Raw genomic sequence first — 70,249 nt, forward strand, 5'->3', positions numbered from 1 at the left:
TTTTTTTTTTCCTCCTCTTTTTATTTTCTCGCCTACCAGCCGCAAACGGAAAGTTTCTGTCCCGCCATCCCAAAGACGCGGCGGTTCTAGCACAGTCCTGCGGTGGAGAAAAAACCCCAACAAATACAACCAAAATCCCCGCCGGGCACGGACCGTGGGGAGCAACGGGGGGGGGGAGCTCTCGGACACTGGTCGTGCGTGGGAGTGGGGCGTGGGGGGACCCCCTGGAAAAAAAAAAAAAAAGGAAAATTAGGTCAAGTGGGTGGTGGACAAAGGATGGAGAGGGGTGTAGGACACCCCCCCCCCGCCGCCGTTTTTTCAGTCCAGCAGGTTAATTGTGAGTGTGGGAAAGGGGGGGTGGGAGGGGAGAGGGTAAAGCAAGGGGTTTAGGTTAGAAACTGGGCGACAAACAGCGGCACCTGAATTCACCCCCGCAGCCCCGGGTGAGGGGCGGGGGGGGAAGCTCCTCTCCCGCTGTTTAGCCCAGTTTTGTATTGAAAATGTGAATTAAGGACGGAGGGGTGAGGGCTCGCCCCTCCGGGGGCGAACGCGGGGTGAGGCCGGGGTTTGGCGAGGCTCCCCCCGACACCCCGCCCGGCCCGGCCGCCTCCACCCCCTCGTGTCCTTTGTCCTTCGTGGTGTCCAGGATTACCTGTAAATAGCAGAGAAAAGGAATAAAAAAAAAAAAAGCGCAATTGGAAATAAATTTTTTCATTGTGAATCTGACCCCGTGTGGTTTTTTTTTTTGGGGGGTGTTGTCTTTTTGTTCTGGTGAGAAAAAAATATCTCTTTTAAAGAAATTAATTAAACAGCACGTTTCTTTTTTACAGGGATTTCTGTTGTCAATGGCACAGCCTCAAGTCCCTAATGAAAACAAAAGATGTTTGACTATAGGGTATATCAGCCTTAAGTACTGCTAAGCCTTACATATTATGATTTATTTGTTCTAAGCATATATTAATATGCTCTTCCCAAACTGGTCTCAGACAAAACAGAGGTAGTCATTAGCGCTTTGCTTTGCTGTAAGGAATGGGTGTAGCGTTGTATTTCTCTAGAGAGACTTCTCGATTAAAAAAAAAAAAAAATCTCCTTCTCCAAGGTAGTTAATGCATTAATGAGTCTAATTTTTGCACAGATGTTTCTCGGTGTTTGCAGGTTTTCTGTGTATTTTTATATTACAAAGGAGCTGGCTCCTGCGATAGCTCATAGCCTGACAAGCAAATAGATAATCAAGAAGACAAATGGCTTCTTTTGTGAGCCGCAGCTCTTGTATTAATTTTCATTTTCTTTCTCATAGAAAGTATCGAAAATACTGTTCAGGACGAAATAACATTCCAGTTCTAGGTTACAAATATATATATATATATATAAAAAAAAAAGACTATTGTGCGCAGGGGGGTCCGCAGGGGGACGAAGCCTCCGCACCAGCTGAAGAAAATAATAATTTTCTTATACTTGCCTCCAAAAAAAATGGCTTTTGCTTATTTGTTCAATGTTCACGGAATTCTCCGAGACCCCCCATCAGGACCGAAATATTCCCCCGCATTATTCAGAAACAAAGGCAGGGCTTGAAATATTTAAAGCCAGATTGTGTTTATGTGTTATTCCTTTAGTTGTAGTAAGTCACCGCACGACCAACTTGCAAATAAAGTGTCCCCAAAAGTCTCCCTGCCCCCAGCTCAAACAAAGGGCCGTTAGATTTTTCTTTCTATTGACATTTTAATACTTTAAAATAATATTAATGTAGTCACATGGTACAAATCTGTTACACGCTCTGATGTAGAAGAAATGGATTTATGGATGTATTTTGGGTTAACTATCGCATTTTTATCGTAAACCTTTAAAGTTTCTTTTTTTTTTTTTTTTTTCCCCCTCCCAGGGAGGGTGGCAAGGGCTGTATTTTATTGTAATGCCTGAGGTTGGGGTGTTTTGTTGTTGTTGTTGCATTTTATTTTACTGTTTCTCTCTTTGATCTGCTGGGGTTGTAAAGGGGGTGTTATTTTCAAGATAGTGCTTCTAAGAACGGCAAAAAATCGTTCTTTGAAAAAAAAAAGCATATGCTTCCAGGAATGCGGGGTCTATAGAAGCAAATCAAAGCTGGAAAGTATGAATAGAATAGAAGGGGGAGAAAAGAAGATTTCTATAGGACCTAAAAGTTCACAGCCATTATAAGCAGACAGAAGCCAAGAAAAATGCGAGAATTATACAGAAAATCATTAATCACTTCTTTTCTTTAAATACTTATCCTTTTCCCATTGTTATTCAACAGCAAATCTCCGCAGACCGTCTGTTGGGAAAAAAGCACCCGGAGTCCTACAAGAATCTTCAGGGGAAATAATAATATTAATAATAAAATCTGGATCCTAAAGGTGAAAGCTTTATTTTTGGGGGAGAAAAACAAAACCAACCCCCCCCCAAGCCACCCCCTCCCCCAGATCTCTCACTTTGGAAGAAACCACCCAAACCATGAGGGCCGTCTCTGGGGCGTTGGAAAAAGGATGTGGGAGCGAACCAGGTAACAGAGCTGCTCTCTTGGCATGCATTTCTGATCGGTTTATTGCCTCCTTTCACGAGAAAGCTGGGGGAAAGCAAAAGAAAAAAGGAGCTAAAAAAAAAGAGGCAGAAAGAAAAACAACACGTGAATTCTTGTGCGGGGTTTTCCTTCTGTTTTCTCGTTTTATTTTGACCGATGTGAGCGAGGGGAGCGGGCAGAGAAAGTTTGCAGGCGGGTTACTTGTGGCGAGAGGGGTTTTTTTCCCCCTCGATTTGGGGCTGTGCGTGTTTGGGGCTCGGCCCTGCGGAGCTTTGCTGCGGGACCCCGGGCAGGGCGGCGGGGCGGCGGTTGGGCCCCTCGAGTGGGAGGTTCGGGGGGGGGGGGGGGGTTACCCCTCTTGGTTCCTTTTTTATTATTATTTTTTCTCCTTTTTTTTTTTTTCCTTTCTAAAAATTATTTTCCAGGGAGCAAGATCTCCCTGCCCGTGTCACGGGAGGGATTGGCAGTGTCCCAAGGGGGACAGAGCGCCGGGGGTGCGGGTGTCCCGGGGGTGCGGGTGTCCCGAGGTGCGGGTGTCCCGGGGGTTGCGGGTGTCTCGGGGATGAGTGTCTCGGGGACACTCACCACGAGTGTCTGTGTCGGCGGTTCGGGGGGTTGCTGCCCCGTCCCGGGAGCGGTGCGGGAATACGGTGGCGAAGGAAAGGGGTGAAAATGAGGGAGATAAAACCCAGCGCTGGCAAGCCCCGATCGGGGGATAGAGTTCACGCAGAGGACACGTTTTCTAGGCGATTAGCTGTGTATTACAGCCGGGGACTGACCTCGCAAACCCCTTGACCTCTCCGAGGCTGGACATTGTGCTGGGCAACAGCTCAGCCCGCAGTTCAGCAAAACTTTACGTGTGCGGGGTCCCGCCGGCCCCGGCCCTCACCGCGGTCTTGGGCCGTGGAAGCGGGGAACCAGCTCCGGGAGGAAAAAGTGGGGGAAGAAGGGAGTGGAGAAGGGACTTAGGAGTGGGTTTATTTCTGCTTTCTCACGGTTTAAGCGTTCTGTTTCCGAGTCCGGGCCCGACAGACGCTTTCCCCTCTGATTTCACTTCAAAAGCCCTCGGTGTTCCCTTGTTTGTTTGCTTCTTTGTAAGAAAGAAAGAGAGAAGGAGAGAGGGAGAGAGGCGCGGGGGACTCTGCGGTGGTTCGCCTTTGCAGAGCAGACCGGCTGCTCTTTGCTTTACAAAAATAATTTGGGGAAAAAACACCCCCAATGGAAGGACCCCCAACCCGCCGCCCCTTCCCTCGTCTCATCTCGCCTCTTATTTTCAGAAATTCCTTTGTTTCCGAGAGTCCCTCTCCATCCTCCTCCCCCCCGCACCTCCTCCCACTTCGCCCCTGCCCACGCCGCTCTCAAAAGCCTCTCTGTGCCCAGCTGCCTGCTGCCGGCGCGGAGCTGCGCGGAGCTGCGCGGAGCGGTGCGGAGCGGCGCGGGGGATCCCACCGGGCCGAGGGATGCTCGGGCGGCCTCTTCCCGGGACCCTCGAGCCAGGACCCCCACCCCAGCCCCCCCAGGCACCGGTCCCGCCCGGGCTGCTGAACCCCTTTGTTTCCACTTGGTTCCAAAATCGGACAAAAAAAAGATTGTGTGAGAGCGAAGTCGCGTAACTCAACCCCTTGATGGAGATACTAGAGAGAAGGGCTACAGAGGAAGTAAAAATAAATATATATGTGTATATCTATCTATACATGCATGGGTATGAGGCGGGGGGGGGATCTGCCTGGTATAAGGAGTCTGGGGGAGTCGTGCTGCCCCGGTATAGCGCTGGGTCCCTTTAAAGGCGGCTCGGCTCGGCGTTGGGAGTTTCTCAGCCCCAGTGACAGATTTATGATCCGCAATAAGAACGGCGTGTTTAAATCCGTAAATCAATCTCGCTTTCTCACTATATAAACGTTCATTTTATCTTTAGAAAGAAAACGGCTTTGATCACGGCACCTCGGAGGCCGAAGCCGCTGTTTATGGCCGCGTTTCCGACCCTTTGAACTGGGGGCTTAAAAAAAAAAAAAAAAAAGACGAAATGGGTCCTTCTTTTGCATGAAACAAACCCGCAAATGCCAGCGGAGGTGCAGAGGGGGTATCTGCCCCGTTTGCTGCCTGGGATGGCTCTGTTCCTTTTTTTTTTCTTTTTTTTTTTTTTAATTTATTTACCCGGGTCCATTTACAGGGACATTTCGTTTTATGACTAGGGAAAAAAAAAAGTGGTTGTGTGAAACGAAAGTTGCGGCTTCTGAATTGACCTGAAGTTCCTCATAAAAGCCCCCCCGAAGCTTCCTCCCACGTGGAACCCCCCCCAGCGACGGGAGCCCCTTTTAATCGGATTTTCCCCCTGCTTCCTCCCACACCTTGACCAAACATCTCTCTTCCGACAACCACTTTCATTCGATAAAATCGATTCAGAAATAATCGAGGGGTTTTGAAAACGAAGCGCTTCCCCGCTCGTTCCTTCCTGGCCTGGGGGAGTCCCGACCGCCCCCCCCCCCCTCCCAGCCCCCTAGGCTCGGCTTAAGGGAGGGAAAAAACCGTTTTTAGGCTTTTAAAATTAATTTTTACGTTTAATACGAGCTCCCTCCAGGCTTTACCCGTGGAGGGGAAGGGTGCATTTCCGTTCCTGGTGTAGCCCCCCGGTGAGGGTGTGGGGATGCTGGGGTGCTTGGGAGGGGTTGGGGAGAGGCTCTGCCCTGGGGTCCCCCCTCCGGGTTCTGAGAGACCCGGGGGGCGCTGGGACACAGTCCTGAGGCTTTCAAGCTTGGTGCCTTTTCTCGGGTGACAGTCTTCCCCCGTGGACGTCGGGGGGCCGTGCGGGGGCTGCCCGCTCGGCGCAGGCAGCGGTGTGCCAGGGCAGCGCACGCCCGGCTGCCTGCTCGGCGGCGGCTCCGCGGCCTTTCCCAGCGGCGGCCTTTGTTGCGAAGTCTTTTTTTTTTTTTTTTTTTTTTTTTTTTCCAGGATCCTTGTACTTGGCAGCTCCCTTCAGAGACAAAATTTGATTTTTTTTTTTTTTTTAATGCAATAAAGGCTGGCCAAACAATAACAGCAGCGGGGAGAAAAGGCCTGGAAGTCAGGCGAAGGGAGGGCTGAGTTCTTTAAAACCAGGAGTTTAAATATTCTTAGCCGGTTTAGACGCTAAAACAGTTGTGCTATTCAGTACAAGACTGCAATAAAAATCTCAGTGTGGAGAGAAAAAAAAAAACAAAACCACGATGTGGCTTAAGTGAACCAAGGTCCAGCAAAGCCAACCTCCAGGAACCGTTTAGAGAAGGGTTTAAATGCTCTCAGCTCCAGGCAGGAAAGAGAATGGGGAAATAAACCTAAAATCATGCCCTTTAATGGAGAAGTGGATTAGAGGTGAGTGCCCTCTGCACATCCTCGTCCCACGCTGGCACGGCCGTGCCAGGCAGCCCTGGGGAGGGGGATCTCTGTCCGTCTAAGAAAAGCTTCGTTCAGTTTGAAACTTCTTTAAAAAAATACTGTTCCGGTGGAAGGTCACAGTGGTCCTTTGAGTATGAAACGGAGAGACCCCCTTCCCCCTTCCCCATCACGTGATTCATTAAATAATTAATGCAGAGGTTGCAGAATAGATATGTATTCGTCAGGAAAATCGCAGACATGGTCTCCTTGTGTCTGACGTGAAATTCAACTGTCCTTTAAAAAACAAGCCTATAGCTGAGGGAAAAAAAGAGAGAAAGAGCGAGAGGGAGAGAGAGAAAGAGGGGGAGAGGAGGAGAGAGGGAGAGGGAGAGGGAGAGGAGTCTGCAATAAAACAATTCTCAGGAACCACGAAGCCACGCCGAGGGCTGGATTATTGTAAGTAGCAGGGGCTTCCCAATTCCTAGCGTGTCTATATGTCCATGTAAATTTATTGTTTGTTATTAATGTTATTGTCGTAAAATGTGACAAATAGCCGTCTTCATTTCCTCCCATTTCTCTTCACATGGTGGTATGTGTGTTTATACCCATCGAGGCATTTCATTGATATTTTTAGGAATATTCCTCTCTCTCCCTCTCCCTCTCTCTCCTCGCAACCTTTTTTTTTTTTTTTCCTTCCCCCCTTTCTTGATTTATTACAATAAACATGTCAGCAGCAGTGCGGCTGCCATTGTGTGTGTGTTTGTGAGAGAGTTGTGTTGTTTATAGTGGTGTCCAAGATAAATCATTTCTCGAGTGAAAATGATGTGCAAGCGATGATATTTTAGAGCGAGGATCTCTCTCTACCCCACTCCCTGGAGTTGATTATTTCAGACGATTTACAGTAATAGATCAGCAGCTAATATGAAAGCTCTGTAGCTGGGGGTCTTAAATTACAGCATCTGTGATTACCAATTAAGGAGAGATTTGTATAAATTTGGTAATCCGGGAACGCCTCATTGGCATATAAACCTAGTAAAAGAGCACGACCTTAATATAAAAATTACAGCTCGGAGTCCTGCGTTGCAGCACCCCTTTATCAACGATAATTCATTTTCTCCCCTGTTTCCATCCCCCGGCAGGACTCCTCGCTGGAGAACAGGCACAGGTCGCTTTAGGAAAGTGAGGCAATTTCTGGAGATGCCCCATTTTAAACCAGACACAGAAATCGGACTTAAAATGCAAGGAAAAAAAAAAAGAAAGAAAAAAATAGAGGTTGCAGCAGGAGGGTTGTAAGGTAGCTGCTTCTCAGAGAGGCACTGGGTCCCAGGCAGGAAGGGGATTTTGCCCATCAAAACCAGAACAATGGGGATCTGTGGGAACTGGGGCGCTGCCGACGGACCCCAGCAGGTCCCTATAACCACTGAGAACAACAGAAAGGGGAATAAACTCATTGCGGGTAATTCGTTGTGCTTTTCGAGCAGGAGGATAACTTTGCGTGGTTTTCTAGCGCCCGGATCTCAGGCTGCGATGGTGATGGATGGGGAGGGAGAGGATAATCTTCTTATGATGAAAGTTGGAGAAGGTGCTCTAAGGAATGTCTTGCTATTTAGGAGCCCGGGCCTGTTATTTACCTCGGGAAAAGCAGAGCTCTGAGGAGAAATGGCACTGAAAATAGGCTTAAATAGTAGCAGAACCTGGCCGGCAGCTGTTACCTTTTTCGTGATTCCTATGTAAAATATAGCGGGGCTGTAATAGGGAAATTCCTTTCAAGCCACTGAGGTAGGGCAGCGAGGCTGAAGCTTTGGGGACGAGATGTGTGTCCCAAAAGGGGAGCACCGCTACCTGCTTTAATGTCAGCGCGGGGAGCGCATCCTCCGCGGAAAATGGGAGGTCAGGAGTCAGGCTCTGCCCTCCCCTCCCGTCTCCAAACTGGACCAAATTGGTCCTAAGCGGGAGTGTTGAAAGGGAAGGAGGAAGTGGGAGATCGCGTTTTTAAATATTTTACAACCTCCAACATGCGAGGAGTCAATAAAACTGACAACAGGAGCAAAGATTAAATGTTCGCACCGGATTCTCGGATGAGAATTCACCGCTTTTCCCCCCTTCCCTTCCCTTTCCTCCCCTCTGCTCGCCAGCCAAGTCTCACACCGCCCGAGCGGGGATATTTAACTCTGTCTGCTAGTGTAAACCTTTATGTAGCAAAATTAGAGCAACTCAGCGACTTTCATTAAATATTAAGGGAGATCCAGGGACGGTGACTGAGGCAGAAATAGAGCATCATTCTCTGTCAAGCCCCGTATTAATTTAAGTTGTCGGCTTCAAATGGATGCAGACCCCCTCTCCGTTTTTCACCCCCCTCCCCTTTATTTTATTCGGTGTATTTTGTTTTATATTGTTGCATTATTATTATTTTTTTCTGTCGGCTTAGGATGTCGAGCGTGAGAAATTGGCCCTTGGCGGGGGGCGGTTGCGGGCTCGGTGCGGGGGAGCCACCCTGCAGCCCCCGCCCTGGGCAGCAGCCCCCTTTAAATCAATACCGGAGCTTTATTTATCCCCGGTCCAGACGCCTTTGTCCGAGTGTCTCCCTGTAATAATGTGATGTCAGGGGGAGATGGGGTGGCCGAGGGCTGCCGGGTCGCTCTGGCCGAGCCTTCGTGCTGGGGATGCAGCCCCGACCCCGGGGCACTGCCTGCCCGGCCCGGGAGAGAAGCCCGGACCCGGGGTGGGGCTCTGGACCCGAACTATGACCCTGGATAAGAGCCCCAGACCCCGATTAAGAGACTCAGAGGCGGGATAGGATCTCAGATCCAGGATAAGAGCCCCACACCCCCATTAGGAGACACAGACCACAATTAGGATCCCTAGACCCAGGAGAGCATCCCATAACAGTGATAGGATCCCAAAACTCGGGAGAAGAGCCTCCAACCTTGGAGGGGACCCCAGACCCAGGATAGGACCCAGACCCGGGAGGGGACCCCAGACCCAGGCTGGGAGCCGGGCCGGGCGGTGGAAGGCAGAGCGCTCCCCGTCCCTGGCCGGGGGCTGCGGGAGGGGGCCGGGGCAGAGAGGCGCTTGGATGATGCAAGGATCCGGGAGAGAAGGGCAGCGTTATTCCCCGAGCACCGCCTTGGTCCTTGTTCCTACCTCAGAACCTCAGGGCTCTGCTCCCCCCACCCATGTCAGCTCCATCCTACCCGAAAACCAAGTTTTTTCCCCTCTGCGGTTAGCGGTGACCCGAGGGAAAGGGCTTGCTTTCGGTCAGAGCTGGGAAGGGAAGTCCGGAGCAGAAGCCCCTGCCCCGCGCATCCTCCGCGCATCCTCCGCGCATCCTCAGCGCAGCCCCGCCGCCGCTTCTCCCAGCTCAGCCGCCCAACAGATTCGCTGCTCTCCCAGATCCGCTAAAAATAACGAGCAAATAGTTCCTTACCATTTTTTTAAGCTGTGTTTATTAACTCGATGAAACCGAGTTTTTCGAGAAACCAGCTATTGTAGCTTAGAGTTACAAATGGCAGAAATAATGTTCAAGAGGCGGGAGGAGATAATAAGCTATTTCAAGTAGCTGGAGCAACTGCTATTTCATTAATTTCTGTGCAATAAGCCTTTCTCCTTGCCTGTCATCTCGTCAGAAGTTCCTGGTCTATCAGCGCTTCGAATCCGTGTTTATCACATCTCATCCCCAAAGAAATCTCCCTCCCTTCCCCTCTCGGCCAGACATACCCTATCTTTTCCCAAAGAGGAAGCTATTAACGTTGTAAATGTGAGTCAACAGCACCTTAATTCATAATTTATTGCAGGCGGTAGGAGAGAGTTACTTAAGATCAAAGCATCGCGGAGGGCGAGAGCTGCAAGGCGTGGAGACCAGGGAGCAGAGCAGAGCAAGAAAGGAGGATAACGCGGAAACCTGCAGCTTAGGCACGGAGAGGCGCGGAGCGGACGCGGCGGCAGGGCGGGCAGGACGCGGCAGCAGCTTCCCCCCCCCCGCCCTCCTTTTTTTTTTTTTTTTTTTGTTTTCCCCTGGAAGGGGGTTTCAGGCAGTGTTTGCCCTACCCGGCCCCCAGCATCACCCCCGGGCAGCTCCTGCTGCTCCGGCCAGAGCAAATCCGGCATCGCCCCAAATCCGCCCCGCTGCAGGCCCGAGGAGCTGCAGGGGAGGGCCCGGAGCCGATGCCAATTATGCTGCTTCATTTTCATATTTAAAAAGGGAGGCGAACACGAGTCACGGGCAGACAAGACAAAAGGGAAGAGCTCGGTCGCTTTTCACTTAAACAGGCAAAAGTTTGGAAACGGTGACGGTTTTCTTTGAAGTTTTCTCCTTTTTTTTTTTTTTTTTTGGTCAGGAGGAGGGAGAGGAGAAGAGGGGGGAGACGAAAGAAATAAAAGGCAATAACCACATTTCAACACTTCCCTGCGCGTAACCATCCCAGTTGAAAAGGAAGGCTATAAATCAGAGGCGATGGTGGAGATTTGACTCCTTATTTTTTTTTGTTTTTTTAGCGTAGATATGAGGGGAGGGGTTAAGGAGAAATCCCCACTCGTTGCTGTTTCGTCTCCTTTTGATGTCCGACTCAATGCGAAATATATCAGTGCTTTATTGGCAGCGGTATCTAGAGGTCAGGAGAGAAGCCTGAAAAACTTCGGGTCAAATTCTCTCCGAGCATGTCTCGGTGAAATCAATAGAGAATGGCAATCCGCAGCCTCTGGGGCTGGGGGGGGACGGGGAGAGGGACCGGCCACGACCCCCGAGCCCCTCTCCCACCGCCCTGGTACCACCGCTGCGCCCCGGAGCCCTGCGAGCCCATCACCTGCCCCCGGGCCCGCCGCTCCAGCCGCTCGCCTCTGCCCAGCTCGGGGTGAGTGGGTGGGGGGGATTTTTTCGGTGGGGAGGGTTTGCCCCCCCCTTTCCCTCCCGGTTTTTGGGAGCCGAAGCCGCGCCATGGCACGCTTCTCCCTTTCACCAGCATCCAGATCCACATTTTTTCTCCCCTCGCTGAGGTCAGTTCCAGCAAAACCGAGTTTAAAAATAACCTCCAGGATCTGGTTTGTTGCTACCGGTACCTCTCCCTCTCTGTGTTTCAAACGCGAGAGTCCAAAATATTCCCTGAAAAGGGCAAGATTTAATGACAGGATATTTACCCGGGGCTACTGGGAAGGGGGGGGGGGGGTAAAAGAAAGAAAGAAACCCGGTGGGCTTCGCATAACTTTTATTCCCCCCCTTTCTTTCTCTCTCCTTCCTTCTTTCTTTCTTTCCTTCGTTTTTTCCCCTTTCCCCGGACGAGACATATGGAATCAATTTTGAATCCTGACATTGAAGGCTGGCCAATTCCTACTGGCTCTAAAAACCAGAATCCATTTGGTTCCCTTCTCTCCAGCACCCCTTGTCACTCAGTATTATAACCGTCTTGCAACATTTTAAGTCTTTATAAAGAGAAACAGCTTTCCAGATAGATACCAAGGATTCGGGAGTGGGGGAGGTTTTTTGGGGCTTTTTTTTTTTTTAAAGGGGAATGTGCGCGCAGCCCCCCCCTCCCGACACCCCCATCTCATCCCCCTCCGCTCGGTATCTCTCTGCAAAGGGGGCCTCATCCTTGCAATACTTTAAGCTGTTTTGGAAGAGTTTCTATTTTTCTCCACGTCAAGTCAGTTCCGTTTGAATCGAGCGAGTCCAAAACAATCAAAGCATCTTTGGGGGGAAAAAAAAATCCAATCCGTCCGAGAAAGCTGTCAGCAAGATCCACCGGGGTGCAATAAAGTAGTTTCTTCTCCTTAATTTGCCTGCTCCAGTTGCGAACTCACACCACCCCGGTCCGGCTTCGCTCCTTCTTCTCGAAGTCCTGGGTCGGACAGTATCACAGGTAAGAAGTTAAAAAAAAAAAAAAAAAAGATGATGCAGCTCTGCCTTTCCTACCTTCTCAGCTCCGACGCTGTGAGATATAATTAATTGCTCCGAAAGCTTTGACAGGCTTCTCCACCGGTCACCGTGAGCTATAGCTGACTTTCTGCTGGTAACAAATTAAGACTGATGCCTCGGGAGCAGGATCGGGGGAGCTGAAGATGAGCAAAAATTATCTGGCAGGGTCCATAACCGAGACGGGCAGTAAACCGCTTCTTTCCAAGTGCGTGTTTCTCCGCGAAGTTTGTCTGGGACACATTTGTTAAAGGTTTAGCACCTCTCTCTTGTTTGAAAAAGAAACTACAAAAGCCCATTGGAAAAGCGGGGTGTTAAACTGAAGAATGTATGTGATGGTGATTTATGGCCCTACAAAGTTTTTTGTTTACTTGAAGCAGACCCTAATTACAAGGGCTTAAAAAAAAAAAAAAAAAAAAATTTCCCAAGCTCTGTGTATGTCCAGAGCGGGTTTTCCCTTCCCAGGTCTGGGTGTAGTGGCCAGATGTGACTAACAAACATCTGGTTAGTTGGGCTGCTTTTCCTTTTAGTGGGCCAGTGCATTTGACCGAAATGGGTAAGACAGACTCTTAAACCTTTGGCGTAAAAGCAGTGGCTATCGGGGGAGTCCGAAACTGAAAATATCAGGCTTTTAAAAAGGTTCAAGGTTTGTTTGGGTTGGGGGGGGGGGGGGGGGATGTCCTCGAAAATGGGTCATTTCGCTCAAATGCAGTTTCTCGGATTGATAGGGAAACGGCCGGGAGGGCGAGATATCGCGTGGGAATATCGGATGCGTTATTTTCTATGGACTCGTGCTATTAATTTCTGGCTCAAAAAAAATCACCCCCCGCATCCTCCCCCGTGAACGCCCGGCATGTATTTTAAGAGCGAGACAGGAAAATCGTTTGTATGGAGGAAAAAAACCTCCGAGAAATCGAATTAAACCTGGAAAGTTTTTCTAAATATATATATATTTGTGCTCTCTGTTCTCCTTTGGTTCCTTTCCTTTTAGAGCGAGATAATAACTCAGTCCCCGGGACAAGTTGCCAGTTCTAAAAATGTCCTCATACATTGTGAAACTGGAAAAGTTTTGACTCAGTGTCTAATATTTCCCGAGGCGAACTGGTATATTGGCAGAGAGCAGGAGCTCGGATACACAAGCGTCTGTTTTTTGCTGAAAATTGCTTTGCATTAAATTTCCTCAGCTTCAGAATTATCTTTACTCGCCTCCAGCTAAACTTGAAATTTTTTACCAAGCGCTTGATCTGTTGGCGAATGAAATCTGAGAAGAAACCGCAGGCCCTAAGTGGCCGTAATTTAATTGATTTTATCATAAATCATCAACTTCATGAAGAACCAAAGTTTTCATTGAAGTAAATTGATATTAATGGACACTTTCTGAAATTTAACCTTATAGATCTATATGGTGATGGTGCTCCCACTTCTGTTCTTTCGGGACAGGAGATTTTAGGGGGGAGGTATTTTTCCACCCTCCTAGTTTTCGTTCCTCCACCTTCCCTAAAAACCGACTTTTTTTCTTCCAGTGTGGGGAATCTGATCCCGGGTGTGGAGGGGGGGATCTGAAAGCTCGGCTTCTCTTTGAGCAGCAGCGGGTAAATCCAGGAGCACCGAAATGAGACTTTTTGGGGTGGATGAGCACCGAAGAATTGGGTTTCTTCGGGTTATTGCCCTAGGTAGGTTATCCCCTCTGCCCAGGGGTTTCGTGGGCGAAGGGATGGGACATCCCTGGCAAAAACACGCGTGTTGCAGAGAGGTGCGTCCCGGCTCGGCCAGCGCCAGCACCACCTTGCTCGCATCCGCGTTAAAAATAGAAATAGGATTTAAAACCTCTGCTTCCATCTACGTGTCCTCTGCTGTTCCCGTTCCCAAAGCTTTCCCGCCTAATTAAAAATTAACTAAGAGCCCGGGATGGATGGGAGCCCTTTGATATGGTGATGAGGATGACAGACCGAATACCCTTACAGTAGTAGAGGATTTTAGCAAAGGGCAGTGGCTCGGGTGTGTGCCTGTGTTTGTGGGGTGTTTGCAGAGATGCACTGTGCAGGGAGGATGCAGGACTCAGTGGTATTCGCACGGTTCCCTACAGACAACAAATATTCAGTACAAACATCCCAAAACAGAGAAATAGAATTCCTTGACACCCCTTCTTTCTCCCTCTCCTGAGACTTCCTCCTCAGAAATTGTTAGTCTTTATGAATTATCAAATGGAAGCAGGTAAAATGGAACTCATTTCTTCTCCCAGGTCCCTTCTCCCCCATGCCCAGCTCGTTCTCCAGCGCCAGCCGGGTCCCGGATTCAGGCGAGTATCACTGCAAAAAATAACAGAATTCCTTCCTTTTCTCACAGAAACGGCTATGGCGGTAGCGTGGGTGCCTGATCTTCCCGGGAGGCGAAGGAAGGGCAGTGGGAGAAAAGCTTTGAATCCTCATTTTCTCCCCCCCCCCTTTTTCTTTTCTATTCTTTTATCTTTTTTTTCCTTTCTTTTTTTTTTTTTTTTTTTGAGGAGGAGGAGGGTGGGGGTTAAAACGGGAAGAAACGGGGAGCCTGGACGTGAGCGTAGGAAGCAGAGGAGCCGCGTCCTCGGTGCCGGGGCAGCCCGGGCGGGGCTCCGGGGGGCGAGGAACCCGTCCCCAGGGCCTCCGAGCGCTGCCCCGCCGCCGGGGAGGCAGAGAAACCCCTTTTCGCTTTTCCTGTCCCCCAAACCCGTTTTTTATCCCTCCGTTTCCGTCGTCTTTGCTGTTTGGCTGGACGCGGAGGCTTTGGGAGCGGTGGCTGCTGCGGTCGCTTTCCTCGTTAGTGTTTGTTCGCCTCCTTCGCCTTTAGGTTAAAAGATAAAAAGGAAAAGGAAAACTAAAAGAAAAAAAGAGAAAGGAAAAAAAAAAGCAGCCCAGAACGCCCCAAATGCCAGAGCAGCCCCAGCTGCGGCAGGAGGGAGCGAGGGACATCGCAAGCCCGGCTGCCCGGGAAGTTTGGGGAATTTGCTGATGGGGGAATTAGTGGAACTGGAGGGGGGAGCCGGTCATTTACCAATTCTGTATAAAATGGGTAAAAGGTTGACGTGTCTCAGTCACGTGAGCGCATAATTCAAGCTATTATTTTGGCATTTGGAGGGGGGGGGGGGGAGAAGAAAAGTGGGGATGGTGATTCCCAGCCCGCCTCTGGTGAGCTGCTCCCAAAATAGCTATTTGTAGCACGCTGATACCGCAAACTGCCGTCTCCTCTCACCCCCACGCCCCCCCATCCGTACCCCCACCCACACACCCCCACCCAGTCGCACCTCATCCCCCACTGGGGCGAGAAGAGGGTTTTGGCGACGGGCGGACCCACGGGAGAGGGATGCTGCGGGGGTCGGGAGGACCCAGTCCCGGCGGGAGCCTGGGAGTTGTGTGTCCGCCCGGTTGTTGTTTTTGTTTTGGTTTTTTGGAGACAATTCCAAAGCACTTCCGCTGATTGATCATTAACCTGGTGAGTTATTGCTCTTCTAAGCAAAGGTCAGGGGGAGAAAAAGGTCTAATCTGTCAAGGCAAAACCACTGCTCACTCAGTTTCATTTTGATTTCTTATCCGGGCTGGCTTCTGTTTGGGATTTCAGGAGGTCCTGGACCCTCCATAACTCTGCCTTCCTCCTCGGAGCGCTCCCCTCCCTCGGGCTCTCTGTTTGTGGAGTGGGAAAACCCAAACTCCTTCCATTTAGACAAAAAAAATGGTCCAAGGGAGGGTCAGCAGCCCCCCGGGGGGAGGTGGTGGGTGCTGCGCGGCTCCCCGCCCTGCCCCGGAGGGCATGAGCCCATCGGTGGGTGCGGGACGAGCAGGGGCCGGGCTGGACCCGCACCGCCTCTAAAAGAAAAATTAATGCAAACCGAATAGAAAAAAAATCCCCAAATCAAAACAAAGAACACCGGGGGGGGGGGGGGGGGGAACTCGCTCCATCCCTCTTCTGCCTGTACTGCGAGGGAATAAATTAAAAACAAAGAAAAACAAACACCCCCCACGCCCTCCTTGCTGGAGTCGTTATTTATGCCAGCTTCTTTTTGGTTGTTTGTTTGTTTCTCTTTTCCCCTCCTCCCTCCCGCATCCACTCCAAATAAACGCGATTTCCCCTCTTTTCTCCACCTCCTCTCGGGCTGCCCAATTCTCCCCTTCCTCCCCGGGCCCGGCGTGGGAGGAACTTGCCGAGACTCAGCCTGCGTTTGCTCAGCTCACAGCGCAGAAAGGGTGTTTTCTTTACTTCTTTTTTTTTTTTTTCCTCCTCTTTACAAATCTCTGTGTGTACTCTACAGAGGGAACTGAAAAGCCCCAGTTAACCGGGGAAGGCTGTGATGTAAGTGGAATATTGCCAAAGCTGTGTATTAAAGTGTGCGCGCATGTAATAATAATACTAATAAAAAATACAGCTATAGGCCGCCGACTAGAGAAGGTCACGAAGCATCCGCGGGTGATTTATGGACTCGGGGATGTTGTCACAAGCAGAGTAGGGGTGTGAGGGGAACATTTTTATTTGAGATTAATAACATCAACATACAGAACGGAAACAGGATTATTAAAGCGACTGAATGTTTCCCAAAACGAAAATATTTTTAAATGAGATTGCTTTTTCTTTCTCCCCTTCTTTCTCCCTTTCCGAGTCCTTCGTGCCAAAGTTGCGGTGATAAATCTCGGCGTGGCTTTAAAAATGTTTACGGCTCGATACCGTTAATTCTGATACCAAATCACTGCTGTGTGAATGGTGTCCTCGTACACTATAAAGCATCTCCGTCCTCCCCCCCTTCATGGCGATCCTCCGACCACATTGGAGAAACACAAAAAAAATATATTCTGAATCCTTAAGGCTTTTCTGCCTTTCAGGAAAACGGCCTCCTATTTTCCCTATTGTTATCCTGTTGTTGAACCCAGAGCTAATTAACTGCATGTATTTAATCTCTTAAAGGTATTTAACTCTGAAATTACCACCAGAATTTAACCAAACCTCTTCCCGATATATATATATATATATATATATTAAATTTCATTCAGAGTTGATGACCAGCCGTGGACAAACCGCCCACGGTTCACGCCAAACCGTTTCCATCAGTAACGCGAACCCCAGAACGGGCGAAGCGTTTCCCTCGCCGGGAGGGTTCCACAGGGGAAGGTGGAAGGAAACGCCGGGGAGGCAGGGGATCGCATCAGATTTACAGAAATACACCCGGTGTCCACTGCCTCTGATGAGAATATTGGGTTATCAATGGATGGAGACGGGTGCAGTCCCTGGAAATGTTGTGGTTACTTGGATGGGAGATAATCTCAGAGGAAATGCTGGAGCTTTTGTTCATTAGAGCCTATTTCCACCCAAAGCTTTCTCTCGATGATGAATCCCCTTGACCACGCTTTTCTGACCGAAGTTTCATACTTTTTTTTTCCCTTTTCCCCCCTCCCCAGTTCTTCTCCTTTCTCAAAGTCCACCGCTGCCTCGTATTTGCTGGACCAGACAACCGAGAATTGGTGAGTTTTGCTGAACATCCTACCTGGTCCCCTGTCTGTGTGTGTCTCCGTATCTCCGTCTGCATCAGGCTTGAAAGCCATTCCTGCTCTAAAGTCACCCAACGTGCCTTTTTTTTTTTTCCTCCCCTCCACCAACCCCAGAAAAAGCACGGCTGCCCTGGATTTCAGCTGAGTATTTTCATTTTGCTACTGGCTTGTCTTTAAACTTTGTGATTTATGGCCGTAACTTTGAGGGAGTGTTTTAAATGGAAGATATTTCCTGTACTCCCTTTGAAGGGAAACCCAGTCAGATTGCAACATTTGCTGCTGATTTCGTGACGAGTGCGAGGGAGTTACATTTTGAAGAAAAATAAGCTGCAACCCAAGCAAAGATGGTAATACACAGGGAGCCTAAAAAAACTACTTACAGGAGCTCAACATATAAACGTGCAACGACCTTCTTAACAGGGTCTTTTTTCGGCTGCCAGTTAAGGTTAAAACAAAATTTTGCACTTCAGAGGAGTTAGCTGCAGAATCCGAGATACTTCTGATCGCCTAGGTACTCCAAATAAGTCAGTGGAGAGCCGTATTCAGAAACCTACGGAGTACTTCACCTACAGAGAAGTCTTTAAATAGTCCACGACTGTTTTTCCTCTTTCCTTCCCTGGAATTTCAACGCCGGGGATCCAAAATAGGAACTATCTTGTAGCAGAAGATTTATGTTGGAGCAGTTCATAAAAAGTCAGATGGGGGGGTGGAAAAAATCGCTATAATGGTGTTCCCTGGTCGAAACCCTCACGTCTGGGATGTGAACGCTGCAGCCAGAACAATAGCTGGAAACACCGTAATCCTTGGGGTATGACTTTATCCATCACCTAGAAAACCTTGGCTGTCCAACCCAAAGTAAGTCCTCTCAAAAGTCAGATGTTGACTTGGACACCCTTCTTTTTCTTGCCAGAGTTACCAGCCTAAAGGTACACACATACACAAAAAAAAGGGCGATGCGAAACCCCCGACGGGTCATACCTTCCCAGCGAAGTCCAAAGAGCCTTTGTGGTCCCTCTTTTTCTTGCTTTGCTAAACGTAAATCCCCCCCCCGTCAGCACTTAACCCAAAGGAGTGAGCGCCAGAATTAAAGGAGGGAAGATAATTGCGATGTGAAACAAAAGTAGCACTTAAAAAAAAAAAAAAAGTGCAGACACCTAAATTCCTTGCCCTGCCTTCCTCCCACTCGCCAGCCCCTCCTCGTCACGGACTTTCCCCAAAACGCATCTTGGCGAGTTTCTGCTTTCGGCAGCCGTGTGGGAGCGGGGAAAGGCATAAATCTCCCGTGGCGACAGCAGCAGCGCCTTGCATAGCAATAACGGCATTATTAATAATAGCAATAATAATCATCTTTATTGTTCAACACCTCGCTGCCTCGGCATCCCCCGGGGGTGGTTTGCGCCCTGAACCCCCCCTCCAGACCCCACACCTACTCCCCGGCGGGGGCCGAGGGGCGAGAGGAGCCCCCCGACATCGGGACGCACAAACTTAACGCCGAAGTTACCCGGGCTGCGGAGTTGCATCAACACAAGAGATTCCTCCCCCCTCCCCGGCTCCCCTCCGCCCTTATCCCCTTGCAAACGCGGGGCCCGGCGGCTCCCGCTCCCTCCCCCCCCGGGCCCCAGAAAAGTGGGTTTCGTACGGGGGGGGCTCTGCGAGGAGCCAAACGCAGCCGAAGGGCCGGGGGAGGAAAAGCATCAGCTATTGAAAGAGCCGCGATTGCTGCCGCGAAAGGGGAGGGGGGAGACTATGACTATGTTGAAACGGTTTATTAGCATAAATTGACACCTAATTGTTAAACACGTGAATCAAAGGCAAGCTTTGCTATCTTTCTGCCTAGGCCTCTGTCCACCACGTCTGCAATTAGCATAATTTTTCACTAGTGACGCTGTTTGGGAGGCTCGTTGGCTTTGCCCGGCAATCCAAACCAAATCTTTATTTTTAAATATCCCCCCCGCTTTATTCCCCCCCCCCGCCCACCCCACCCCCGTAGCCTGGATTCTTTTCGTTATTATTTTAATCCCAGCCAAGCATTGCATAGTTAAAAGGGGGGGGGGGGGGTGTTGTGTTCAGCTTTTCTTTCTTTCTTTTTTTTTTTTCCCTTCTCCTTTCCCTTCTTCCCCTTTGCTGTGGTAAAGCAGAGGCCATTGTTATCAGTGAGCAGCGCGTACCAGTCTATAGGGCAACTAGAATCTCAGGGTTTGTCCATTCAAAGCCCTCAGCTTTTCTGCACATCTTGGGAGCTGGAAAGCATCTTGATTTTTTTTTTTTTTTCTCTTCCCCAAACGGAGACAGAGAGACAATTTGAGCTGCCGTAACCGAAAGCTCCACTGGCTGAGCCCCCTCCCCCTCTGTTTTGGCTTTTTTTTTATACATATATACATGCATATGCTGGATTTTTTTCCTCTCTCGTATATTCCTTTAACGTTTTTAAAGGAAGGGGGTCATTCCTTGCTTATTGATTGCGTGGATGCTGGATGTGAAAATATATTATGTCTGCCTGTGCTTTGCTCGTCAGAGACTAAGGTAAGCCGGACTCAAATAGGCTATCACTTTGTGAATGGCGGAGTATATGTCCCAATGATTTATGACCATATGACTCCAATCTCGGTTCAAGAAGAGTTCACAAGCTTTAAGCTTCCTTCCACGCAGAGACTCTTTTGCAGCCCTCATCCAGGGCCCTTTTTTCCCCCCCTGCTTTACAACTGGGGAGTTCTGGTTGGGGTGAAGCTCGGTTGTGGGGGGAGGGAAGAGGGAAATTTTAGGAATGTGTCTCTGTTTTCCAGGCATATCCACCGCAAGGCAGTCGCTGGGATGTAAGCTCTTTCTGAGCAGCCGACCTATTGTTAAGGGCATGTTTAGAATATTTATTATTAATAATAATTTAAATTAAAAGCGGGGCTATGCCTGGTTTTGCTGGCTCTGAGAAATATACCTTAGGAGGGGGCGGGGAGAGGGGAAAGGCGCTGCTCTTCTTCATAAACACGGTCAGGTTGTGAATTTAGGATTTCCAACATGGAGGGGATAGCTTTACAGGAGAATACCTCTGCCTTAGATTTCTTTTATCTTTTTCCCCCGACCGTCTGATTTTTTCCCGAGCATCCTCCTCCTCACAGCCCTTTCCCTCTCGCACCTTCCCCCGATTTTTTTTTTTTTTTTGTAATGTCTCTAAATCCTCGCACTCAAAAGTTGCAGGCAAAGAGTTTATGGTTAAATGTTACCGCTCGCAAAGTGAAACTTGGAGCGTGATGAAACAGCCACCGCAGATCCTGCCCGGGTTTAATTGGAACAGGAGATAATCGAATATTTATCATTCTGCCTGAGATTTTTTTTTTTTAAACAATTCCTTGGAGTAAATAATTAGGATTGCGGCCATCCTCGGCGAAGATAAATGAGCGGCATTTGTGAGGCGCTGAGAGATGAGGTACAAAGCAAATCTTCTGTGGAAGCCACAAGCGAGGGAGCTTTTGGGCAAAGGGGATTGTAAATTTATTTTATGGACATTTAAAAAAAAAAATCGTCGCTGTTATTTTTAGCTGCTTTAGCTGAACCTCTCCGCTCGTTCTGGTTTGGGTTTGTTTTGGTTTTTTTTTTTTAAGAAACCTATGCCAGACAGGAAGGCCTTGGAGAAATTCCCACCTCTGCCCTCGTAGATATTTTCAGCAAACCTATTCATAATAAAGGCGCTGCTGTTTGTTAATTAATTCACAGCTTCTCGGCTCGGGTAGTGGAGTCTACTTTTTAATAAGACATATTTATCATGGCGAGGAAACCAAACGAGAATAACTCCCAGCAAGGATATCACCCTTTCTGTAGACAATAATACATCTCCGTGGAAGATACAATACAGATTTGGGAATGCATAAAGGATTTAATCAGTGTAAAAAAGGGAAGCCGTCCCTTCGTGGACACGTTGTCTGAGGCTGTGTTAGAAGTATACGGAGGTTTCATGTGACATGACATAAGAACACAGCAGTCAAGGAAGGGAAAAAAAGATGTTATTTATTGTTGAGCTATGGCTTCTGTTAAACCCCGGTACTTAGAAATATCACATTAGACTTTATCTCCACAGAGTTTATTTTATTTTATTTTAGAGAATGAAAGAGCCCAGATAAAATTAAATATACAAGAGATACAATTAAATATACAATGGATATCAATTTCAAAACAAAATGCACAGTGGCTCCTTGCAAACTCTGAGCTGCAGAGAGGACTCACTGCCTTTTTAAAATACATTTGCTGCTTGATTGATCCTCACACATCAGATTATTTTCAGGTCAAGATAGTTTTCATATTTCTAAGGGTATTTCTACTCTGTCTTTATGGTGAGAAAGTTTATGTTTTGAGAAAAGAAAGAGAAAGAGAAAGAAAGAGATAAAGAAAAATAAAAAGGCCAGAGAGAGAAAGAAAAAAGGAAGGTTTCATTTTGTAATTTGAGGTTTTGGACTGGGTTTTTAGACTTTTTGAGCTTGGATTGAGGGAGGGAGGAATGATGGAAAATCAAAGGGTAGAAAGTTAAGAGCAAATGGCCTGGTGACGCATTTGTTTTCCAAGGGAAAAAAACAACAGCAATTGAACTGGGTTTAGAATCACGTCTTGCCAATGGTAGTTCCAGATTCAAGACCGAGGAGTACAAAGCAGCGCAGGCAATGAAGGGGTATGTTTTCTAAATACAACCTGTGCTACCAGAGCGAGAAGGAGAGACTAACAAACAGGCCAAAGGAAGCACATTCTTGAATTCATGCCCCTATTTAAATCTGCTTAAAATATTTGCACTGAATTCCAAAGACATTGTGTAAACAGTAAATCAAGCCAACTGTGTCAGGACACCGTTACCTGGATAAAACATATCGACTATTTGCTGTTTCCAGTTTAAAAACAAATATACCAGACAGAGGCCCTACAATTAACGTAGCAGACTTTAAATTTCTGATGATACAATGTCTTGCTCGTTTTCATGTGTGTGAATAGCTGATTTGAATAGGTCAGGGATAAGAAAGCAAGACTTTCATTCCTTTCATGCTTGTAGCTAGCAATTATCCATTCTCTGTTCTTATATTTACGTTAGTGTGTGTGTTATCTGGACGTGGATGTGTATATGTAGACATAACACACACATCTACATGCATATACACACACACATTTATATGGGAGTATACGTGTATGCATGGGTGTGTGTATATATGTATACAGATAAATACAGAAGTAAATAGATGTATACAGATGAAACCACGTGTACTTATAGAGCATGTGTGTAGTTATACATCCTGGGTGCTATCCTCTAAGTGAAAAAAAGGTCCAACCAACCAACCAACCAGGAAAACTACCTCCCAAAATCAGCTCAACACTTTTGCACTGTAACATTTATTGAGCCTCCTTAGGCTGCACACAGGACAAAATCAGCTCAAAGCATCTGTTCGCCCTGTTCTGCGGGACCCTATTCATGTCATGGGCCTTTCAGGCCCCAAGATGGATTCATAGGCCGGGTACTATTATTGTGTGTTTTCTCCTAACCTTTCAGGTCAGCTTCCAATAGACAGCTGGAAACGGCCTGTCACGTGGCCTTGGGGTGCCAATGTTCTGCCATAGGGGTGTCAAGACCCTGGTAGCCGGAAAAATCATTTTGGGGAGTCCCAGAGATGCAGAAGACAACGTACTACGACAGCTCCACGCTCTTTGGGGGTTACTCCTACGGGAGTGCCAATGGGTTCGGCTACGAGGGTCCCCAGCAGCCCTTCCAGCCGGCCTCTCATGTGGAGAACGACTACCAGAGGTCCGCCTGCTCCCTCCAGTCTCTTGGCAACACAACCCCGCACGCAAAAAGTAAAGACCTGAACGGGAGCTGCATGCGTCCAAGTTTGCCCCAGGAGCACCATCCGCCTCCCCCCGTCTCGCCGCCCCCAAACCCTGCCACCAACAGCACCAGTAGCAACAGCAATAACCCGTCGGGGAGCAGTAAAACTGCCCCCAGCAAAGCCAACCTCAGTGCAAACGCCAGTCTCACCAAGCAGATTTTCCCCTGGATGAAAGAATCGAGGCAAAACTCCAAACAGAAAAACAGCTCCCCTAGCACAGGTACACTGTTCTGCTTTTGTAACCCTCCGCTTTCCCAAAGAGCGAGGTAACGAAGCCACCGGCCGGTGGGGTCTTGTTTGGAGGGAGGGGAGAGGGGGAGAGGGTGCAGCGAGGATGCAGTGAGGATCCAGCAAGGATCCAACAAGGATCCTGGTGCTGGGCGTGATCCCAAGACTGCCAGCCGCATGCCCCGGCCAGGCTGAGCGAGCGTTGGCCCATCCTGCAGCACTGACTGTGCACACTTGGTTTATTTTAAACATACGCAGGGCACTACAGGGAAATACAACCAGGCGGTTGTACACAGCCGATGTCTGACTGTGTAGGTACAGACACATGAAAATGTACACCCACTGCTCAACCTAGCGATGCTAAAGCGAAGTGCTTGTTCTCTTCCCACCTCCCTGCCTCCGGACACAGCAGTAAACATGGTGCTCTCTGAGTGTATGTGTGCATATATAGAGCATATGCATAAACACATGGATATTCTTGCATGCATACACGCACATCTCTAACGCGATCAAGAAAAAAAATCAGTATGGAAATACCACTGCTCTGACAAATATATTCATATAAACTTTGCGTCACAGACTTCCCTCTACGTTAATATAATTTATCTGTTATATACATGCTTATCTCACAAAAAGGTAGGTACAAATGCAATTTGGTGTTCAACAATGTACATGCAAATATTTATGTTGCACAAATACCAGACACACGCAAGTTGTGCGCTTGTGTGTGCATTCGTATGTCAGCAAACAAAATACCTCCCAACACTGACCCGTGTTAGTATTAATTGGCTTTGCAGTGACTGCCCCCCTGCCAAATATTATTTTCTCAAAATTATCTGTTGGAAATAATCGACTCCTAAATAAATGGCCCTGGAATCCTTTTCTACATGACATGATCAAATTTTCATAAACCAGGGGCAGCTTTGGAGAACAGAACTCTTAATAAATGACATGATTATGGAGTGCAGGCTAATGCAAAGGGGTGAGGAAAAGGGGGGTCGAACTCTTGTGCCTGTTCCAGGATTTATTAAGAAACGATGCATTCAATTTCTGCATGTAAGTAATTATCTTTTATTTCATTTCGCGGCCAGCAGAAACCTGCAGCGGTGAGAAAAGCCCTCCAGGCTCCTCGGCCTCCAAGAGAGCCCGCACAGCCTACACCAGCGCTCAGCTGGTGGAGCTGGAGAAGGAATTCCACTTCAACCGCTACCTGTGCAGGCCCCGCCGTGTGGAGATGGCCAACCTGCTGAACCTCAGCGAGAGGCAGATCAAGATCTGGTTCCAGAACCGGAGGATGAAATATAAGAAAGATCAGAAGTCGAAAGGCATGGGGTCTTCCTCTGGAGGGCCTTCCCCCACCAGCAGCCCGCCCCAGCCCATGCAGTCCTCCGCCGGATTTATGAACGCCTTGCACACCATGAGCAGTAACTATGATGCCCCCTCGCCGCCTTCCTTCAATAAACCCCACCAAAATGCCTATGCCATGTCAACTAACTACCAAAACCCCATCAAAGGCTGCCCCTCCCAACAGAAATACGCCAACACGGCCCCCGAGTACGACCCCCACGTCTTACAAGGGAACGGGGTGGCCTACGGGACTCCCAGTATGCAGGGAAGCCCCGTCTATGTTGGAGGTAACTATGTGGATTCTATGCCCACCTCTGGCCCGTCCCTTTACGGCCTCAATCACCTGCCACATCACCAGGCTGCCAACATGGACTACAACGGGCCTCCGCAGATGCCCCCGAGCCAGCACCACGGACCATGCGAGACCCACCCCACCTACACAGACCTTTCCACGCACCACGCTTCTTCTCAGGGCAGAATCCAAGAGGCGCCCAAGCTGACCCACCTGTGATAGGGAGCAGGGACAGGCTCAGGCGAAGCGGATGGGACCTCGCCACGGGGCATGGGAGAGGGGAAGAGGGCAGGATTGGCTTCAGGAACATTTGTGTTGAGCTATTTTCTTTTTTTTCTTTGACAGGGCAATTTCTACCAGGTGGTTGTGCTTGCTATTATTATTTCTGGGTTTTATTAGGCACAATTTCCAACCATTTCAGTATTTACTGCCAAAAGCAGCTCTTTCTCTGAAGAGATATACCTCCTGTGTTTCAACACAAATGCTTCTGAAATGGGTTTGGGGTAGTTTTGTGGGAATCTAGTGGACTTTTAGCAACAGCATCCTTCATTTCCAAACCAAGTACAGATTGTCACTGATCATTCTCGGACACTGGAAAGGAGAATAGTCAGCCAGCCATACAGTTGGTGTGTCTGCATCTACGTAAACATGCACGCGTGTATACATGTGCAATCAAAAGAGATTCGCAAGAAAACTACCCTCCTCTCCGATTCCATCTCAAGAGGAACCTCGCGCTTTCCTTTCCAGCCTTCAGAGGAAGGGCATCCTTTTTCACTTGAGTAATTTCCCACCAGTCTCCACATAAACTGCAAATATACATACCTGCCAACGTGTGGGATTCACGGTCTTCCCCTCCGGCCCCTGCCTCCCCTCTCAAAAATAATAATAATTTAAAAAAATTAGAATAAGAGAGGTCTAAGAATTGTGAAAGGTTCGGGAAACAAGTTTTTGAAATGCCTAAAAAACCCCTCCAACAATAACAGCAGTCCAAAGAGAGGAAGAAAGAGTTGACAGGTCTGAATATTTTCCCACCTTTGCCTCTGATGACATGAAGTCTCCCTTCGACAACGCCGGGGTTTTTTGTTTTGGGGGTATTTTTCTTAGGGTTCATTAACAGAAAAGCAATCTTAAGACTTAGAAGTCCTACGCTTCTTTCCTCCTCTTCTCTTGACCTTACGTGAAAACAGGGTATATTTGAACAAACGGAATGTCCTCCAATCGAAGCAGAAGTGAATGGATCTCTAGTATTTGCTAATGCTTTCTTGTCTGGACATCTTTGTTGCACTTAGAGTTTACATATAATGGGTATAAAAACAACTTTGAAGGGCGTTCGTCCAACTCAGTCGAGATGTCCTTCAATAGGTGTGTGTTCTGGTGAACATTCATATATATTTATTGGTTATAGCCAGTTTAAAATATTTTCCTTTTTTTGTATTATTTATCCCCAATATTATGTATTTATATGAGGAAAAAAGGATCAAATTGTACTTTTTTAGTATTTACTTGTTATAAAGGACATTGTGTTTCCTTGTCATTGTACAACAAGCTTATTTTAGTTATTGTAATTTAGAAAGACCAGTAGTTTTATGTTACCTTCGTACTTATGAATAATGTAATTAGTTCTACTGGAGGCATGAGAGCAGAACCAGACTGTAATTGTATAGTCCTGAATTAGAAGAACTATAGCTAATCCCTCCCTCCCACCTCACCCCTCCTCTTTGGAAATCTTTCTTTGTTCTTATAGTAGTTATTTTATTTCCTCGCTTAAGGGTTGTCTGTTGAACAATTCTTGAATAAACTTTCTGTTATCAATTTTATCTTGTCCTATCAGTCGGATTTAAAGGCAAAAATAAATACTGTGTGAGTAAAAATAGCGAAGAGAACGCAGGAAAGGGACCGCTCGAAACGTTCCAGAGTCCGGACAGCGGGATTCCTGTCTGCGTCCCCTTCTGGGGTGAAACCCCGGGGATTTGGGCCCCGCCGCCCCCTCCGCGCCCCCTGCGCGGCCCGGCCCGCGCCCGCGGCCACAAAGGGGGGTCACGTGGCGCCGGGGCCGGGCTGCCATTGGGCCGCGAATGAAAACAAAGGAAAAGGATTAATCACAAAAAAAAAAAAAAAAAAAAAGAAAAAGGACCCAGAGTTTCCATGCGGGGACCTTAAAAGTGAAGAGAAATTAAATTATTATAATTTAATTAATTATTATAATTAATTATTATTAAAATACACGCACACGTGCACACACGTACACACACACACATATATGTGCACACACATGCACACAACCCCCCACACACTTACAACCCCCCAGACTAACAGACAGACCTAAAATTGTTATTAAGAGGGGAAAAACCCGCCGCCAAAGGTTACATTATCAGTGCAAGCAAAAGGGAGACTAACCCTTTGCCGGCAGTAAAAGCAGATGGGATAATACCGTGAATAATTTGCTTTTTATGCTCTAAAGCCCTAAGAAAACTTATATTAAAGCAGCGGGGGCCAATAAAAGTTTTATGGTTCTGGAAAGGGGGTGAACTTCTTGTCAGGCTCGAAATGCTCCATTTCTGTGGGTGATGAAGAGGGGAAGGTCCCCTCCGGAGGAAAGGAGAGGGGGATTTTGATTGCTGCCGGGAGAAAAGGGTGAAAAGGCTGTAAAAGGCACCGAAAAGAGGGCTGGGCTGTAGAAAGAGGGAGTGTGTGCATGTATCTGTATTCTATGCACCTGAGTGCACAGCCATAGGTGCCTGGGTAAACCCCCACGTATAAAAAGGTCGAGTGGAGAAAGCTTTCCATGAGAAATGATCTCGTGCTTCTTTCTATCTCTGATCTCTCTTAATAAATGAAGTTCCAGGTTAATAATTATAACCATCCCGCAATAATAAATAACACTATAACAAAGAGACAGGGCTTGTTTTTCTCCCCAGGACCGGGGTTGGGTTATGCCCGTCCATGCAGAGAGCAATTTACTATTCGGGGATACTATAATTTAAAAGCATAAAAGCGTGCAGGCTCTGATTGGGATCGGCTCAAAGAACAAGAGCTTGGGTTGGGCTTGAGTTTGTCGTTGGCTTTCCCCCCCCTCCTCATTGAGTATATTTTCCTGTCTCACATCCCGGTCGCCATGTTGCTGGGTTTTGTGTCAGGGATTCCCAGGAACTAGTTAAAACCGGGAAAAAGAAGCCAATTCCGAGGCTCAGAGCGTGACACCTCTCAGTTTCTCGATGGGCTCCCTCTCCTACAACTCCTCATATCCACGGTTTAATTTGCATTAAAGAAGCAGACCTTGGTTTGTCTTACAATTATTGCATTTTCTTTATCGTTCACTAACCCTGTGAATTTATTCGTATGAGGTGATGCATTTCCCCTTCTGCCTCCGCCTGGTGCGTGGGAAAAATCCCTCTTTCCCCAAGAGGTTATTTTTTCTTTTTTTTCTTTTCTTTTTTCTTTTTTCCTTTTTTTTCTTTTCTTTTTTCTTTTTTCTTTTTTTCCTTGCAACTTTAGGGTTAGCAAAAGCAGCGACAACAGTTGGGAGCGGCTGGAAAGAGTTTCCTTTCGCACCCCAAACTCTTTTGCTGCATCCCAGCTCCCCAGGGAACCGCACCGTCCCTCAAAAAGGAGGAACCGGCAACCTCATGACAAAGGCCGAGACCCCCAAAATGCCACTTTAATCCAAACAAGCAAGAAATTATCAGAAAGTTAACTATTAATTTTTACATCAGTCCTGATCTGCCGAGATGGAGTAGATTTATGCTGATTACGATAAGTACATTCACAGATAAGAAATATTTAGGGAAATTCTCCCTTCAATCGAGCTGCGTTTTTATTTTCTCCCCCCCTTTGCTAAACCGCGCTTCGGCCTCGGCTTCAGCTGTAGATTTATTATGTCTTTCTCAGAAACGTTTACCACCCACACAGATGCTTGAACTGACAAAAGTTTCTAGGCTTCTCCCTGCGTGAATGCAGCCTGCCAGTCCGTCTCTGCTGCAAAATGGGAGAAATGGAGCTTGAACAAACAAACTACAAACCAGCCACATTTCCATTCTGCAGCAGGCAGCTTATTTTTAATTCCCCCGAAATTTTTACTTTCTAGACTTCCCGAATTCAGACCCTCGGGTTAAACTTTTAAAATCCTTCTTGGTTGAAGTAACTCTTTAGCAAAAGCCAAATTTCTTCGCTGAGTGAGTTAGGCCGAGCTGTCAAAAGTCTTTCGAGAAAAAGATTGATCGTTTCTCTCTTCTTTTCAGTTCGTGTGGACCCGGGCACTTTAAAAGGAAAAAAAAAATCTTTCTGGGAAATGACTTTTCATTTTATTTATTTATTTTGTGAACTCTGGAAGTGGAGCTGTTTATTGGTGGGGGGGGAAAGGGAGAAAAAAGATGAGAAGGAAGAAATGTGATTTCAAAGATATCCGTGACCTTAAAACATGTTTGGCCTTTAAGGAAAGTGTAAAGGGTCCATTAAGTCCGCCTTTAGAAGCAGAAAGATTACGCTGTTTCTTCAAAAGTAATTTAACAAGGTAAACCAGGCCGGTCTAACTATTCTTGACTTGAAAGCTCACTTGATCTCCTAAGTGCTCATATCCAGACTCAGACACAAACCTCCGGATCAAACCCTCCTGCTGGCTTGAACTTTCCAAGCTCTGCGATATATATATACATATATATCATATGCAAATACACGCAGGCACTCCCGGCCTCCGTTGCCAGACCCGAGATCCCAGCTCGCTCTGCGGTTTAGGCTGCATTTCCCTGGCTGTCGGGGGGGCAAAGCCCCTTTTCCCACGCCTGGTTCCCCCCCCGCCGCGGGGGTACAAATTCTCGGGAGCTCAGAGAGCGCGTCTGGAGCCGCCCGGCACAGGCAGGGCAGGCAGCAGCGAGAAGGCGGCCGTCACAGGGAGTGCAGGCAGCACCAGGCAGTACAGGCAGCAGCAGGCAGCGCAAGCAGCGGCTCCCTGTCCGCAGCCCGCCCGCCCCGGCAGCCCGCGGCCGGCCGAGGAGGGATGGCGGCGGGCGGAGGGGGCGGGGGGGGGGAAGGCTTTTCTGGGGATCTTCTCTCGCCTTTTTTTTTTTTTAATCAATTAAAGAAAATAATGCTTTCTGTTTGCCACCAGGCCCCGCTTGCCATTGGCCAGAGCTGGCCACGTGACCAGGAATTGGCTGCAATTTCGCCCCAGTCTCGAGTTTAATAGAGCAAGGTCCCCATACGCCTGTATTATCAGCAATATAACAATTATAAAAAGCCCAAGAACCATCATCATCACTGCCATAAAAACTGAGGCCCTTAGATTTCTTTCCCTCTCCCCCTCCTCCTCCCTTTCCCCCCTCCCGCTTTTTAAACCCTGGGCCCTGGAAAAGCCATGAATTTTGAATTTGAGAGGGAGATCGGGTTTATAAATAGCCAGCCTTCGCTCGCAGAGTGCCTGACGTCTCTTCCCGCTGTCCTGGAGACATTTCAAACTTCATCAATCAAGGACTCGACATTAATTCCTCCTCCTTTTGAGCAAACCGTCCTCAGCCTGAATCCTTGTTCCAGCAGCCAGGCAAGACCGAGGAGCCAAAAAAGAGCATCTCATGGCCTGCTCCAGCTCCAGCCCCAGCCTCCGGCACAGCCCGGCCCCTTGGCAGCGGAATTCCCCTGGATGAAGGAGAAGAAAGCGTCCAAGAAAGCTACCCAGGCTCCATCCTCTTCTTCCTCCTCTTCCCCCCCATCATCTTCCTCGGTGCCGGTCCCTGCCGCAGGATCTCCTGCAGGTTCGTATAATGAGGGGATGAGGGGGTGTTTGCTGAAATCGGAGAGGATCCGAATAATAAACAATCCCCCCCCGCCCCGAGCAGTCCTACCCCAGCCCCCCCCTCCCCCACAGACTTTGCCCCGCACCTCCCCCGAAACTGTGTCACGCAATAAAATACACCGCAGCAATGTACACAGCCGGGGGAGGAGGGGGGGGGATTTCTCCTGCCTCCTCCCCCCACAAATAAAAGAGCAAATTGCTGTAACTTCTGCGAAAGCGAAGAGGGAGAGGGGTCCGGGGGAGCCGGGCTCTTTATTAGCGCCAGCGGGGGGATCTGGCAGCTGAGCCACAGCTCCATTTGCTTGACTTTCTCTCCCAGCCCTGAATTTTTTTACAGTCTACAGGAAAAAAAACAAAAACAAAAACAACGAAAGAAGAGCGGAGTGGGGGGAAGAAAGACGGGTGGGTAATGCGGGGGGCTGCTACCAGCAGGATGGGGAGGCGGAAAGAGCGAGAGCAGGACTCCCAGCGTCCAGCACGGTGAGGAGAGCCAGCTCCCCATTGCAAAATAAAATAAATACACCCCCAAATCCTCCCCCAGCCCCCCAACAAAACAACAGCCTCTCTCCGAGGCGCCCCTTGGCCGGGGCGCTCAGCAGCCCTGGCCAGGGAACCTCCCTCCCCCGGGACAAAATGTTTAAGGCACAATTCACTGTTTCAGTATTTTAATACCACCGTTCAGGTAAATGCTCGGGCAGGAGAAGGGCGGACACCGGAGCTCATTGGCCAGATAACACAGGAATAATGAAATCAAAGCCCCGCAGCGTCCGTCCCCGAACTACTGGCAAAAGGGAAAAGAGAAAAAAAAAAAAAAGAAAAAAAAAAAAAGGAAGGAATGGGTCGAAATTCCCCTTATCCGCGAAGGTGGCAGAGAAGGAAGGTCTCCAAAGGGAGAGGCCAGGGAGCAAAATTCTTTCTCCTCCTTGGGGCAAGGGGACCGGAGAGTGATTTCCAGCCCTCTTCCACAGTGAGAAGAGTTTAATTAAACGTTTATTTCCTCCCGTAGCGGCTCTCCCCTACTCACACTCGTTAGTGCGGGGCACGGCTCTGCCCTGTCCGCACCAGGGAGGGGACGGCTCCAGACCCTCCACTTACCCCCGCTCCCTCTCTTTGCAACGTACGGTTTTTTATGTATTTAAGACATCCAGGGGCTGGCAGACACCAGCGGCTCCCGGAGGCTCCGGACCGCCTACACCAACACACAGCTGCTGGAGCTGGAGAAGGAATTTCACTTCAACAAATACCTCTGCAGGCCCCGGCGCGTGGAGATCGCGGCTCTGCTCGACCTCACCGAGCGGCAAGTCAAGGTCTGGTTCCAGAACCGCCGGATGAAGCACAAGAGGCAAACCCAGTACAAAGAACACCCCGACGGGGACCTCGCCTACCCCAACCTGGACGAGGGCAGCGACCCCGCGGAGGAGGCTGAGGAGAGCCCCGCTTTCGGGCCGGCTCCCGAGCCCGGCAGGCCCTACCAAAACGAAAAGCCGGGGAGCGAGGAGCCCGAGAGCCTGCGGTTCGCGGCGGCCGGGGCGGAGCGGGCGGCCGCGGGGGAGCCCCGCGCCGCCGCCGGCCCCTCGGACCGTGCCTACCCCGGGAGCCAGGACTCGCCTTTGTTGCCAGAGCTGAGCATCTTCTCGGCAGAGTCCTGCCTGCAGCTCTCGGAGGGGCTTTCCCCCAGTCTCCAAGGCTCCCTGGAGAGCCCCGTCCACTTCTCCGAGGAAGACCTGGACTTTTTTACAAGCGCACTTTGTACTATAGATTTGCAACATTTAAATTTCCAATAGCGATCCCCGCTCCCCGCCCGCCTCGCCGTTTCTGCCCCTTCCAGGCGCACCAGCCCCATCCCGAGACACTGCCAGCTCCCCCCAGTCTTCTGTAAGGGAGGGGGTACCCCCAAAAATAAACCCATGTCATCTCTCATTCAATCACCCCATCCCGCCCCCAAACATTTTCTTTTAAAGCTCCTCACACTGTGGCACCCGAATCACCCTCCCAATATTGATTCTAGAAGGCTCACATGAAAGAACAGCCTGAGTTTTGCTTAATGCAGGTATTTAATTATAGTTTTTTTTTTTTCCTTATTTATTTTAAAGAAAGCACCCGATCGTTCTCATGCGTATCAGAGATGTCAGCCCCCAAGAGAAAACATCTGTAAATCCTTCAAGCGACTTTCTCAGGAATCAGAACGAGAATTTTAGATTTCTTAATAAAATAAATAAATAAAAAAACAGAGGAATTTTCCTTCCTCTTTTTAAGTTTTAGATGTAGACTATTTATTCAAATTCTTTAATAGTAAATGGCAAATTATTTATTGTACATTATTTTCATAGAGTAAATAAATGTCTTTATAAAACCAAGAAATGTGTGTTGCTACATATTTCATTCGAAAATCTGCTATTTTTTTCCCTAAATCATTCGCCTTCCTCTTTCCTGCTTTGCAGTAATCATGTCCTAATAATCTCCTTGTGTGCATTGAGAGAGGAGACAAAAGGAATTGCTCCCAACTAACATTTCCAGAGGCTTCGGGAGACAGAAATATCTGCTGTATTCGGTTCTGTCTGCATTTTCCTTGCGCTTGGTTTTTATTCATTATATTTTTTACGAAATCAAAGCGGGACATTTGTTTCTAATTTCAACATTTGCAGTTATATTTTTGTAACTGAAAATCCCTCCTGTAAGGAAATGGCCGGATAAAGGGATGGAAAGCAACACAAAGGCAGCGTTCGGAGAGGCGCGGGGGCCGCGCCGGGGGCCGCGGCCGCTCCGCGGAGCCCCCGCACATTCCGCGGCCCGTGCTGGGGGCGGCGGGGCCGCGCAGCTCCCCGCGGCGATCCCCCCTTCTCCCACAGCCCGGCCTGGCAAGGCGAGCGCTGCTTCTTGCCTTCAGCCCACTCCTCCTTCTCTCGTCTCTTGCAGCAGAAAATACAGACGTGCCAGATCGCAATCATTGGTGTTTTAAACGCCCCGGACTACAAAAAAAAAAAAAAAGGCGGAAAGGGCCGATTTTGAGTAAGTGCAAAAAATCCACCCTGGGAGGGTGGTCCGTGCCGGCATTTTAGTCAACAAAAAAATGCTATGGAGGAAAGAGGGGTAAGAGATTAGCCTGAAAGAGGCCTTTCTTTTTTCGTCTCCTCTTTTTCAGCCGTACAAACGAGACCCCCCCCGCCCTTACAAATGTGTGATCTCCTTCCACGGCAATTTGTGCTTCTCTGTCCCGGCTCGCGGATCCCTTTACGAAAGCTTTCTCGCCACACGTAATTTTAAATACAAAACTCATATATCAAGGAGGGAGGGTGAGGCAAGAGGGGGTGGGGAGGCTTATGAATGAAAAGGGGTCAGCGCAGGAATCAATCGCGGTGACACCCAAAATAAATCATATTACGTCTTTGCTAAGTCATTGGTGTTTCCTCAGACACGGCAGAAATTTGGTAGGCGTTCAAGCAAGGTTTGTGCGAAAGTAGCGCGGAAAGGCGAGCTCGGGGGGGGGTTGGGGCGGCGTGGGGCAGGGGGCGAGCGGCCGGGGGAGGGGGGGAACCCGCGGAGGTGGCCTTAAAATGGCGCAGGGAGGCGCGGAGAGGAGCGGAGCAGCCATGACAAGCGGCGTTGCCACCAGCCTTATTCTTTAGGGTTAGGGGAGGGGAAGGCGCAGCCCGGGCCGCCCGCCCGGCTCCTCCGGCTGCCGCGGGGAGCCAGCCGCGCCCGGCGGGGCCCCTGGCTTCGGGGACTCTCCCCGGGGGCTGCCGTCTGCCCCCGCAGAGAGCTGGGTCGTTGTCTGCTTTGCTCGGTGCCTGGAGCTTGCCCGGGTGGTGTCATCCCCCCCGCCCCGGAGTCCCCGGGGAAGGCGTGGGGTCCGGGAAACTTCCGCGTGGTCGCCTGATATTTTATTTCGGATTAAGAGCATCAGAGCCAGGCTTGCTTTCTACTTCGGGCTGTAAAAAAGAAATTAAATGAAATAAAGAAAGCCCTCGACAGATGTTTTCGAAATTGCTCTTCGCAGATCTGGATTATCTCTTCCCGCTGTAACAAAGGGAGGGGTGGGGGTGATTTTACGGCTACCTTTTTATTCTTAATAATATTACCAGCCTCTTTCCCTACCAAACGAGCAGACGTTTCAAACCTGCTAGCATCTCACTCCGGGAAGGAGTAGGTTTATATTGAAAATCGAAGTAGGTTGCAATTAAAATACGCAAGTGAACATTACTTAACACCTTCCCATAAATAAAAGGAAGTGTCTAGTGCATAGTTTGCACTGCCTGCAGACGAGTTGCCTTCGCCTCCTAGCCTGGGAGTCATCACATCCCTCCCCCGTCGCGCTGCCCTCTCTCACCGATTTCTCTCTGCTCTGAAAGTCCCAGAGCCACGCGGGGGGAAAGAAAGCCCGAGTACCACAGAAGGCTATTCATTATCTTTAAGTTTATTTAATATCTCCAGCTTCTGGAACATACTCAGCGGCAGCGTTGGCAGTGCCAGACGTTGTCTATCAAAGCGCCATTTGTTCCAGTGCTTTACATATTTTCCCTTTCGCCTCCTCCCCCTCGCAATCCTGAATACAGGCTTGTTGGGGGACGGCAGGAGCAGGGAATCAGATGGTCGGGGCTGGCCCACGCCAAGAGCCCCGTGCGCCTCCGGGCAGCCCCGGGCCGGGGCGGCAGCGCCGGGGGCCGCTCGGCCCTGCCCGGTCCCCGGGGGTCGCTCCGCCCTGCCCGGTCCCCGGAGGCCGCTCGGCCCTGCCCAGTCCCCGGGAACCGCTGCGCGAGGTTCTGGTTCGGATCATGGATCTGCACACCCCCTTTGCTTCTCAAGAGAATGGAACTTCTCATTCAACTTAACAATACATGCACATAGATATATCTCTCCGCAAATCGATCTTGCAGCGGATTTCCACAAACACACACGCCCTTTCCGTGGGGAAGGGAGGAGGGGAAGGGAGAGGCGGAGGGGAGGGGACAAGAGGGACACCGTCCTCTGCAGGGTCCCCCCTTGCACGGGGCTGGGAGGGGGCGGCCTCCCCGCCGCCACACGAGGAGGCAGCGCCGGAGTGGGACGGGGGCGGGGAAGGGGTTTCCACGAACCCCCAACGTAAACCCTGACACCTTATCAATACAAATCTCTAACAAGGGCCCTTCTGCAGATCATAATGACTTCTCAAAGTTGCTGCAGGTCTAGAAAGCATGCCAGTCACAGCCACAGATCAATTCTACACCCACGGAAAGTGACTTAATAAATGGAACCTCGCCAGTTATTATCCTTGCTAACAGCAGGCCCCTTCTTATTTGTCCTAATTAGCAAGACTGAAATGTCGGAGGAAAGAAGGGGAATATTCAATAAAATCTAAATTATTGAATGACTGTAAGATTTCGCCATTAGTTCAGCCATTCTTTACCTTCTTCAAAATGTCAAACAAATGGGGAATGCGTATTTGCAACCCTGCCCTTCTGTTCTGTGCAACTGGAGGGCATATATTAAGCATATTAAGCGTATTCAGCTCTTGATCGTTGTCAAAACACTGCAATTGCCTCACGATTATTAACCTAGAAATATGCAAATGAGATACGCTCGCACGTGTTGTAGGGATGCTAAAGTAATATTTATCTTGTGCTGATCTAGTCTGGGGATGTGTTTGCTAAAGAGCTACTCGAAGCCCTGACGATGCTGAACCAACCCGTTAGAGCCATGGGAAGGCTCAAGGCGGAAAACCTTCTGTGAAGGAGACAGCGAGTCAGGAGTTGAGCCTTTGATCCGAGAGATGGGAAGAGTTAACTTCTCCTGGGGAATCACCCCGACCTTCCTCCTGAGCTGCCGGTGCCAGACTCCGGCTTTCCGGGAATATCTCTCCAGTGACAGTTTTCTCAGCTGAGTTGTAGCATCCTTTTCCAGCGCTTAGCCGCATCCCAGTCCTCAATGCCCGGAGCCTGAGGAACGCTCCTAATGCTCCGCCACCATCAAACGAAGCAGCTGGGAGAGGGGACCTTCTTCTGCTCGCCATCCTGGCACCTCCCGCATCTATCCCAGCTTTGCCGCTTCGTTTTTTTTTCCCTCTCTATATTCAGTGAAGTGGAAAATAGAGAGTGTTGGGTTCAGAGAAACGAACTTAAGAATAGCTGCAGTTCGGCCAGGTGAATCTAGTCCTCAACCCCAGCAGGATACTGTTTAAACTAACGCTGGTTGATATTAATAATGCTGACCTACTAATATTAGCAACTCGGATTAAGGTGTTAATAAATTCATGCTCTTACTAAAGGGCGGGTTTAGGCGGAGCTAGCCCACGCCGGGCCTGCCAGGTGCTGAATCTGGATGAAATGCGGAGGGTTTGGGACCCCCCAGGTTCAATGCCGGCCCTGCACCCCCCTGGAGCTGCCCGAGACCGGCCCTGAGCCCAGACCCAGCTGGGCCCGGGCAAGGGTACCTCGGGGTCGCCGAGCTGTCCTGGGGGAAGGCAAGGACTGCCTGGAACAGGACTCAGCCGGGATGAGGAGCCCATAGGGTCTGCCCGCTACGAGAAAGAGCACCGCTGTACACATGAGCAGCAGATACAGACCTCTCCTCTCCACTCTCACCCAGTAGAAAGGCTTAAATGAACCTCATTAGTGAGACGACCCGGCTTACAGACACACCTCTGCCCTGGGGACCGCATAGAAATAGCTGTTGCGATTCACAAGGAAACAGGACAGGTTCCCCAGAGCCATCGGAGGAGGAATTTGATCTTTTGGCGCAGGAAGAGGCGGGATTGGAGGGGTTTGTGCCACCCTGAAAATGAAAAAATATCGAAAGAGGCATTTCTCATCCAAATCTTCCACTCAAAGTGTTGGTCAGGAGACTGAGAACACAAAACACTCTCTCTCCCTGGCCAAGAAGGCCCCCATCCCTTACGGGGGATGCTGACCACCTGTGGACCGTCCCCGTCCAGCGAGCCTCACGACATCATGCTGGAGCCGGTCACGGTGCCGGTCGCCACCCCGACCCGGGCTCCGGGGAGGCCACGGACCGGCCGGTCCCCGCCGCTGCGCCCGCCCTGCGCCCGAGAGCGGCAGATAAGAATTATTATATCTTATCTTAATTGTCTCGTATTTATTCTGCAGCTCGGAGATAGCCCGGTGCTTGTAACTCATTAAAAAGATTCCTTCTGCATTTCTCTGGACTCCCAAACCCTGAAGCATTTTTCCATACACTATTTTATTTTCCCTCTTCAGTTTTTAGCCCCAAATATAGCTTAGCAGGCTATGATCTAACCAAGACACATGCCGGGGCTATAAATTTCTCTGACAATTTCTAGGGACAAGTCCTTTTTGGTGATAACGAAGTCCGCAGCCAAACACGCACCCCCAGCGTCAGCAGTGCTTCTTATAAATCACCCCGCCAGGAGCCAGAAGTGACATTTCTTACGCACGACATAAACTCTCTCCACAAAGAGTTATATTTAATTCCAAAACGAAGCTATATTTAACTCCAAAACCGAAGCATCTGAAGACTCTGAGCACTCTGGAGCCTTTGGGAATACCTCATTCCTCCTGTGTCGCCTGCACAGAAAACTCCCCGGTTTGTCTCGGGTAAAGATTTCTTGCAAGAGGTGTTCCCACAAACCTCCTTCAGAAGGGCCCTATCCTCCATGTTTCAAAGCAAACAAACCATCTCTTAGGGAAGGGCGAAATCTCCCCTCGCTCTTCCCACCCAAGGCTGCTGCAATCCCGAGTTTCGTGGAGCCGCTTTATGCCAATAAAAAGGGAGAAACTGCTCTCAAGAAAAGATTTATTTGAATAAGATGTCTTCATCGGGTTGGAACAAAAGGCGTGGTTTTCCCTAGGGGGCCAAAAGCCTCATCTTGCTAATTTAACGGTGAGGGAGTGTGGGCGTGCTTCCACGCCGGGACAGCGAGCCGATGAGCTGCCCCGGGATTTGTCACACCAAGTCCCTCTGCCTCGGGGTGGATGGAGAGGCCAAGGGCACGGGATGCCTTTGGTGGGCATGAGAGGTCCCCCGCCGCCAAGAGCTCCACGGAAAAATGATGTTATTCTGCTGATGACCTCCTCATTTCTTATCTGCTCATCAAATAAAGCCTGGGCTTTAGGGGCGGTAGCTCCTGAAGTGCTTTAGGCCCGCATCAGCTCTCGAGGAGTGGGAAAGCAGCTCTCTGCGGAGCGCTGCACACTCAGTGCCGTGCCAGAAGTCTGGACCAGCAGGCAAGGAAGGGATTTCCTCTTCCTCCCATGGACCAGTCGACCCCGCTCCTGGACAGCACAGTTTCTTTTTCCAGGAATGAAAGAGCTAAAAATTCCCCGCTCACCCTCTATCCTCATCCATCTCCAGATATTGCATTTTAATCCTGTTGAGTGAAAGACAGCAGCATCCCCAAAACGGTACCGTCTGTGTTTTAGGGGGTAGGAATAATTACTGTTTCCCTCAATACATAAGTGAAAATCAAGTAATAAATACAATGAAAGGCTAATTTAACTATTTGTGTGTGGGGGGTGTAGGACAGAGCTCTGATAATTTGAGAATCTCCACCTTTTCTTGGACCGCCTTTCCTCTCTAAACTCCCCATAAAGGAGGTTTTAAAGAAATAGATGTGTAAGTGATAGAATTACACTTACCCGGCGATTGGTTGTAACAATAACCTGATACTTCTTTCTCCTGCAGGTTATGAAGGTCTGTACCGAAACTGGGTCTCGCACCTTCTCCACAAGGGGAATTAAAAACAATAATAATAACAGCAGTAATTTGATATCGGATCCAGGGCAAGGGGCTAAGAAGGAAATTTGGAAAAGCGCTTCCTAAACGATTCCCAGTGTGCGGGCATGCACGTTGACGCTGCGGCTTTCGAAAATACCGCGCAGTCGCCACAAGCCGTGCATTTTGGGGAAGCAAGCCGGAGCCGGAGGGCAGCGTGGGCTGAAGCGCAGCTACCCTGCTCGCCCTGCCCGGGGCCCTCAGCCTGGCAGCTCCGGGAAGGGGCGCCCAGGGGAGCCCCCGAAATCTGCTCGGTGTTTTGCTGCCTGGGTTCCCACAGCAAGTAAGAAGCGAGGGACCTGAGCGGAGAGGAGTAGATGGCGAGCGGCTCCGCAGTGCCCAGGGGGGCACGGGGGAGCGGGAAGGCAGCGGCCGCTTTCTGGGAGGAAATCGGCTCTAGCACCCCATCTTTCGCGATCTGACAGTTACCTCAATAGAGGGACAAAAAAAAAGCCTTTGCCAAAGTGATTTCAGCTCTTCACATCCCCTCTGCGGCTCTGTCTTCACTTTCACACACCCATCGCACCAGTATCTTCACTTTCCCCCAGAAGCCGGGGTCGGAGCGGCTCCCAGGAGCCCCAGGACCGCATTCCATCCCCTGCTCGGGCCAGGACGTTTTGCTGCATTTCATGGCTAAAATTTTGATCCCGTCCTATCCGACTTTTCCATTAATCGAAGAAACTCTGTGCTTTCACCCCAGAGCTGCCTCAGGTCTAAACTTTGGTTTAGCCTTCGCTGAGGTGAGATGTATAGCAAAACTTTCCTGTATAACTCCGCAGCAGTCAGCTCTCTCGGAGCTAATTCTGAAACTCCAGAAGACAGCTGCATTTTAATGACATAAAGCATCCCCTTAATGTAACACTGGAGTGAGATCATGGTGGAAAATTATCAGACAATACGAAACAATTGATTCAAGGATGAAATAAACATCTATCCTTTTCTTTTTTCATTTTACACCCATAAATCATCTATTGTAAGCATCGTTTAAATATAATACATTCAATTTAAACGCGAGTGCAACATAATATAAAAAGCACTCCTGGAATCAAATTAGAAACCGATTTCTCTTGCAAGGGGAAAGACATAAGAGTTGCTTTGAATCTTTAAAATAACTTTCGGTTGTTTTATGCAAAAAAGGAGGTAGCGAGTTTCAGAGAACATTTGTAACCTAAAAGATTTTCTTCCTAAATATCTCAGCATCAGCAAAGTCGGCAGAATAAATGAATAAATAGGCACGCAGCTCTGGAAATAGTTTTCTCCTTATTCTTTTTATTGAAGGACGAGAGTTGTAATTGGCTAAAACTCACGTTTTGTCTCGGGGGGATTTAAAGAAGGAGGAAGGTTGATGCCGTGACTGCCTGTGTAGCAGTTTCTTAACAAATGTTACCCCAACGTGTTGCATCAGCCAAACCTACCGACTAAAGGACGTGTTTATGCCTTTCAAAGTGAACTTTTGGCCTGGGGAAAAAAAAAAAAGAGCCCTCCTGGTTCTTCTTGGAGGCTGAATAACCAGTAAATATCCTGACAAGTAACAAATGACTGTGGGCGTCATATTGTTGGGTGCTCTTGTCTCCCTTCTGCTAACAAGTAAATAAGTGTTGCCTACCTATGTTTCCATTCTCTGAGCAGTGGAGTGGCCGGCCTGAAGTCAGTGTCCTTCCACCTACTCATCGGCTGGACCCTGCCAGGGGAAAGCTCCAGTCTGACAACAGATTCGGGGAAAGATCAAACTAGGTTTGCCATGGAAAAGCAGAGTTTAAAGTTCCAGCATTAAAGCCCCTAAAATATCTCCTGTTTTCAGTAGCAAATGTGTAGATAGGTGGATGCATGGGTGAGTGGATGAATAGAAAGATGCATAGATAGAAACATGGATGATTTTTAGTTCCATTCCTCCAACTGCTAAGCTGGGCATGGTATTTCTCCAACAAAAGACATTCTGTCTTCCTAACTTTATTTCATCGCCTCATTAGAATATTGATTTAATTACATTGCTTTTGCCCACACTGGCCCTAGACACAAAGCCGGTGTGGCAAAATTAAAACACATGGAGCGTATTTTTCTTAGGAGCTTTTATTAGACTCCTCAGCCCAGAAAATGCCAAACGCATTCAAGACACTTTCTAGGGAAAAGTTTCGAAATGAGGAAAAGAGCATCCTTTTGTGCTTGGGGGGAAGAGTAGTCAGACCTCCCTACCTCTTTTCCCTCTGTCTTTCTTCTTCTCACATGGAGCTAGGGTTGGCGAAAACCTTTTTAAGTTGGGGTAAGGGGAAGTTCTGCTGGAATCGCCTAATCGCATAACTTGGGGGCCTTTTTAGCACTTAAAACAGTCGTGGATAATTCTAATTCTTCCCCCAGCCCCTCTTCCTCTCCACCTCCCCGCACCCCACCTCCCTCCTCTCTTTTAAAGTCTTTGAGGAAAGATTTTGACGTATTCGTGTTGTTATCAGATTGATGGGCAGGATTTGATTGAAACCCCTTTGTCATGCAAATGTCAGGGCCTTGATGGATGAGCTCAGAGATGTGACAAACTTCAGGAGCCCCTCGCTCATTGGGCTGGGGGCGGACCACGTGGCCGCCTCCCCCTGCCCCCACAGCAGCCCCGCCGAAGGCTGCGGGGTTCGAGGGCCAGCGATGCATGGAAGGAAGTTTTACAGCTTTGACATACTATCTAAAGGTTGTAGGGCAGGCGGAATCCCCCCCAAAACAGGCTGACCCTCCTCCATCAGTGGCAGATGGACAATACTAGGATGAACTCCTTCTTAGAGTATGCAATTTGTAACCGTGGGACGGGCGCCTACCACCATTTAGAGCAAAGCTCCCCTTCCTTCCCCTCTTGCTCAGGTAGCCCCGCCAATGACACTTTTAACGGAGATGGGCGCTTTGGCGTGGGAGGGAGCGCGGCCGCGGCCGCCCACCTTCCCCAGCAGAGCCCCGGCTACCCCCCTCCTTCCTCCGGGCGCCCCATCCCCTTCGCGGGCGCTGCCCCAGCCGCCGGGTACCCAGCCCAAACCTGCAGCCCCAGCTACGGGCACCACCAGCTCTACCTCGGCCAGCAGGACGCGGATGGTGTATACTTCCAAGCGGCCGGGTACTCCGCCAACGCGGGATCCAACCTCAGCTCCTTAGCGGAGAGCTACTGCGGGGCGGTAGCGGCCGCTGGGCAGTACCAACAGCAACACCTTTACGGGCAGGAGCAGCCCGGCTACTTGCCCGGCGTTTACAGCAACCTCTCGCCTTCTCTAAACGAAGACAAAGACCCTGCGTGCCCCTCTGAGCCGTGCCCCAACGCCACCCAGACCTTCGACTGGATGAAAGTGAAGAGGAACCCGCCCAAGACAGGTGAGTTTGGGGAGCGCAGAGCTGGGTGAGGGTGGTCCCCATCCGGGGGAGGAGGGAGGCGGGGGGCAGCTCCCCAGCCCTGCAAGGAAAGATTGCCTTTCCCGGGTTTTGCACCCAAGGTAACTGGGCTCATCTTCCAGAGGAACGCGGACTTGTTTTGCTTTGGGTTTTTGTTTTTTGGTTTGTTTTTTTTTTTTTTAAACGCTAGCTCAGCGCTGAGGAAAAGCCAGCTAGAGATTTTCCAGACACATCTGATGGAGGGTTCCTGAGCCCAGTTTCCCGCAGGCCCAATGCGATTTAAGCCCAGCTCGGAATAGGAAACGCTCCGGGCTTCCTGCTTCTTCCACCTCCCCTATTGTTCAACTTCCTTCTCCACAATCTTCCTTAAATCACAGTCTTCCCTCCTCCCCCCATCATCACCCTCGCCCTCCCCTTCCACTCCTTCCCACGCAAATTCAAGTTTCATAGTAGTTTGCAAGGAACTGGGGGGAACGGTTGCAAGGGAAGGGGGGCAGCTCTGCAGAGCCCGGGGTGGTCTGTCACTCCAGGTTGTATCCCTGGGCTGGGAAGCCAGGAATAGCTGAGGATCCGGGAGGGAGCACGAAGCTCCGGGAGGTGGAGGGACCAACTGCCCAAGAGGGGAGCGGGGGAGAGCCCGCACCCACAGCCCCCCCGTCCCAGCGAAGGAGTTGCTCTGGCTGTTGTTGTTTGGTCGTTAACAGCTAAAGTGTCGGAGTATGGACTGCTGGGCCAGCCCAACACCATCCGCACCAACTTCACCACCAAGCAGCTGACGGAGCTGGAGAAGGAGTTTCACTTTAACAAGTACCTCACCCGGGCCCGAAGGGTGGAGATCGCCGCCACCCTGGAGCTCAACGAAACCCAGGTCAAGATCTGGTTCCAGAACAGGCGGATGAAGCAGAAGAAGAGGGAAAAGGAAGGTCTCGCCCCGGCTGCTGCCTCCAGGTCTGCGAAGGAAGCGAGTGAAGCCTCGGATCAGTCCAACTGCACCTCACCTGAGGCCTCCCCCAGCTCGGTGTCTTCCTGAAACGCGTCCCCGCAGGGACACAGGGATCAGCCCTCGAGGGGCAGCTGCTCCCTGCAGACCCCAACAGGCACACACGCGCGAACACGCACCTCCCACGCACAGCCCCGTCCGCACACACGCGTGGAAGCAAGGCCACGCTTCCCTCCGAGCAGTCCCTTCGGCTCCGGCCATCTCCACGCGTGTGATACCAGTTCTCCCGCTTGCATTTCTCTCTCTTAATTTATAGACCCTCTGTAAAACACTGGACTCCAAAGGAGCAGCCGTGTCCTCCTATATCCTTAGCAATAGGCGTTTGTCTCAGGGACGTTTCTCCCTCTCCCTTCTCCCTCCCCTATAGGAACTGCACTTTCAACCACAGAAACTTTAAAACGAATTTAGTTCTCTCCCGTTTTAAAAATGTGCACAAGGACTTTTGCCTGCAAGAATCCTACGTTTGATGTATTTTTCCTCCCCGCGAGATTGTAAAAGAGTCTTGGGTATTTTTTTTTGTTTCCCTTTTATTTACTGTATGTATACCTTGGAATGAGATCTGAGGCGCCCAAGATGCTAGAGGCCTCTGCAAAGACCCAAACAAACACCAAACAAAAATGCAACTCCTCCGCTACCATTTTGCACTATTACTGCTTTACAGGGTTTTCTACACGCTCTGCGACTGTGACTGTTACTGATCCTGGGGGAGGGAGGGTTGTGCTATCAGAGAAAACGAGATGAGGCGAAGGCTGACCTCGGGGTACTTTGGGCAACGGTCACTGTCGCAGGAGGTGTGAAGGTGGACGGGAACAAGGCTGCGGGGGGGCCGCGGGGCTTGGCTCCCCCAGGCACTGATGCACTGGCTGCTATTTATTGTACGTCTCGATAGCCTGAAGTCTTGGAGCGAAGTAGCACGGTTTCTCGTACCCCCACCCTCTTAGGCTTATCGGAGTCCGATAAAACCATTATTTAACCATGGCTAAATTGTTTCCCTTCCCCAAGAGACACTTTAGGGTAGGACGAACTGAAAACCACGGCAACTTTTGTCAAATATTGTTTTAAAGAGAAAAACGTCATCGAGAAAAACTAGCGGTTTCTGAATCGGAATCTTGCATTTCCCCTCCACTCCCGTCCCCGTGCTCTGTATCTCGAAATGAAACTACCTCAGTCTAATAAAGTTTACTTTTTCCACACGCAAGTCCTCTCGACTCTAAACGAAATGGAAATATCTGCCGTCCAGGGAAATGCGCGACACGGGGCGGGGGGAGCCCGGGCTCGGAGGGAGGAGGAGGAAGGAAAAGGTCTCCGGCTGCTGCCAAAGCTCCCAAACAAAACGCCCGATCCTGCTTCCTGCGGGTACCCTACGACCCCCCCGCTTCTTGGCATCGGCGGCGGCAGGATCGGGTCCGGCGCTCGCCTCCGCTTCGGGGGCGTTCAAAGCAAGTCGCCCAGGCGAGACCAGATAGAAACGCGGCGCTCCCCACGTGGAGTTATTTTAAAGAGCAACGAGGCCTGAGGAGAACAGAAAATCACCATCACCCTCCGTGTAAGCATCCCGCCAAGGAAGCAGATCTGCATTACTGAAGCAGCAACATTAACTGGAACGGACTTGGGGTCCGGGGTGGGGGCAAAGCGAGTTTCTCATGTGTACGGAACAGTTCTGTGAGGTTGATCCAACTCAAAACCAATACGAAGCGCCAGTTCAGTTTCCTCCCTTCAGCTTCCCCAGGCGATACCTGAAAGGGTGTTTTCCACAGTATAAGTAACACACGAGACCAGTTCGCGGAGGGATGGAGCCCGCGGCACGGGGCGGGTACCGGCAGCGCTGCGCGGCGGGGCAGAGCCGTCCCGGGGCCGGGCGGGGAGGGAGGAGGCAGCGAGCCCCGGTACAGCCCTGACCTTTTTACCTCGAAACGCCTCTGGGATTTCTAAACAAGTAAACAGAGGGGCTGCCAGGAGAAACTATTGTTCTGGCTTCGTCAAATTTGCAAACCTTTTTGGTGGGGGCGTGAGTGGGGCAAGGAATGAGCAAAGTACCTGCTGCAACCGCAGCCGAGCCCGGGCACCCTGCCCCGCAGTGCCCTCGGCCCCGGCCCGGCTCATCTGGAGGTCCCTGGGCGACAGAGCATCGCTCTTTCCCGGCGATACGATCTTCCTCCATCTAATACAGCTCTCTTGCTCGAAAGAAAAGATTTCTGAGTGTCCAATTAGCTCAGAGATAAGGAAAAAAAAAAAAAAAAAAAGAGGAGGAAAAGATGAAAAGAGGATTTTGTTACACTAGGAGTTTGCAAAACATCAGGAGAGAAAAAAAAAAGTCCAGGCAGCCAAGTTGACTTTATAACCTGTTGGGTGTGAGTCAGCTTGGTTTAACCTATTCGTTGAACCAATGCGATTGAAGGTTTTGTTGAACCTGTTTGATTTAAGCTGTCTCATCGAAACAGGGCGTTGTGCTTCGGAAGGCTCGTGGGTTTCCACTGAGGCGATTTTCGCCCCCGGTTATGCCTCTGGCCCCTGCTCTGCTCCGACGCCGCCTGCGCAGGGGCCGGAGCCCCGCTCGCTCCCAGGTGAGGCGGGCAGCGCGGGGCCGGCCGGCCCCGTCAGAGCCGGGGGAGAGCGGAAAGGCCGGGACAAAACGGGGGGTGCTGATGTGTCAGTGTGTCGGGCACAACAAAGGCTCCCAGCTGCCATTTGAAACTCAAAGGGAGTCTCCGGAAGAGTCCTCGGAGACGGTGCCGATGCGCCCTTACATATGTAACCCCCTCCGGGCTCCCCCCTCACCCCATTCCCTTTGCCCCCCTCGCTGCCAAACCGTGTTTCTCTAACAACGATCACCGCACACAGCTAATCTCTTTCTCCCCTCCCGCTCTCCCTCCAAGTTTCTCACGCTCCCTTTTGTCTCAAGAGCCCGAAAACCACTGCTGTGAAGCAGGAGCCGGCTGGAAAGGCCACGCCAGGACATCCGCGGCTGGGGGTCCCTCGGCTGGTAACAGATGCTCCTGTGAAGCGGTGAGGGACACTGGTGTCTGCCCCAGCGAAGCAGATAAAGAGTGGGCACCGGTACTTCACTACCCACACAGGTACCTATGTATCCATACGGGACATGAACGCGTGCTCCTTACCACAGTACATCGGCGCAGACTACACAGAAAGAGGCACACACGAGTCTCTGCAGACCTGCATGCAGGAGTCCCTATCGATACTCAGCCCTATCGCCACAGTCGGACTTCATCACAAATACGAAGTCTACACACGCTCCTTTGTTTTATAGAAACGATACACAATGACGTGGCTATTTATAATCTGGTATATTCCCATATCTCCATGTGTGTCTGTCCGTGGGTCCCTGGTATTGCATTTTTCATGAGCAAGAAAATTAGCCAAGTCCCCCTGTACACTCACACACAAAGCCACGTCTTAATGGAGATTTATTCTTTTAATATCCCAAAGGAAGGGGAAATTCCCAGTTAAAGAAACGTAACCGTGTAAATTATTAATGGCAGTCGCCGTGTTGGAGCTGTTGTCCCTCTGTGGGAGGAGGGGACGTGGAAGGGACAGCCAGAGTCCCTCTCCTCTGGCTCTGCTCCCAGAGCGGAGACCCGAGGAGCACACTCGGCGCTCTGGCCTGGCGCAGCAGCTACTCCAGGGCCATCTGTTCCTTACCCCTTGGTGTGAAATGTTTCTCCTCTCCCTAAAGCATTTGTTCTCATGATGTGAGGCCCTTTTGATCTCAGAAGAGGACATTCTATTAAAAAATAATAATAATAATACCCTGAAGACTTGCTTACTTTCAACTCCACTTTGCTGGCTGCTATTAACTCTGCTCCTGGAGCCTCTTTGCACTGAAGGTGTGAAGCCTTCCTGGGGGTCTCTGTCTGGGGACAGAGACCTCCTCTCAATGACTGTACTGTGGTGGGGTTGGGCCATTGCCAGCCCCTAAAAGCCTTTGATGCCTTGAAGTGGAGGAGAAGAGGAAGGAAGCCTTCTGGGTTTCTCCAAACTCGTTTCACACAGAAAAATTAGTCAGGGGCCACCCCTTCCCCAGCTCTCGGCAAAACCAGAGTAGGACGAGGGTGAGTCGTTTTCATCACACAGCGAGTGAGTCAGAACTGAAACAGTTTGATCCATCTTCTGCAAGTGGTTCCAAGGCAGTAAGGTGCCCATGCACCTGCCTATGCACTAACATTGCGTAAGGGAGTTGATACACCCTAAATCAGGTAAACCAGGAGGGATTCTCATGCCTGCTAAGTTTTTTCAACGTTTTGATGCAAACACATTTTTATGTGTCCCTAAAATCCCTGGAGAACCGGGTAAAAGACCTGCAGTTGTGGAAAGCGCTGGGTGAGTGCAGTTGCCCTCAGATCCCCACTGGGCAGGAGAGCTTGTACACCTGACAGCCCCTCCCCATCCCCGGGGACTTCCCCTACCCCACAGCCCCAGCAGCATGGTTGGGCTAGATCCTGGGAGCTGGCCATGTATGTGTTTATTTGGATTATATATATTTATAGACAATGTATTTCACTTGTATTTGTATCAAATATATAGTATATTTATTTTTCGGGATTGATGCTCCATAGGTCATCTGGATTTAAGTCAGGGACCTCCGATCTGCTGTCTCCTGTTCGACCCCAGCTGTAATGCTCCCGGCTTATTACACTGAAAGGGCCACCCCACGGTGCTGTCCCCTTGCTCACCCCTCTGGCCCCCAGCCATTCACTTCCACCAACACAGATATTTCAGCGCTGATCAGCTTCAGGGTTGCTTTAGCCTCTTAGGCAGGTGAAATGAGGTCTGGGGCAAAGGGCTCGGGCGGAAGGAACAATTGCAGAAGCGAGTGTACAAAATGTTTCCTTGCTCTTCAGAGGCCTCACCTATCCTTTCAGTTTACACTGGTCTGACAGCTCCATTTCAACCCCAGCCTTCACATGGACTTGTTCAATATTTACTCAGGCTGATGGGTTTGCTCAGAACTTGCCTCCGTCAGCCTTGCTCTGTCGGGTTCCCTTCCCCTTGGGCCCAGGTTCACACAAAGTTCAGCCTGAAATGAATTCACCCAAAGATGGGCCCAGCTTGGCCTGAGGACCAGAGATGGGGTCAAGCCTGGGTCTCTGCATCCCAGCCAGCCCTCACGAAGGCCAGCACTCAGCACTCCCGGCCAGGAGGCTGCTTTGAAAAATTATTTGGGGTTAAAAAAGAAAAAGCGCTGGGCCACGGAGGACACACCAAGAAAGGCAGGAGCTGCTTTTCAGTGCAGAGAGCACAGGTCAGCCCTTCCGGGAGGGTGGATAGTTCATGGACGTTTACTCTGCCCGGGGGGCCTGTGTGACAAGGTACAATCAAGCAAACTCAGGGCAACCATAAAAACTGCAGCAGGGGGGAAAAAGGGATATATATATATATAAAAATGTATTTATATAAAGTATAAAATGCACATATATATATTACATGTTATCTATTATAGAAATCAATATTTTTATATGTAAAAGTATATCTGACGGCAAGGGATTAAAACCTAAAATGAGCGAAATTAGGGCTGATTTGTTTCTGCCTGAAGACATGACTGGGGGGATGGCTCTAGGTAACAGCAAGCTGAAATCTGCCTCAGCAACAATAACAAAAGACTTTTCCGAAAGCCTTTTGCCAGAAGAGCAAATCAAAATTTGATGCAAACCAGAAATATTGCAAAGGGGCTTATTACAAAACCCGTACGTGTTCCCATTAAGAAGAAAGAAGACAGAACCACAAGGCAAATCCAAAGTGGCTCCAAAGGAAATAACAACTGGGTCGATACCTAGGGCAGCTCCGTGGCTGACCCTGTGAGGTGACTGAGGGAACAAGGGTGGGCTGGGGATGGTCCCAGAGACCAGAGATGTCTCAGGGATATGGTGGGAGCCGAATCTGCCCCTGTCCGGGGCGCTGGGGCTCTGGTAAAGGCGGGGAGACTTTTTTTTTGGGGAGGCACCCGCTGTCTGTCTGGGGGCTTGGCAAAAAGCCCGTGCGAGTTTCCAGAGGGTTTGGGGTCGGACCCTGGGGCAGGAGCTCCTACCTGAGAGCTGAAGGGTCCCAGGGAGGGCAGGGCTTGTCCCCAGAGCCCGTGGCAAGAACTTCTGTTTGAGGATCTACAGCCTCGTGGAATATTTGTACACTTGTAATACCTTGGCAGAGAGTCTCTGATAAGGGGAATGTGAGGTCTATGTTGTGAGCCTACAGCTCTTTCACACAGGCTTGCCAAACAACCGTGCGTGAGATATCTCTTAAAATCAGCCACGAGGGAGGTGAGCTCCTTTTTAGTGGCCATAAAGCTAATCCGATGAGATTTAATGGATTTGTTAATGGCTATAAAATTCTGGGGGTTATCACAGTCGCTGTTGATGAAACAACCTGGTGAGGTGGCAAAACACAAGCATTTTGGTCCCAGGAACAAAAAAAGGGGGCAAGGGTGGGGAATCTCATACGATTCACCTGGTGGAAATCTTACCTCAGTCTGTCTTAATTTAATTTCTTCCTTCATTCATTAACTCTGCCCGAATCACTTTCTTTGTATTTGCTCCTACCAGCTCAGCAGCGGGTGCTTAGAGTCCCAAGTGGTTTTTTGTCCACGTCTTCACGATCTTTTCGCTTGAGACAGCAAGGCTCGGTGCTACACGTGGGAAGACAGCAAGAAAACAGCGTTACTAAAAAGAAAACAACATGCCGCTTATTTCAAATAGAGAAGCTGGCACCGCAAAAAGACGGTAAAACAAACAGGTTCTCGTCTAAAAACAAAGTCTCTCTAACTTTTGCTAAGAGTTCAAAGAGTCCCTTGTTCTTGCGAAGCTAAAAGATCAAAATCACCAACAAAAAGCCTTTCCCAAAGAATTTCCGTAATTTAGGTGAGAACATTTTCCCTCAAACAAAAAAGTGGCTTTTAACCTCGGTTATATTATTAATATGTCTCAGAGAAAGGAAGGAAATTTTTAATTTTTTTAGTTACTACTACAAAGTATTTCTCTGTGTGAGTTATTCTGAACGTGACACATCTGAAAATATTGGCATTGCTGGCATGAAAAGGAGCAGTACTTGAAATCCAGTTCCCGATTTGAATCCCTTTTGCTCCAATTAGTGTGTCAAATGGCCACGGATTTACCGTGTGTTTCAGCACACCACACAGCGCGGAAACACTGAGCCTAACTCGTTTATTATAGAAAAGGATACGAGAAAAATGCTGTCTTAATGACACTTTAATTGTGTTTCCTACGGAAGGATTCGAGATAGTTCATATTTAAATGCCGACGGACATGCTCCTTCCAGCAGCCGGAGATTTTTTAAGGCTCTCAGATTTCAAAGGCAATGCTGAGTCTTCCTGATAGAATACTCCAGCGTGTGCAAACAAAACGTTTTTGGAGCAATGCTTCCAAACACAGAGCTCACCGCACGGACAGGTTAGAGCTACTGCCAGCTTTCCTGCAGTTTGCAGGAAACCCAGCAGAGGAGCCCGGTGAAGCCCGGGCTTCCCTCGGCGCTGGGACAGGCCGCTCCGGCGGGCCCGGGGCGCCCCTGCCCCGTCGGCCTCCCGCTCCTCCCCGCCGGCCCCGCCGCCCGCCCCGGCCCCGCCGCCGTGCAGGTACGGGGCAGTTCTCCGGTTGGCCGCAAACATCTACTGCGGGTCAACCGAAACGGTGAGAAAAGTGGAAAAAAATTGGAAGTCCTTCCCTTTGCATTACCGATATCCGTTTCTTTAGCAGTTTCCAAAGGATAATTCATTTCCTAGCTAGACTTCCCCCGGTGAAGCAGATGGGTTTACTGGTTCCAAAATTTTTTTCCCAGCCACTCTCCCCTTTAATGTATTATCCCCTCCGAGCTGAATGGCAAAAAATGTTATTTTCGTGCATTAAAAATTGTCCTGAAATATTCTTCAATAAAAGATCAAAAGTGGTGGCAGCATTTGTCTCCCATAATTATTTTTGGAGGGGATCTTGTAAAGAAAAAGAAGTTTATGAGAATCATTCTCTGCTTTCCCTTTGTCCATTTGCTCTGTGAAGGCTCTCTTCTCCTTATTATTAATGGATTTGGCGAAGCTTTTCCTGCAGTTTGGAGGAATATGCTAGCAAATGAAAGCATCTCGTTGATGGATGAGGAGCTGGGCTTTAAATCAGTCCCTACTGATACAAATTATTTTAATATGCCCCTTTTATGATTTATTTCAAATTTATGAAGTAGCGAGCTATGTTGTAAGACTTGATTATGGAGGCTGGTTGCCTACAAAGTTATAAAGTCTTCTAGGGGAGCTTTTTTTGACTGGCTTATTACAAATTCAGTACATTCACAACTGCGTTGCCAAGGCTGTGCATATCAAGGAAAAGTAAATCTTTTTTCCCTTGACCCATACCCTGCCTCTCCTCCACGCTGGAGAGGAAATTGATAGTGTCATGAAAATCAGCAGGCATTCTTTGTGCGTTTAATATTGTTTCTGCTGCTCCATCAAAAAAACCCCACAAATAACACAATTCAAACACAAAATCTTTGTTTTCTCTCAAGATAATAAGGGGAAGAAGGCAGGGAAAGACTGAGATAAGGTTTTGTACTGTCTGCACTGTTTCCCAGGAGGGTGAGGCTCTCGCTCTGCTGGGTGCTGTGAAGGGGTGACACGTTCTGCTTCATGCACCTTACAGTCAAAGACATCAGAGGTGCCACGGTTGGCTGGGCTGTCTCAAGTGGCTTCTGCCCTCTGCTGTAACTCCTGCAGCTGGGAGGGCAGTGACGTTTCTCGGGTATGCTGGACCAAGCCCGTTTAACTGTTCCTGAGGACACGACAGTCGAGTTGACCGATTCCCAGCTGCCTGTGAGCACGCTGGTGCTGGAAGCGAGCGTGCAGCAAGTTCTGCCTGCAGGAAGGGTGGTCTGAGCACCCCCCGAGGCCAGTTGGAGTGAGGTCCATTTGAACAGCTGATGAAGGCGGTCTGAGGTCAGCTGGCTGATGCTGTACAAGTGAGGACAGAGCCCGAGGGCAGGAATCTGCAGCTTGCCGGCAGTGCCAAGCTCATTAGGGTGATACTCTTTGCAGCCTTCCAGGGAGATGCAGAAGTGGGTATGTATTAAGGACTTGAATTTTTGCAATGTCTTTGACCTGCTGTGTTAAGCTTTGTCCAGTCATACATGAAATACACCAAGAGCCCTGTTTTAACTAGCCTGCACTTTTCTGTCATCATCAGCACTGGACATAAATCAATTGCACAGTCCTGGCTACGAAAGGTATGACTGGAACCTCATCTGGCTTGCTTAACTGTCTCTGTGCCAAGGCCTCAGTACCCTGCTGTGCTGGACTGTATTCCAGATGAAGCACATTATATTAATTGTCTTTGGTGGTCATCATCTCTCAGTGAGGAGAAACATTCATGGAAGCACAAGAAGAGGATACATGTCACTGAACTAATGCATTTGATGTATGCAAAGTATCTGCTCAGCATCTGAGTGCCTTTTGGCCCTGTCTCTGCAAGATTAGAGTATTTCAGGTCAGTATCAATGTCATTACAACAGTTTAACAGTCTAAATTTTATTCCTTCTGAAGACCTTTGTACAAGTTTGAAACTCAGTTCATAAAATTGGGCTTGTACCAGCTACTTGAACATAAAAACTTAACACAGCAATCAGAGGTCAACAGCATCAAGCTGAAACTGCTGGTGTTTCTGCCAGTAAACTCAGAGCTGCGTATCCCCCTGTAGTTTCCTCATTCTTGTTCACTAAATGGAGAGCTTGTGAAAGGTGCCAGCAAGAGGGCCTGGGAGAATGAGCCCTTGTGTTTATTCATAAGGTGGGGAATGGCAGGGGAAGTTTCACCCTGCCAAGGTTCCTTCCCTTCCTGATCTCGAGGAATGGGAATCCAGTGTCAGTAATTCACTTGATCTCCAGCCTGTGCTAGACAGTATCACTTGCAATGGGTTTTGCTTGTTTGTTTGTTTATTTTTTTACAGCAAAACTGCACTTCTTCTTGGCCTTAGATCTGCCGAACTCATTTTATATAACATCAGAGAAAGTTTATTCTCATCTCCCAGCTTGGTGAAAGTCAAGCAACAACATGAGCTTCCTGCTTTCCTGTTCTCAGGTATGTCCAACATTGCTAAATTTCTACTTTTTGGCTAAATCTTCTTCTATGGTGTGGCCACATCACTGCATAAAAAGGGGTTGGGGAGAAGCATTCCAAGGACATTTAGTCACTACCTTATTTAAAACATCAAAAACATGGAGGTTTTTTGTATGTTCAGTTCCTACAAGACAAAACAGACAGAGATGGTTGCAAAACTTCTCCTGATATTACTGCAAAAGGATTTTAATAAAAAATAACAGCACACAAGCAAAGGCTCCTAGCGAGATAAAAAATTCTCCTTGATCTGCTGATAGGAAGGAATCTATGAGAGTGGCAGATCAAAGGGAGAACAAAGGACAAACCTTTAAATAACAAAAGCAGTTATGTCTCCTCTTCTCCATCAGTCCTCAAAGTTATATCTCCTTCCTATGTTCTTTGGGGCAAAAGATTTCCTACAGTAAATAATTTCCAGAAATTCAGTGTTTCAAGCACAATAACCCAAGGAACTTGGGGAAAAGCAGGAGGATTGTTTTTCATAATGCTTCTTGGAGGCTCCACATCTTTCAATTTCTTATCAGTTTTGAAATACAAGGCACAAAGTCTCTAGCACCATTGGGACCAAAAGGTTATCAGCATGTAAATACCTGAGCTGGAAAGACATGTTTGAGAAAGAACAGATAACATTTTAAACATACTTATAGCCCACATCTTTTCCAGCTTTTATCCCAATTTCACCTGAACTTTCACAAGTAAAGGTGTGCTTCTAATAACCCAGCAGATAAAAAAGAGTTTATCTCAGCTCAAGAGCAGTAGAACCAGTATCGTGATCACCTCTGTTATTTACTTTCTGTTAGAAAGCAACAGCCAGCTCTTTCTTTTAATAAAGAGTTTTTAAACCTGCATCTGAGAATGTGAAACTATTGGCCAACGGTAATAGGGCAACCAGTGTAACAGGGGTTTTACTGTATCTGAGACAAACAAGGAAATTGAGGCAAAAGACATGAATGTGGCTTTCTCTTTCCTGCACAGGGGCAAAATCAGAAAGAAAATCCAGGATTTCTGGTTGTCAGAAGTAGCCACTAGACAACGTCAATTCTTAGAAGACCACAGTTCTTTCTATCTGGAAAGGAAATGCATCAGCCCAGAGGCCAAGACTTCCTGTCAAAATAGGCAAATAAAAGCTAAAAAGGCGAAAGGATATTTTCCAATGAGGTAGAGAAAGAAACCAGCTCACACAGTATTTTCTCCTTATGTGTCGTAAATGCTTTGATATTAAAAACTGGAGGGGTGGGTCCTGGTTTGTAAGGAACACTGAAGAGAAAGCTGTACTTCTGATTTAAAAGCTGTGTAGGCCTTGTAGGATTTTGGACTACTTTAGGAGACTGGAGGCCTTACTGTACAAAATGGTCTTAGAGCTGGCAGGGTGAAAGAGCCTCCGGGAGCTGGTCCATAAGAGTCTCTTGAATTAAGAACTAATCAACTTACAAACCCAGCAGCAAACCTATCCTTTGCACTGTTGTCTCTAGCAGCCTTGGACAGCAAGGGCAGGACTCACTTTATTAAGTGTGGGTGTTTGTAAAAACATCACCTCTGTCTGGGCTGGCTTCCCTTTCTAATCGCTGGAACTGTAGTGACTACAGAGAGAGCGGCATCCAGGGCACCATCCATCTCTTTCTAGAGAAGGTCATGTCTGGTCAGATGAATCACTCTCTAGATTTCACTGACTGTATTGACTAGACCTCTGCTGACTGTAAAGAGTTTCTGGACAACCAGCTTAGATGAAGATGGCTACAACGTAGGCAGTGTTCCCTCCTTGGAAACTGGGGTGCCCCGATTCTTGGTGTAAGTTGGCATCACCCAGTCAAGTACAGACTCTCACAAGGAGAAAGCACTCTCTTCAGTGGATGACCCAGAAACCATGACTGTATCGCAACTGTTTTAACTTACAGCGGGGTCGTGAGAGGGCATAGAACTATCTCAGATACAGTGAAATAAGACTAACTTAAATTCACCTTCCCCCCCCGCCCCCTTCCATCCATGCAGAAGTGGAGAAACTGATACCCAGACGAGGCCGATCAAAATCCTGGTACTAAATCATGAGTCAACCGAGTGTGTTGTGATTTGCACAAGTTTCTTACAAAGGCAGAACAGGGAAGATAGGGGAGATCACATACCGCTGATGGCATTTAGACCAATGCAGAACTGGTACCTACAGTAAATTCCCTACTTCTTTGCCCAGTCAGCTTCATAATATGTCTCATAAATCTCTGCTTAAAAAAGATCACACGCTAGTGTTTTATCTCTGGTATGTGCTACCCCATGTTTTCCCCACTCACAGCATATTAGCCTCACACAGGTGGGGAGAAAGCAAAATAAACATTATCAAACAAGGGCATCAAATATTTAGTGTAGAGGTTTCTGAGTGCTTCAGGATGAGTGGGATTGTTTAGATATCAGATGTTCTCCTGCCAGGTCAAATGAACCACTGCTGAGTAATGGCTAAGTTCCCCCAACCACCTTTGGCCATCAGTGCATTATCACCCCTGCCCTTTAACTTTCTGTCCAGGGCAAGAATCACTTTCTTAATCCAGCATCTCAGCCTAAAGTCGTTTCAGCTGAGACAGGGGATTGTTTACAGAAGGTGCTGGCTCCCTCCTCTCCACCTGGTTTCTGTCTGGGCCACACTGTTAGGGATGAGGGCAATACATCATTTATCTTGGCCTCATTTCACAGGCAGGTCCTGCTGTCATTGTGCTGTTGGTGTCTGGAGGTGCAGCATCCTGATAAGCACACTCTGCTCTCCGGTGGGTGAGTAGCCGCCCAGCAGTCAGCAGATGATCTGTGCTTTGCTTGATACCCCCCGGTGTACAGAGTGCTGCAGGACATGGGATCCAGCTGGCAGGGGCTAACAGGAGTTTATGCAAAAGGGTCAAGTGGTTCTTGTGTTCAAGGGACCAATAGATACTAAATAGGGGGGATTTCTTTCCCCCCCCAGGAAAAAGGCTAGAGAGAATGATGGGAAATTGTTCATATCTTGAGGCTGCTTTAAACCCTGGCGTCACCCTAATAGAAGGTGTCTTTTGCTTTTTCAGGGGATTAGGGTTTCAAAAGCAAATGGGTAAGCATATGGGTCAACTTTTTAATATGGACATTTAAAGTGATTGCTGTTAGAAGCAGTCCAACTAAGAAACACCATCCATATCTGATAATGCAGAGAAGGAGGGAGAGAGAAAGGAAATGTTCAGACACAGAGTTTTGTAAAGTTTATAAACCTTCATGCTGAAGGGTATAAACTAACCTCTAACTAATGGGTGTCAGGGAGAAAGTTTCCTTGTGGGTAGGCGATTTGATAATTGCATTTGCAGAGGTTTCTTCTACCTTCCAGTACACCAGCTGGTGCTGTGTCTCCTGGAGAGAGTCTCAAACCAGAAGAAACAATGGTCTGATCCAGTTCCAGTTTTATAACACTGTAAATCCTGTACATCACTTCAGACAAGATATTTGCTCTTTTCTATGCTCTGTCATAAGAAAGCCAGTGAACAGATGGTGGTGGAAAAACTCAATTTAAACTGAAGGTTTGTTCTGTGGGATATTGTCCGGGATATTGCATGAATTTGCAGCCTCACAGTAGGGTGCTGGCCTCAGATACATCTATTTTAAATTACTGGGAGTTCACTGTTATGGGGTAGGGGCGGCGGCACTAGGTACAAGGGATAATTATCCAAAGCCAATACATGGGTTGGAGTGGGGTGGAGAGGGGTGATATCTTTTTAGCAATAAAAACCAGTCACATACGCTTTAGGACTCAGCCCTCTGCTGTCTTTTCCTCTCTAACAGCATTTCTACCTGTGCAGCCCTCATTCACCATTGTGAAAACATAGAACATGCAGGTCACATAGAAAGGACAAGGCAACAGAGAACTAAGCTCAATGACTTTAAAATGGTCTATTTTAAATCATATATGCCTGCTTCTCTCATCATATTGATTTCCCTTTTCTCAACAAGTGCTTTTGGCTGCTGAGAAGCTGGCCGAGGCTTTGAAATCTCTGAGTAACTAATATATTGTGTCAGTTTGTGGCATTTCATAGAGAGAAAAATGGCAAATCAGGAAAGCAAGCCCAGAATGTTTGCTTAGATTGAAAAAAAGAAGCTGTGTCAGTAGGATGACAAACATGGTCATCCTTCTGTCCGAAAAATGCAGGCTCATCTTGTTCATAAAGATGAATGTTACAGTTTCAACCAGCTGTTGGGTCACTTCACACAGCATTGAACAATTGGGCACAGTCTATTGGGCTTCTATTGTATGAAGGGGCAGAGCAGGATTTACCAGGGTTAAGAGAGCTGGAAAGAGGAAGGACTGGATCAGAAAAGAGTTACTGGTGTGAAGAAGGACTGCTGAGAGCTGGCAGACTTGGCTGTAGACACAGGTGAGGATAGCAGGGAGTTCTGCAGAAAAAGGTCATTGCCATTGTCAGAGCTGGGGTTGTGAGATGACTGGAGCGGCCGGGATTGCCACAGGTTCAGCTTCAGCCATCCTGCCAGCTGCAGAGGAAACCTGAAAGCCACCGGAGCAGCAGTCACAACTGAAGGGCTGCACGGTGTTCTCGCATGACTACAGGCAAAGGACAAAGTATTCTGACAGCGAGAGAGGTGGAGTTTTGTGGAGGTTAAATCTTCTCATTCCTATTTTTAGTGTGAGTTCATTTCTCCAAGTCAAAAACATAATTTAAAAGATTAAAAAAAACCATTTAGCCATGGGGCTGTCTGGTCCACCTGCTACTCTGTCTTTAGTGCCTGCTTATTTCTTCCATAGCATACCTAAAGAGGGAAAAGCAACAGGGCGATCATGTATTGGTTTAGGATTTTAAATTGCTGCCTATCATAGTAATAGCTGAATGCCTTTTACATAAGAACAAGCAGCAATAGCAAATTGACCAGCAGATTTCACCAGAGGGACTCATCTCTGCTAACTTTAGATGCTTACAATGTGTATGTTTTCATCCAATCCAGCCATCCAGACTCCTTTTATAGCTGGTGGAGAGCAGCAGGCACTTTGCTTGCACAGTTCAGCTAAACTCTGGCTCGGGGGGAGATGAGCCGCACCTTAAAAGTGCCTGCTGCCCTCAAGTTATTATAAAGAAAGCATAAACCACTAGCTCAGAGGCAGACATCTATCACATCCATGATGACTCACCTGTAGTATTATTCATATTGCTCGCTGTATGGATGTACCAGTCTACCTAAGGCAATATTTTAAAAGTTGCTATAAGGCTTTAAATATTTTTAGATTAAATATTTAAAGATTTTTCCTGGATGGAGTTTTAGGTGAAACAGGAGATTTTCTTTTAGAGTTGGGATGGTTTCTCTTATACCACCAAAGCTTTTGTAAGGAGGAACAGCATCTCCCAGAAATGGCCAGCTTCAGAGTTTGGGTGAGTGCCTCTGAAAATCTACCCCTTTCCACACTAACACTATAGCATGCTGACAACATTGAGAATTTGTTTTCTGAACACCTGATTTTGCAGACAAGACGCAGATAAACAGCAACAGCTCCTCTTAATGAACACAGCAGCATCTCCAGATAAACTGTCACCACTTATGTTGTGTCCAGCTTCAGTATCACCAGAGGAGGAAATGCCTCAAAGCTTGTAAAAACACATTCCCCTCTTACCCTTCTCTTCCCAAAGTTAGAAACCATGGAAGTAGTTCTCTATGATGTTTTTTGAACAAAGTAGAAATGAAGAGGTTGCTTCCACCTAATCTACCTATGTACGATTAGGATGCACAAAGTTCTAAATTATTCCAGTTTCTGGAAGTGTAGGTTGGCTCTAAGATCAGCCAAGTAGTTTACAGTTCCTGATATAACACTCTGTGGGACTCCTGGACATCAGACTGTATATGTAAGGGTGTTATGTTGGAAGTTTACTATTATAAGCATCTGCAAAGAGAACTGTTACGCCTCAAGTGAGTTAGACATTTTAAAATCGATCCGCAGAAGTCTGAGAGCAGTGTATGTAAAAATGTGCTTGAATCACTGCCTCCACAAAAGACAAGACAAGATGGGGTTGAAAATACCGTGCATCCTACACCACCTCCTGCTTCATGAGTCTCGGAGCTTGATGCTGCTACTGTCACAGCTGCTATTTCACCATAGATCAAAGGGGAGGAAGAAAATCCCAAACCTGGTCTTTAGGTGACGAGGTTGTACTGCCCTGCAAAATAGGAAACATTCTGGACTAAACATCTTCTGTGCTTGAATATAGGTTCTGACTCAGGAAAACAGCTTCTAGATGCTATCACAGCACACATTAACAATCAGGATAATCAGGAATCTGGAGACAAGAGTCTGTGGCTGTCACAAAGGCTACTGGGGAAAGAATTTGACATTTATAAAAGACTTACACAGATAAGTTAATATCAGGGGTTTTGGACTACAATCAAGAAAGCTAAGCTAACTATATTTATAATCCTCATCTGCCCAGGGAGACTGGCAGTCTGATTTTCATTCCTGCTAAGGTCCCTTTACATAAATTGCTTTCGCACACACTTTAGAGGCACTTTTTTTCCAGGCCAGAGAATTGTAAAGGCAGTTTCATGTAAATGAGAATCAGGCCATCAGTATGAACATTATCCATGTCTGCAAATGTTTGCCAACTTCAGTCCCTCTATAACATCTGCTAAGGAGAAAAAATTCGTGAGCCTCAGCAGTTAAGGGTTTGGGGTTTTTAAAAAGCCACATCAAGGTCCTGTTAAGCTTTGTGGTGACTGTTAAGCTTATTGCCAATGAGTGCATTTCTTTGGACAACATCACAAGGAAATGTGAAATGGAGCAGAGATTAAAGCATGGGTGGATTTTGAAAAATGTAGAGACTGGTTTAATGCAACCAGGTGGAGACTGTCCAGTGTTTGGGGCTTTTCTAAGATCCTTTGTTAAACATCTCAGTCTTCCCACTTCTTCTTTGAAAAGAAACTTTTCCCCATTATTCTCTGTGGTTTACAAGAGATTGGTGGAGCTGGGCCAATTTACATGAGCTCAGAATCTAGTTAATTTAAGTGCAGTTTTCTCAGCAATGTTATGACATGCACCTGAGATTCACACAGTTTTAGAGCTTCTGAAGATCTGTCTAAAAGCTATATGTCCTTTTGTTAGTCCTTCGTCTCCTCTTTAGACGATTTCCTACTCATTCTGTTTCTTCCTTTTGTCTCTGCTGCATTTATGTTGGTTTGTAGCCAGAGCTCCTGGCTCCTCCATTCATGGCTAAGTTTAGATGCCCAGAAAAACACACCTGAAAGAGGAGGAACGTGGCTCACAGCCATAGTAGGTTTACCATCCATCTATCTGGAAAGAAATCTAGGGCCTATTTTAGCAGGATCTTTCACAGGCAGATTGCTCATTCCCTTTCCTTGCCTCCATCCAAATGTCCGTCAGACTAATCTAGGTCCCTATCCACAGTTCTTTGACATTCCCCCTCAGTGAGTGTTTGGAGATTGGGGGCGCAGGGTTATATTGCTAATGATGCTGCCAACAGAGTGTCATTCCCTGATCATGTAGCATATACCCGTATATGCTCGCCCAACCCAACTCCCCAGGCCATGCAAGAGACCCTGGTTTAACTGGACAGCTGGCAAGTCTTGACTGCTGCATCATTTTTGGTATTTACTTCCACCTGCCCATGTGCCATCACTGTGTGGAACCATGGTGACCATGGGAAGGGACTCTTGGAAGGAGGTATCTAAGGCAGGACTCCATTCAGGCTGTTTTTTTGTGACTATTGTAGGCAAAATTGCCCTCTTCCCTGTTCCAATAGCTAGGGCCAGTGCCCCTCCTGTTGTGTCCCTCTGATTGTCTGGGTACCTGTATCACTTAATGGGGTAGAATCAATGTTTCAGTTAATTTTGCTTAGATGCCCATGTAAAGCAGGATTAGACCGACAATGTTGTCTTCCTCTGCTGTAAGAATAGTGTTTAGTCTGTAATTCAGTTCCAAAATGAAAGAACAACTCTCTCTCTTCAGATTGCACAGACCTATAATCTGGGATCCTAAAATTCAACGACCACAGATTTTGTCAGTACTTTTCTGAGAATCCAAAGGCCTCAGTCACGTTTTGCATCATACCCCACCCTCGTACACAGACAAAATGTGATTCCAGGCTTGGCAAGGGGTTGGAGAACAGTCCAGAGCCTTTCTATGTGTGCATGGTGTTCGAGTTCAAATGCTGTTCACTTCTGCCCGCAGAGACTGCATGGCTGTCAACAACCTCTCGGCAGGAATCTTGCCTCACTCTGGAGAAAGGGGATGCTGGGTCCTTGGCACAAACAATCCCATGAGCTGTGCAAGAATCAAAGCAACTCAGCTAACGAAAAAGAACACCAGTAAATCTCTGGATGTGTTGAGTGAGACAGTGAAAAGAGGCATTAAATGAAATCAGAAAAATGTCTGTCATGGCAGCTGAGGATGTGTCAGTCAGTCTGCTGGGTGTCTCTGCCCTTTGCAAATTCTCAGTAAGGATGCCTTTTAATGGCTTTGAATTTAGAAATTGCAATGGGGCAATGGGCTAGGATTTTGAATACCTCGAGTCTTTCAAGGATGAAGTTGTTTCCCCTGCCCCCTCCCCAAATGCACATATTCCGCATCACAGTTATTCCTCTGGAAGTTTTTTTCCTTTTGGATATACCATCTTTCCAAAGTTGGGAGAAAAAAAAAAAAACAAGGAAAAAAAGCAGGAGACATTTCAGAGGTGAAACTGGCCAGCTGGCAGTTGATTTATGAAGTGTTGAAAAGCATCTTTGGAGCTGTCATTTATCTTAAAGCTCTCAGCCTAAATAAACAAAGAGCCCCCCTTCCTAATTATAGTTACAGTAGAAACAACCCCAAAGCCTAATAGCTGGCCTCTGAAAACAGCACCCTTCAGACATCCAGCCCACAGATGCACCCTAGTGGATCAGCACTTCCAGCCCTTCCTGGATCCAGCTAACCTGGCCCTTCTCTCCCTTGCCTTCTGAAAGGGAAATCAGATCAAAAGCCACAGGGAAACCAAATCAAAAGCAACAGAGCCATCTCAGTCCTGCTGAGGAACTGCAGATCTACAGCATGCTGGCAAAGAAAACTTGCCCCGTCACTAGCATTAGAATCTACTCAAACAGCAAAAGTGCTCCCCGTGACTTTGTTTTTAATATTGACTGATGCTGCATTTTTCCTCGGTTTTGCTGCATTTACCAGCCTAAGGGATCTTATCCTCCTGTTTCAGCTAGGAAAGGATAATAAGTCTTCCGTAATTGCTGGTTGTCCTATAGGGTTTGGGCTTTATTTTAGTTTTCCCTCACACTGAAGTATACAGATGGAGTAAAAATCCACACTAGAAGGAGCAATACCTACTGTCTAGGAATAAATAGGATATGGAAGCATCATGGCAGCTGACGACTCAGTGGCAGAAAAACTCCAGCTGTATGGGCCTCAGCATCAATCTACAGAGACACATAGAGCAGAAACCACTCTTTCAAAATTCCTTTCAGGACCTGATTTTCCTCTTGCTCTTGTTGTAGCAAGAGTTCACTGTAGGAACTGGACTCTCTTCTCAGCTATTGCAAATAATGAGAAATCCACTGAAGGAAACAGAATTTCCCCAGCTGTACCGGCTGAAGACATGCCAGGATAGAAATACGCCATTATAAAAATAGTGTGATAAAAAACTCTACCACGTCCACAGTCTTCATCCTTCTACCTTCTCTACTGCCATTATATTCCCTGCCACACCGCTAGCATTGGAAAGCCCTTTCTCACATGAAAGGTCATAAATAATGTTTACTTAACTACCTTCATCAGCAAATACCACATTATACAAAGATAAAATGGAATCAGAAGATAAGTGGAAGACCAATTCTAGTTTTCTCTGGTAGATTTCAGAAATTTTATCAGCATTTTTATGATTTTATAACTGGGAATGTAAGGCCAGGCAAAGTGGGTGGCTCATGACTATCCAGCAAGCTGACCTGGGAACAAAATTCAGATCTGCTGAGTCCCAGCCCAGTGCTCTATCCACTAGGCTGCACTGTCAACTTTAGCTTGCTGCTATAGCGTTAATATAGCAAATATTAAAAGCACTTGAAAATATAAAATTAGATAATTTGTAAGAAGCCACATCTCCTGAATAGCTTGAGCAAACCCTTTAAATTTGTATAGCTAAGGTGACAGAGAACTTGAACACCAGTTGAATGCAGATGACTGTGCTTAGAGAATCAGCATGAAAAGAATGACGCCAGAAACTATGGGTGATCGGAAAAATTTTGCATCATCAGAACAAGTGCCCAGAAGAGCAAAAATGGAAAGGCATATGAAGCTGCTCATGAACTCTTCTCATCAAGAGCGGTCTAATTCAAATTAAAGCCAGGCTGGTTCTAATTCCGAACTGTCTGAATCACCTCTGTGCCAATATCCCCAATCCTCCCCTGACAGGAATGGTCCCCAAAGCATGCTGACAAAAGCTAACATTGGGGATATTCCCAGCAGAGAGGCCAAGAATAGAAGGGGTCATAGATATTATATTTTCTTCCTGGATAAGGAGAAACTGTTTCAGGAGCTTAGCCACAACCACAAGGATGTTTAGAGAGAGGTACAACTCCCAGGAGCAAGTGCTGGAAGAAAGGTTTCCTCTCGTCTCTTGTATTAGGGTCACTGTCAACCAGTAGTTCTTGTAGCACTACCAGGAGGCAGTCTAGACTGTCAGCTCTTCTTTCAAGGGAACTAAATGCCCTACTAAATTAGATCTTTTTTAAGGCAGAAACGTTGTTCTCCCCTCACTGAGGTGGAGAGGATCAGCCACAGTGCCACTTTCATAGCATTGGATGATGGATAAAAAATCCAAAATCACTAGACTGTCATGTTTATAGCACTACTACTGTCTTTATAATACAAACAGACCTGGGATTCCCTCTGGCACACTGGATAATTAGAATTACCTTCCATCTTCCTCAAGGACAGAAAACAATGCATTAGCAAACCCACATTCTGAGTAAAAATATTTGACAGCATTACTTTAACCTCTCAAAGCAGCTGCATATTTCTCTGTTCCTGCTCTGTTTGTACACATTCTTATCCATGTCTCGCAGATCTGTTTTCAGGGAGAGCAAGAACAGTCTTTTCTCCCCCATATCTTTCTCTACACCCAACATGCCACCCTGTAATCTCAGTTTCTCCAAATTGCATGAGATTAAACACTTTGGTCTATCAGCATTGCTAAGACCCTCCATACCTTTGATCAATTTATAGCTCTTCTTTGTACCTTCTCCAGAATTTGTAAATCAGATAACTCCTCATATCTAACAGATAAGTGAGTGAGTCCAGATGCACCAGACTCACCAAGAAAGCATGGGAGATAATGTTAGGGATTCCACATGCATGAAATCTGGATCCTTGTCTAGTGGAAGATACCAGTGTTTTGGGACTTGTTAATTGTTGTTTTTCAAACACAGCATCCTATATCAGATTATTTTCAACCAGAAGCCACAATTGCATATCTGATGGAAAAATAAAGGGAAGGGGAGAAGAGAGACAGACATGAGAATGAGGAATGGGAGGTATTTCATGGAGATAGGATAAATTGAAATTGTCACTCTTCTGAGAGGGATTTATTGCACAACTTGCTTCAGAATACATGGAGCTCTGTAAGTACTGAATTGCACCTGCTCATTGTGGGTGCAAAAATGTGAAAGAAAGAGAGAAAGGAAAGGAAAGAGGAAAGACGAAATAAAAAGAAAAAAAGAGAAAATTAAAAGAAAGGCAAAAGAGTTATTCTATTCTGCAAAGTCATTTTGGAGTTTTTTGATTGCTTCAGTCTGTTACTGTTTTTGCACCAATTCAGCCTACCTATTACTGCTTACAGGAAGAGAAAGAACTGCATCTCTTCACCCAGAAGAAACAGAAGGAGGGAATTATCCTGGGCTCAATTGAAACTGCAGCCAGCAGAAATTTGTGTCTGTTTTTTCCTCCAGCTGCGAGCCATCTGTAGTTATCCCTAATTTTTTTTTTATCTGTAATAAATTGATAGCTCCAAGGGGTGAGCACACTGCAAGGCAGAGAAACAGATTTCCAGGTTGCCATCAAGAAGTGGTTCAAATGGATCAAATGAGAAAGGAGGAAGCTGGCTACTCCTGACAGCCATCGTAACAAGTCATACGACAATGAGTCAGTGACATGTCATCTCCCGGTAGCAATATGAGTTATGGGGAGGGGGACAGGAAAAGAGATACATTTGAAAGCAGTTTCTGCAAGTCTGGAGCCAACAGACTCCAGTGAATGTGTGTACATGCAGGGTGTGAAGACGAGGGTGTAAGAGAAACATCTGCCTTCTGGAAGGTTTTACATACTCCTCTAGGCATCTACTTCTGGCTCCTGAAACAAGTGGGATCAAATTCAGCCTAGTCGCCTTGGTATGCCAGTGTTCTCATGCGGCCCTCGTGGCCTGTTTCTTGGCTGTTGATGCTAACAAGCAGAGCTGGTGGAAATGAAGAATTTGCACCAGAGTGAACATAAGAATTAATAACCGAGCAATGGATTTGAAAGTAATTGGGCGAAATGATATCTCAGCTTACATTCTGTGTTCCACTGGGCCTGTTGTACTGCCAGTTCAGCGCAGCTCTGGGCATTTCTCAAGGCTGGCTGTGCCTGCTAGCTGTAGTGTAAGTTCTCAAGGTCATGCTGGGAGGCTGCCTGAACCTGGGAATCTGGGCTCTAAAGCTCATGGGAAGGGGAAAGCCCCAGCTAAGCATGCATCCAGGTTCTCATTCATGCAGCGTGGAGGGATCGGACACATCAGATGAAGCCAACTGTCCCATAGTCCAATCCATCAGCAGATAGTCTAAGGCTCTTTCTAGGTACACTGCAGATCTCGGAGTCTGAATGAAAGCTGGCCTAACAGATGGCTGTGTGGACCGAAAGGATGTGAGTCACATCTGGTCTCAAGCCCATCCTTCATTTCCCAGAAGAGATGAAGCCACTTCTGCCTCACCTTATCACCAGATACCTTGTAAAGATGGAGAATGCTGAGTCTGCAAGTCCTCCTTTGCATTACACCTCACATTGCCACAGTCCTTTGTGCAGCATGCTGATTTGGCAGCATTTTACATCTGCATCACACAGGTGTAAATTGGGCTACTAGAAGTCGGGTCCTGCAGCTCTGCTTTGATACCTGGAAGCAATAATACATAAAGGAATGCAACACTGTTCCAAGATATGGCCATCCTCGAAAATGGGCACTTTTTTTCAAGGGAATGCCGAGCATTTCTGAACCTGAAACCCCAGCAGCTTCCCTTTAGATCAAATGATTGCTGAGCATTTCCAGGAGGCTGACTCAGTAACTTTGTGAAATCACTAATGCCAAGCGCTCCTGTGTTGACAGGCAGAGGAATAGCAGTTTATGGTCTTCCTTGTTCACCAAAAGAAGCCTTATCTCTGATCCTATAGTCATCCTGAACAAATGCAAGGCCTTTCTGGGGGAGATGTGTGTGTTGTGTTAATTGCATATTTTGCTGAGATGAAAGGTCTCAGCATCTCTCAGTAACTTCCTCTGCTTCCTTTTGTTCTCTAGAAGCCTCATTTTTTCCCTCCTAATATTTATTCATGAGGATTTTTGCTTTCAGAAGCTTTAGAGCAGCTGCTCCTGGTCTGATGGAATTCACTCAGCAGCAGAGATGTCTTTTCATCTGTTCAGTGCAGCCAGCTTCACCATCGACAAGCATCTGTTTCTCTGGACAGGACTCCAGCTTCAGCACCATTAATATGCATTTTATGGAGTGCAATGGAACACATGTGCAATCTGCAGGCTAAAGCGTCTGCATAGTTTTGCACATATGCACACCTGCATGCAAAGGGCATCTTGTCAAGCCAAGATTTTGGTCTTCACAAGATGGACATGGTTTCATGAACTGCAGTGACACATGAATATGGTATACATATGAATATATCCTAATATCCATATTCAGACTCTTGAGTTTTTTTGGTACCTGTTACAACTGGCCAAGTTTATCTTTGGTGTAACTCCAAAGTTCAGATTTTTAAAGTCATTAGTCTGGTTGTGAGTTGAATTTTGATGACTCAATCCCAGAAAGTGGAAACAGGCTTCAGTTTTATCATGGCAAAGCAAAAAGTGCTTTACCTATAATTTCCTGGCAGAAACTTTTCTCGCAAGAAGGGACAGACTAGAAGTTCTATTGTCATTACAGTATTAGTTATGCAATGGGAGAAGATTTCACCTTCTATACTGTTGTGCTCATTTCAGCACACACCACTGAATTCATCTATACATTGTGAATGTGCAGCTGATTTTGAACACACAAAACATCTGGTCTCACGGGCACATCTGGCAGCTGGAGAACCAACCACCTGCTGTGCAAAGTGGCAGCTGCATGTAGGGAACGGGGATGTACAACTCAAAGAGGAGTGAGTGTGCGTGTAAACCGGAGGATGGATTCAGTATGTGCCATCTAATATCTCACCGTTTTCTGGAGATTTTAAGCACACCTCCTTAGCTCAAGTACGCATCACTGTTGTAATTTCCCCACACATTAGACCTCCTAATGGAAAGCAGCCAAAGCTAGGAAATTCAGCGTTAGCAAACAAAAAACTTTTCTGAATCCCCTCCACCCTCAGCCTATTATCTTTGGTCACACAGGGAAGGTAACAGTATTTCCCCTAGAAAAGTGAATTTTGCAATTTCCAGGCACAAACAAGGTGGGGGATGAGGTTGGAGTTGCATTAGTACCAGTAGCCATGAATGCTTGACCCAGTATAATATATGACCTATGTGAAACACATCTTTCTTTTGGTATGTCTCCAAATATCCTGAGACTTCTCTGACTTTATTTGAAGAATCTCAGCTCTGAAAATAAAAAGGAAAAAGAAAGACAAAAAGAAAAAGAAAGACAAAAAGAAAAAGAAAAAAGGAAAAGAAAAAGAAAGAAAAAGAGAAAAGAAAAGAAGGGTAAGATTGAAACATATGGAACAGGTTCTACTCTGGGGCAGAGTTAATCTCACAGGGATGAGTGAAACTGGTATAATTGCTTCATTCTCCTCCCACTCTCCCCAATAACTTCAAGAGAGGAACCTCTAGGTAATAACTATAGTGGGATGACTATACCAGTTGCACCTTTCAGAAATGCAACCCCCTAATGCCTCTGTGATTCAGTTTCCTCACTGGTACTAAAAGCAAGTAAAACTTGTTCCTCCCTCCCAGAAATTTTGGAGATCCTCAGGTGAGTCACACTGTGGAAGTCTGAATCACTGCTATTTAATTATTTCATTACTTCACTAGAGAATTTCAGTGGAGTCCGGAGAACCAGGATGGGGGGTCCCCAGATCCCTGCCAGCATGGACATGTCCCCTAGGGGAATCTAGAGCTCTGCATCAACTACTTCCAGAAGGAAATCTGTGGAGCTGCAGAGCTTGCACTGGGGCAATGGCCAGAGCTTCTGCCTCGCCTGCCAGGCCTTCCATCTGGATGTGTCAGAGAGCACTGGGGAGCCACTGAGCCAGAGGCAGATGCAGTGAAGAGGGAGCAATGTTTCACTAGTCTGTCAACATGTCATTAGGCTCTCATGAGGGAACATAGAGCAGAGGGGTGTGGGGAGGAGGGGGGAGATGGCGAGGGGAGAGAGAAAGAAAGAGAAAGAGAGGCAGAGGAAATGACAGTATTGGAGAGATGGAGAGGTTGGTGCCAATGCCATGTAAATCACTGCCAAGGGGAGAGCTCCATCAAACACAAGGCCAGTACTATAAATCAGCCCATAATTAGGTGCAAAGAGAAAGCTTTAACATCCTCATCAAATTGATTAATACATCTCGTGGCTCAGGACAGATGTAGATGGTGTTTATGAACAACTGCAAAGCAGCCAAGGCTGTGTCTGGGGCAGGAGGAAAAGTGGCTGGAGGGAGGAGTGATGGATCTGAAAGCAGAAGCTCCCCTTCTCTTCATCACCACACTCTTGTGGGTAAGGGCTGAGGGTCTCCGCTGCCTCTTAGTTCATCTGCCTGCAAGCTTTGTGGAAATGAAGTAGTTAATGTTAGCACAGCATGAGGGCAATGGAAAGCCTTTATTTCAGAGGCTGATCCAAAACTATCAGTGCTAATAAGCATCGTCCCATTGATTTTGGTGCAATTTGGTTTCGATTGTTAAGCACGGTTATAGGTAGTCTTGAGTGAAGACAATAAAGAGCAAGCTGCTGGCTATGAGAAAGCAGAGAGAAGAAGGTACATAAGATGAGAGGTCTGAACTCTGCTTGCATTCAACTCAGCAAATCTACCACTGATTTGAATGG

At 47.9% G+C, this 70,249-nt stretch overlaps 4 protein-coding genes across 4 annotated transcripts in view; all 4 read left to right on the top strand.

Annotated features, from left to right (window-relative positions):
* The window catches only part of HOXB4 (homeobox B4), a 3,405-nt gene extending 2,251 nt beyond the window's left edge, over nucleotides 1-1,154 (top strand). The window contains exon 3 of the mRNA XM_075171476.1: nucleotides 1-1,154. This exon is cut by the window's left edge and continues 724 nt beyond it. The gene's annotated coding sequence lies outside the window, so the exon portion shown is untranslated.
* Nucleotides 1,155-22,821: 21,667 nt separating this feature from the next.
* On the top strand, nucleotides 22,822-26,830 carry HOXB3 (homeobox B3). Its single transcript, XM_075171477.1, has 2 exons — nucleotides 22,822-23,368; nucleotides 24,471-26,830. Exons 1-2 carry the CDS (start codon nucleotides 22,933-22,935, stop codon nucleotides 25,232-25,234), a joined length of 1,200 nt encoding a protein of 399 aa, XP_075027578.1. The 5' UTR covers nucleotides 22,822-22,932; the 3' UTR covers nucleotides 25,235-26,830.
* Nucleotides 26,831-30,365: 3,535 nt separating this feature from the next.
* On the top strand, nucleotides 30,366-33,016 carry HOXB2 (homeobox B2). The gene is made up of 2 exons (XM_075171863.1): nucleotides 30,366-30,759; nucleotides 31,941-33,016. Exons 1-2 carry the CDS (start codon nucleotides 30,366-30,368, stop codon nucleotides 32,582-32,584), a joined length of 1,038 nt encoding a protein of 345 aa, XP_075027964.1. The 3' UTR covers nucleotides 32,585-33,016.
* A 9,240-nt stretch (nucleotides 33,017-42,256) lies between these two features.
* On the top strand, nucleotides 42,257-43,911 carry HOXB1 (homeobox B1). The gene is made up of 2 exons (XM_075171864.1): nucleotides 42,257-42,863; nucleotides 43,586-43,911. Exons 1-2 carry the CDS (start codon nucleotides 42,257-42,259, stop codon nucleotides 43,909-43,911), a joined length of 933 nt encoding a protein of 310 aa, XP_075027965.1.
* Nucleotides 43,912-70,249: the final 26,338 nt, after the last annotated feature.

The sequence above is a fragment of the Calonectris borealis genome, chromosome 22 (assembly GCF_964195595.1).
Source record: "Calonectris borealis chromosome 22, bCalBor7.hap1.2, whole genome shotgun sequence".
In the NCBI taxonomy this organism is placed as follows: domain Eukaryota; kingdom Metazoa; phylum Chordata; class Aves; order Procellariiformes; family Procellariidae; genus Calonectris; species Calonectris borealis.

Bases quoted from the DNA above. Each gene is read 5' to 3' on its own strand.
- HOXB2 (XM_075171863.1), top strand. From the start codon at position 30,366: ATGAATTTTGAATTTGAGAGGGAGATCGGGTTTATAAATAGCCAGCCT. The intron at 30,760-31,940 runs GTTCGTATAATG...TATGTATTTAAG, and splicing joins TGCCGCAGGATCTCCTGCAG to ACATCCAGGGGCTGGCAGAC.
- HOXB3 (XM_075171477.1), top strand. From the start codon at position 22,933: ATGCAGAAGACAACGTACTACGACAGCTCCACGCTCTTTGGGGGTTAC. The intron at 23,369-24,470 runs GTACACTGTTCT...CGCGGCCAGCAG, and splicing joins AAACAGCTCCCCTAGCACAG to AAACCTGCAGCGGTGAGAAA.
- HOXB1 (XM_075171864.1), top strand. From the start codon at position 42,257: ATGGACAATACTAGGATGAACTCCTTCTTAGAGTATGCAATTTGTAAC. The intron at 42,864-43,585 runs GTGAGTTTGGGG...GGTCGTTAACAG, and splicing joins GAGGAACCCGCCCAAGACAG to CTAAAGTGTCGGAGTATGGA.